Source organism: Folsomia candida, unplaced genomic scaffold, assembly GCF_002217175.1.
Source record: "Folsomia candida strain VU population unplaced genomic scaffold, ASM221717v1 Fcan01_Sc016, whole genome shotgun sequence".
Lineage (NCBI taxonomy): Eukaryota > Metazoa > Arthropoda > Collembola > Entomobryomorpha > Isotomidae > Folsomia > Folsomia candida.
Window position 1 is genome coordinate 57,189 of NW_019091208.1, and position 59,675 is coordinate 116,863.

At 38.0% G+C, this 59,675-nt stretch overlaps 4 protein-coding genes and 2 long non-coding RNA genes across 7 annotated transcripts; 5 read left to right on the top strand and 1 right to left on the bottom strand.

Moving 5' to 3' along the window:
- Window positions 1-15,182: 15,182 nt before the first annotated feature.
- Window positions 15,183-18,126, top strand: LOC110856432 (6-deoxyerythronolide-B synthase EryA1, modules 1 and 2). Its single transcript, XM_022104915.2, has 3 exons — window positions 15,183-16,246; window positions 16,322-16,854; window positions 16,928-18,126. Exons 1-3 carry the CDS (start codon window positions 15,208-15,210, stop codon window positions 17,591-17,593), a joined length of 2,238 nt encoding a protein of 745 aa, XP_021960607.2. The 5' UTR covers window positions 15,183-15,207; the 3' UTR covers window positions 17,594-18,126.
- A 526-nt stretch (window positions 18,127-18,652) lies between these two features.
- Window positions 18,653-21,560, top strand: LOC110856433 (mycolipanoate synthase). The gene is made up of 5 exons (XM_022104917.1): window positions 18,653-19,942; window positions 20,021-20,415; window positions 20,473-20,599; window positions 20,651-20,900; window positions 20,983-21,560. Exons 1-5 carry the CDS (start codon window positions 18,653-18,655, stop codon window positions 21,558-21,560), a joined length of 2,640 nt encoding a protein of 879 aa, XP_021960609.1.
- Window positions 21,561-24,873: 3,313 nt separating this feature from the next.
- Window positions 24,874-25,320, top strand: LOC118437826. Its single transcript, XR_004836396.1, has 3 exons — window positions 24,874-24,980; window positions 25,076-25,170; window positions 25,230-25,320. It is a non-coding gene; the product is annotated as an uncharacterized LOC118437826 (long non-coding RNA).
- Window positions 25,321-25,513: 193 nt separating this feature from the next.
- On the top strand, window positions 25,514-26,107 carry LOC110856501. 2 transcript variants are annotated; one of them, XR_002548575.2, is made up of 4 exons: window positions 25,514-25,651; window positions 25,710-25,792; window positions 25,870-26,001; window positions 26,072-26,107. It is a non-coding gene; the product is annotated as an uncharacterized LOC110856501 (long non-coding RNA). The 2 variants fall into 2 exon arrangements; XR_004836394.1 differs by having other exon boundaries at window positions 25,870-25,967; window positions 26,072-26,103.
- A 6,972-nt stretch (window positions 26,108-33,079) lies between these two features.
- Window positions 33,080-41,429, top strand: LOC110856434 (phenolphthiocerol synthesis polyketide synthase type I Pks15/1). Its single transcript, XM_035857056.1, has 13 exons — window positions 33,080-33,180; window positions 33,610-33,636; window positions 33,723-33,867; window positions 33,945-34,068; window positions 34,130-34,169; window positions 34,311-34,380; window positions 34,451-36,133; window positions 36,210-37,836; window positions 37,902-39,214; window positions 39,311-39,705; window positions 39,985-40,194; window positions 40,261-40,418; window positions 40,492-41,429. The coding sequence occupies exons 1-13, from the start codon at window positions 33,080-33,082 to the stop codon at window positions 41,427-41,429; spliced, it is 6,831 nt and encodes a 2,276-aa protein (XP_035712949.1).
- A 4,518-nt stretch (window positions 41,430-45,947) lies between these two features.
- LOC118437769 (zinc finger protein 574-like) lies at window positions 45,948-49,934 on the bottom strand. The gene is made up of 5 exons (XM_035857104.1): window positions 49,243-49,934; window positions 48,872-49,177; window positions 48,664-48,792; window positions 48,568-48,589; window positions 45,948-46,994 (listed from the first exon to the last, which is right to left on the bottom strand). Exons 2-5 carry the CDS (start codon window positions 48,879-48,881, stop codon window positions 46,511-46,513), a joined length of 645 nt encoding a protein of 214 aa, XP_035712997.1. The 5' UTR covers window positions 48,882-49,177; window positions 49,243-49,934; the 3' UTR covers window positions 45,948-46,510.
- Window positions 49,935-59,675: the final 9,741 nt, after the last annotated feature.

Below are 59,675 nucleotides of genomic sequence, written 5' to 3' on the forward strand. Positions count from 1 at the left end.
AATTCATGCACGGATGAGTATCCATGTAATTTGTTATCTTTATGAGATTTATTGCATGGACGTTACTCCTAAAATTAGACAAGGGCACGGCGGGACGGCTGGATTTATGGTGGTTCCGCATGGCAAACCTTAAGTATGCAGTGATTTTTATAAGCAGACGGCGGATATGTATTTATACATTTATACACACTTTTTCAATATTCTAAGTATACATATTTGTGCATATTTATATAATTCATGGCTTTCGTGCATATGTATCCATGCATATGATTAAGGACGTCCCGGGGAGGCGGAATATGTACCCGAAACTTCGGTGACTAATGGGAATTTTTGAATTTTCCCCGTTGAGAAATTTTCCATTGTAGCGTGACATTGTACAAATGTATGCAGATAAACCACCCTGTGGAGTGGATATACATATTCAGGAGTTTAAACAAATACATCTCCGACCTACATATATTCATCAGGTATGTACATCCTCCGGGTGGTAAGATGTTATCAATTACAATTTGTAGTCATATTAAACGTGCACAAATGTGAGAGTGTATACATACATATGTACGTACAAATTCATCAGACAATGATAAATACATACATACCCATTATATATACATAGGTACCCATTTTTAGTGCCGCAGATAGTTCGAAGGGTATGATTATTTTTCTGAAGAAATTTGAGGTGTCAAAAAAACTTAATACTTAATCAAAAATTGGCGACAATTACAATTCGTAGTCTAAATAGAGGAAAAGTCTGGTCGTGGAAAGGGAGCGTATGAACAGTTTAAATGTCTCCCTTCAGTGGTAAATTTTTCATTGGGAAAAGTTCCTAAATTTCATTCCTAACGGAAATTTTGTCTCTTAAATTCAGCATTTTACATACATAAGAACTTTGTCATCAGTTTTAAAAATAATTTATGAAAATTTAAATCCCAAATCCTGTACCTAATGGTAATTTATGGACTTGCAAAATTTTCCATTGTAGCGATACATTTAAGCCATCCTGTATCTATTTATCAATAATTAGGCAAAGATGGGCACCAGATTGGCCTAATTAAGCAACTCATATAATAGCCAGGGTATAACAAAGTCACGATAATTCTACGTGGTCCGAATTATTCAAAACATTAATCACATTAATTACAAAGATAATAATGTTTTAACTCAACCAGCACATATTTAGTCCGTTCTCTCCACGGACCATAACATTTCAAGACTTCCACCTCGGTTGGAAATTCGAATGACGACTACATAAATACATAAATACTTATCTAAATATGTATCATTTATAATCCGCAATGAGAGTCTTAGCAAAATATGAAGAAGCAACTGGAGATGTAATTAATGGGATCATGATTAGAAGTCAAAAAATTCACGGTGCGGTGGTCTGGCTTAAACATCAAACGTCCGGAAGCGAGTGCAGAATTCAAGGTAGTTTAATTACATAATAGATACAAGTTCATACATTTTACGTTACGTTATACGTTACGTTTTACGTTACATAGTTTCCGCTGGAGCAACCGAAGAAGAAGCATTGGAAAAATTACGATTAATTTTTGAACGAATTGCCGCCGAAGGGCTCACTCTTAAGCCATATAAATGTGACTTTCTCCAAGACGAAATAAATTTACTCGGTTTTTCTCTCTCCGCCATGGGGACAAAACCCGATGAGAAGAAATTACGTGGTGTGTCCCAGCTAAAACCCCCCAACACCGGACACAAAGTGAAGAAACTAGTAGCATTCTTCAGTTATTTTCGCAAATATATACCAATTTTTCCCGCATTGTCCACCCGTTACAATGTTTATCAACCATCCGAGGGAAAATTACCTGAACTGAAGAACACCAAGCTGCCTTCGACACGGTTATTGCACGACTGTTGTCACGACCAGTACTAAGATTATTTGACCCTGCCCTTCCTACCCTGTTAGAAACCGACGCCTCTTCTTATGGACTAGGAGCCGGACTTTTCCAATTCTATGAGGGCGAGAAACATCCGGTAGCATTTATCTCACGAACTCTTTCCGTGGCTGAGAAACGCTATCCCTCAGTCATGTTGGAACTCACAGCCATCTGTTGGGCCCTGAAACGCCTGCGACCCCTCATTTATGGTGTCCCCCTTTCCATCGCCACAGACTGCCACGGGATTTGCTGGCTTCTCCAAGGGTCGAAAAAGGAGCTCAACTCTCGACTGTCAAGTATGGTTGTTTGTCTAATGGATTATACAATAGTTGCAATTCGCCACGTGAGTGGCAAGAAACATGAATGTTCCGATTTCCTCAGTCGCTATCCGACTGAAGATTTTCAACCAAATCGTGATGAGCTTGATGACCTCCCTATTCTGACAATTGGCTCTCTTAATTTGATGTCCAGTCAAGGTGACGACCCTGAACTAGCCATAATTATCAACAAACTGAAATTAGGACAAGATACAAAAATCAATGAGCATTTCACACTAAAAGATGACGTACTATTTAAACGTGATAACCAATATAACCGTCTAACCCTGCTTATTCCGTCAAAACTCATTCCTTCCGTCCTAGATGAGTGTCACGACAGCCCATTTTCCGGACACATGGGATATTGGTTTCCTGGTATGCGTCGTCAAATAATGCGATATGTAGCCACCTGTTCCAAATGCCGGTTTCGGAAATCACCCAGATCTAAACCCAATGGACTTTTCCAATGCATAAAAGTGCCAAAAAATGCTTTTCAACGTGTTCAAATAGACGTGGCTGGCCCATTTCCTGCCAGTAAATCCAACAAAAAATACATCATTACCGCATCATGTTACCTGACCAAATGGCTCGAAACTGAAGCTGTCAAATCTGCCCAAACTGAGGACATTATCAACTTTTTGGTGAAACTAATATGGTGTGCCTGCTATCCTCCAATCTGATAAAGGTACAATTTTTACCTCTGATTTATTATCGCAACTTTCTTCCTCCTTGGGCATTAAGCACTTGCTCTCCACCGCCTACCATCCGCAAAGTCAAGGCCAAGTAGAACGAAGCCATGCAGTTCTAAATGACTGTATTCAAATTTATCTAACCGATTCTCTCAAATCACACTCTGATTGGGACACATGGCTGCCTCATATTACATTTGCCATTAATTCCTCCAAGCACACCACGACTGGTTTTAGCCCGTTCGAATTACTCTACTGCCCTGAGGTGGTCCTTCCCACGGAATCCGCATTTATTGCGGAGGAATACATTAGTTTGGAGAAATTCCTTTCTCACATAAGATCTGCTCGGACACTTGCGTGGGACCGAATCCAACACTCTCAAGAGGTTGCAAAATTTTATTATGACAAAAAACGCAAGCATATTGAATTTCCTATAGGCAGTCAAGTTCTCTGCCGTAAGTACATCCAAAAGAAGGGTCTCCCTGCTAAATTAATGCAATATTGGTTCGGCCCGTACATGATTAAGCGAAAACTTTCTGACGTCAATTACATAATTTCCGCTACGATGTCTAATGGTCGTGTTATCACGGAGACCGCCTATGTTGAAAAACTGAAATTCTACCACTCTAGGATGACAGATGAGCCCACCGTCAGCACCTTTTCCCCTTCTGCTCTGGACATTTCCCACGATGCAAGTACAGTAAAAGTCATTGTAGTCTGGAATCACAGTTTACGATTGTATGATCTTGAGCTTGAGTAAGAATATTTGTACGAGGACCGTACATAATTCTCATTAATTTCTGAAAATTAATTTCTCAAAAATGCAATCATGTATTCTTGCTAAACCTATCTATTAAGCATTTTTTAGGTATGTGTATATAAATATGTACAGGGTGGCATAGCTGTTCAAACCACAGTGTGGATCCACAAAGTGGACTGTGGTGTGGAAAGTGGACAAGATTTTTTTGTGGTTTGTGGAATTGTGGATTGTAGTTTGTGGAAAGGTTTGTGGAATTGTGGATTGTAGTTCGTGGAAAGGTTTGTGGTTTGTGGAATTGTGGATTGTAGTTGGTGGAAAGGTTTGTGGATTGTGGATTGTGGTGAGATGAAATGAACAGCTATGCAGGGTGGTTTAGTTGTCACGCTACAATTTAAATAGCTCAAAAAGACAAAGTAGATACCTAATTTTTCTAAAATTTGTACATCAAAAGTGCAGAATTAGCAGAGAAAACAAATAACATAATATTTAATTGTAAATATCTTCCATTTTAAAAACGAAATTCCAAAATTTTTAAAAACTTACAATTTCCAATTGAACATGACAAGAAAGGTATCCACTAGGAGGAATAGTTTCGCTTGGTTCCGGATAAGAAAATTATTTCTTGAAAATCCAACCGTTTTACGAAAAACTTTTTTATTGAACGCGATCAACGGCAGAGTTTCCAGGTAGACGTCATATTCGAGGCGTTGGGGCATGGCGTGATGTCGATTATGCTGACTGTTCCACCAGGCCGCACAGTGGTCTGGAATATTGAATTTCTTGGCCAAAACCCATTCTCACCAACTCGAAAACCAATTACCCTCTTCAGTACCTTTGACATAGACGTTCAATTGTGGAAAGTTTCATTGGAATTTACCGAGTGGTTATGGCGTGGTATATGCCTAAAGTTGGCTTATAACATTGGACTAAATGGGAAAAACTTCAAGTTGAAAATCTTGTCTAGTCCTGTGCAATTTCGAGAAACCGTAAATACATTATAAATCCCCTATATCGTCGTACTAATTCCGAAACCACATAAGTGCACTCAATGCTTAATTCCGAAATAATGTAAGTGCACTCGATGCTTAATTCCGAAATAACGTAAGTGCACCCGATGCTTAATTCCGAAATCACATAAGTGCACAGAAAAAACTATTGAAAAGACATAAGTGCAATTCCAAAAATGAATTTATTATTTCTCCAAGATCTTCATACAAACTGAACGCACATACATATGTACTGGTGACAATGAATCTTAGATCGACTTACTATCACGTTTATATGCTAATGTAAATTTCACGCGGTTGCTACGAATTAAATTAAGGAAGTTTTAACTTAATTTTTAACTTAATTTACACTCCAAATAAATATAAGTTCGTTATATTTACATTTATATATTCTCCGACATATGCACAGTTTGCAACTTATTTAATGATACGATCGCATTTTCTTTACATCGACATGACAAAAAAAAACGAATTTTGAAAAGTTTAATATTGCGCTGATGGGAGAATCTGAAAAAATCCGCAAGTTCAGGTTTATTTGATTTAATTAATTTGAGAGTCTTGTTTACCAAAATTTCAATCATGAAAATTTATCAGGATTAAACTAATCATAAGCCAGCAATACGCCCAAAAATGCAATTAAGATTTAATCGTATTTCCGCGCTACATTGTAATTCCTGATCTTAATTCGAGATGCCAATATATTAAAACTAGCCTATAAGCCCGTCTTAAAGACGGTCCACATCAAGTTTTAAATCAACACAACAAAATCATTCTATGAAAGCACCATCACTCCGGCGATGAACTAATTATAACCAAATTATAATTTGAGAGTAAAACAATATCTAAATATATTAAAACATCGAAAAGGCTGTTCCTTTAAACTTTCCAGTACATTCCTTCATTCAGATAGATTGCCAGCTCCCGTAGGACTTTTTTCGACTTTGCCAAGGAATTTTTTTAACGTTGCTTGGATTGTTGCGCTTGAGCTGGAATTGTTTAAATGTTTTTAAGGAATTTTGAACGTTGGTAAGGAATCTTTTTAACGTTTGTTTTTTTTGTTAACGTTGCTAAGGAAATTTTTTTATGTAGCTAAGGGATTTTTTAGAGGTTGCTGAGGATTTTTCTTTATGTTGTTAAAGTATTTTTTATGTTGATAGGCAATTTCTTTGACGTTGCTAAGGGAATTTTTGAACGTTGCTGAGGAAATTTTTTAAATTTGTTAAGAATTTTTTTTCGGGTTACCCATAACCGAAATCATAACCGAAATCATAACCGAAATCATAACCGAAATCATAACCGAAATCATAACCGTAATCATAACCGTAATCATAACCTAAATCATAACAGAAATCATAACCGAAGTCATAACCTAAATCATAACCGTAATCATAACCGTAATTATAACCCAAATCATAACCGAAATCATAACCGAAATCATATCCGTGCTGTGATTGGCGGATCCAGGAAGCCGGCAACAAATCAGAATGCAGGAATGTCACGGAAAATTTCACGGGACGGACTTTTCGAAATTATAGTATAGATGAGTCCTTAATTCCTTAGTTCAATTGAAAATTCTTAAAATTTCATCCTTGGTTTCAATGTTTAATCCAAATTTTTGAAAACCATTAATTTGCGAGAATAATTGCCCAGAAATGGTAGCCAAATTATGTGCACATTTTTTATAGCTTGATTTATTCAATACAATAAATTTTAACAAACATCTTATTTTCTCCAATTACACCCACGAACGGGGTGTGGTAGCGAGCTTAGTAATAATTATTTAGTTTAATTGCACCATACACCAATAAATTAAAAAAAAATTGTTATTGTTTTCGACAACCACGCCCTTTGAGGTCAGGCGACGTTTCAGGTAGTGCAATATTTTGTTGGTGCAGGTTAAAATGGCATGCAATATGTGAAAAGTAAATACATATTGGCTAAAACCAAAAATTTTACCACATCCAGTGCCGCTGAGGGTATGCCCGTGCGGATTGACCCCGTCATCAAATCCTTCGTGACTCAAAAACTTAGATGTCGAAGCCCGACAACAGATTTCAAAATTATTGTTGCGTTCAAGGACTCCTGGAGGATGATACACATACCGCAGGATATCTTGCGACCAGACAGACGGATGAGGTGTTAATTGATTTTTCCAATGATTTACATCGTCCTGAGCATATGCACCACGACGCTGGAACATTAATTTTACTATAGTTCATCTATAAATTACATATCAGTAAAAGTCTCATTTTGCCCCGACCACACCCCCTGCTGTTGAGGGGGTGTGGTCGTCAATATGTCTTTACTTATGCTACAATATGCTGAAAGCCGCATTTAAAAATATTGAACAGTTCAACAGTTGTCTTGATTTTAGTGGTTTCATGAAACCACACCCCCTGACTTGAAGGGGTGTGGTAGCTAGGTTAAATAAGTTTTTTATGATGTAGGGTGCCATGGGATACCATCCATGCGAAAAGAGAAAAAATAATTCCAAAAAAGGTGTTTGACCACACCCCCTGGCGCTAAGGGGGGTGGTCCGACTGACTCCATGACCGAACTTGTCAACCCCCGAAAATTAGAAATGGATTGCCAAAAACAGTTTTCCAAAATATTGATCAATTCTGGAGATATCTTGCGGACAGGTGCCCAGTAATCTAATACATTTCCCTACCCGAAAATTTGAAAATTTCGAAATTAATTTCTCAGCTCTTTATGGCCATGGCATCAAAAGCTTCAAGGGTTAAGGTTCACTCATCCCAAAGTATCATTGGTAAAAATTTCAAGCGGATCTGTTATTATCAACCTCGGAAGCTCCCCTCCTAAGAACTGAACCTTTTTCAAGCCACCCCAAGATTGCCCAGCGAGTATATCAAAATGTCAGGCCAAAAATTAGGAGTCGTCTGATACTTATCTTTCCGTTGAATGATCCCTTCAAAGAAAAATATGGCGGCAACGTTTAATTTTTAAGTAAATGTTCCGTATCTTTTCCTCGACTGGAAGGAAACCATGGTGGACTTTGAACTCTGTCCACCAATAGTTTCCTTTAAACGGGTCATTCCCCGTAGAAATTATGTAGTGTCGTATAACTCCTATTTTTTGGCTTAATTTTTTGATATACGTAAATCCGTATAGTCTGAAAAATGATCCAATGTAAGCCGGAAATTTTGGTTTCAAAAATAACGAGTGATATCTATGTACGGCCAAATTATGGCATGCGTTACTTGCATAGCATCATCGCATAGTAGATATCAACCCAAATGAACAAATAATTGATCAAATCAAATTTATTCTGAAGTTTGGTTAGTTTTTAACCTAGTTCTCGTTGCAAATGAACGGGTTAAATAAAACTACGTCCCAGGCACCTAAACTCGACCTTAGACGTATGTGTTTAAGATGTGAAGAGAAACACTGGCTAACTTCACGCCAAGTAAAAATAGAACCATCAAAAGCCGGGCACTGATCATGCGGTACGCGCTTGGAAACTGAAAATAAGTTTTTTTAAAAGATGAGCAAACTTTCACAATTGAGGCCATATAAAATAAGCAAAATGGCCGTGTGAACATCCCACCTGTCCGTACTATTCATAAAAATTTCAAAAATATTAATCGGACACACCAACCAGCTTCTATGATTTTTTTATTCGGTGTAAATTGGATTTGGTCAAAAAAGTGAATTTTCTTCCTCCGGAGGTGAAATTTGTTGTCAAAAAATATTTGTTGAAGTTATCGAGTGAGTGGGAGTACCCCTGGACCACACGCTATGAAAAAATAGCTACTAGATATTCGAGCAAGGCTAAAATCCTCAGAAGGCGAAAATACTAAAGACGGGGTAGAATTCCAAAATTTCCTACTCCATTTCGGTTCAAGAATAAAATTCACTGTCGCCGAACCTCGACCTTCTAGAATATGATATGTGGTCCAAGCTGAAGCTAGATACATATGCTAAGCTACATACAAGTTTGGAATCCAAGAAAAAATCTATCGCTTAGGAATTAGATTAATAATCCTTGGAACGAGTGCGTACCGCGAGAGACATGAGGATTCCTAAACTTTGGGCTAGTGTCGCTTCGAGGGGAGGAAATTTTAAAAACTGGTTGGTCTATTTTGAAGAGAATTTAGTGGGCTTTCTCGTGATATCGTTATTTTTTCAAAATTCAACAAACCTAGCCGGCTATATTCATTTATGTAGTCTACAAAACATATGGCACTACTGGGTACGGGTTTTTCCAGATCGTTATGGTTGGGTTGGGTTTCGTTATATTTGAATATTAATATGAAAATTCTATTTAAGGTTTTCCCAAATGAAACCAGAGTTCATTAAGGTAAAGGTTTTCCACTCGCGAAAACCTGCTTCACACCAACATCTTATTTTCCTTGGGTTTTAGCTGTGGGTGAAAATTTTGGAAAAAATGAAGCAAGAATACGTTACGTTTGCCGGGAATCTGGAAGAAGCCGAGGAAGCCTAACTTATCTTAAAAGCCATTAGAGAAATAGAGTCTTCTTGGCAATGTCTGGGTTTTCTTGACGCCGAAATGTGTGGAAATGAGTCTTGGTAATTTACTTATGTACATATTTCTAAACTCGAGTTTTTTCTGTGCTCGGCCGAGCTTTCTTACTTTTATTTAACCCCAAAGTAGACTAAGCGCCGTTTTGTTTTTTATATATATTTATATAATCTTGCCCTTTTCCGAATGTTTGAGCAAACATTCGGACTTGTTAATTAACACGTGTGACGATTAAAGGATTACAACCTGATCATTTCTCACGGTAGAAAAATATCAGCATTGTGTACACTCAGCTCATACAAATGTTCTATCAAATTTGCATAAACATAATTAGCATCATTAACGATGATTTCATCCAAGTTTTTATTTCCAGTAAATAAATATATAAATTTGTAAATGTTCCATCCGTAAAAGGATGTTGCGTAACACATTGTCAATAATTTCTACCCTCTGACGAAGGAGTGAATTGTGCCAAGTTTTTCTACATATACTTCTCAGCGAGTAAACCAACTGCAACTGCTGAGTTGTAGTTACAGTGATTTTTAGACTAAAAAGTATATTTGCGTACGAAGTATTTCTGTAGTTATTAAATATGTAGTTATGCATATGTACATATGTACCTATAGAATCCAATTGAGGCTAAGTAAGCAATGAAGTCAGATGACGTGAAGTGAAATGAGTTCGAAAGAAAATGACTGACTGGGAAAGAAAATCTTCAGTCAGAAATCGGGATGACTGAACTTTGAATGAAAAAAGGGTTTTTGAACACGTATTTTTTAAATTGCTTAGCATGCCTGGCCGCCAGTAACAGACTGGCTACACCAATTGGCACAATTACCATTTTTCAAATTATTTATGCGTATGTACATAGTCCTAAAATTCCTATGCAATTCTTTGCTAAATTTATTTTTCCTTAGTTTTATCAAACAATTAGCACATCATTTTTCTAAACCAGGCTCATTTCGCCTTCGTTTTTCATCAAATTAATCTCGCCAATTTCATTAATCTCACTTATCACATGATCAATTACTCTTTCCAATTCATCCGGTCCAGAGATTATGTTTTTATCAGCCGTTATTGCAACCCCCATTTTCCCATTGTAACTAACATTTATTATTCCAATGGAGCACGATCCCTGCAGCAACCCCGCAATTGGCATGATACGCTCGACCGGATTGCCGCATAATTCGTATCTGTTCTCCTTAAAAGTGGATAAGTTAGAGTGAAACAAGGTTCCATAGTTGCGAAGAAACAAATACTTCCGGAACGTCCCACTAATCAGGCATAGCGCTCTGTTAACTGCGACACCTCCGACGAGAAGGGGCGAGGTGAATATGTGACGAAATTCGGCGGTAATTTGGGCCAATCTTTGATCAATTTTTCCCTCCGAAATCGGCATTATCATTGGGACTACGATCCTACAAAGTGATAGAAAAAAATCGACCTGTTCACCTTCATTCATTTGCCTAAATATGATACTGAATGAGGGTGAATGAGAATGAAATTTCTCTCATTTGAATGAAAATGATTCAAGGATTCTGAATGACTGTGCATGAAAAGACTTTTTCGCCCCTTTCATTTTTCACCCTGTGCTTAACACGAGGGGCGCTGTAAGAAACTATTTTGTCATTAATCAACCCTCAAAAACCAAATGGTCACCCAGCTCTGGTAATGAAACAGATATTGTTACATGTGTACATATTATTCGTCAAGTTTCCCGGATGACTGAAAATACTGGGCAGAATATAAATTGATGTCGCGTCTCGACCTAGATTTTTTCCTCTTTCCTTCAAAATTTTCCTGACAGCGCCGGCCACTCCGGCGGACAGGAGGGACGTGATATTGGTCCTGGTACGGCGGGAAATCCGTTTGAGATCGGCCATTTCCATGGCGACGAGATTTTGACACCGGACCATTTCCCCACTCGGCTTGTCGACCCTGAGAGTACAATGGAAATGAATTTCCAATCATTCGATTTATGTCAAACGGATGAAGGATTCCGTCATTTCGGATGAATGACTGTGAATGAATGGATTTTTCACTCCTTTCATTTCTCACGACATGCTTAAACATGGGGTGAAGTGAGAAATGAAATTCGATGAAGCGAAATGTAATGAATGAGAAATAAAATAATTGAATGTGAATGAAGATCTTCATTCAGAAATCGAGATGACTGAACGGTAAATGAAAACTAAATTTTGGAACAGGTAAATATACATATGTCTTCAGTTCGCGCAATACCTGAGCGGATTGGACCCCATACTTTGCAATGCCCGGAATATAGTTTCGGTCGGAGTTACGAATATCAATTGCAAGCAGGTCCAAATGTTCCACGGAATTTTTGAAGGTTTCAAAAATTTCATCTCCTTTTCGGAACTGTTACCATCAAAAAAATCATTGTAGAACGAGAGACACGCCATACCGTCGGCCAACGAGTGATGAATTCTCCAAACCAGGACAGATTTTGTGCCATATTTGCTGTTGGAGTAGTTCGGCAAGGATATCATTTCCCATAGCGGGCGCCTTTTGTGAAGGGTTTTTCCGGGAGAGAATCCAAATATTTCTGGACTTTTTCCGGGTCGGATTCTTCATTTGTTGTGACATGTTCGGAAAGTTGGAAACTTTGGGATTTCTTCCAGAATGGGGTGGACATCCAAGAGTACAAGGTGCACGTTAGTTCTGGATGCTAAAAACCAGAACATTTTATTCGAACCGATTTACATAACTTTAAGACTATCAAAATCAGCACCTTTTTATAGAATCATTTCTCGGAAATTCCAGCCCTAGGAATTTTTGTAAAAATTCAGGACCACAAATTTGTAAAGGAAATATGTACATATGCACGCGCCCCAGATTTTATTCCATTTTGTGGAAGTGATCTCAAGTTTAAAAAGCGTTCAGAAACATTGGCACGAAGCCAAACTGAGTTAAAAAAAATTCACTCCGATTCTTCATATTTAGATCTGTCGTCCAAAATTATAAAATAAATCCCCAGAACTCAGAAATGATCTAAAATGTGCCACATAATTTTTGGTGATAAGTCATCAAATCCTACATTTATGTAACCGAATAATAAAATTACGTACAATTTTCAGAACACTTTCCATCCTTCGAATTACTTGACTCTGGTCGTGTCCTTCCTTCAAGTAGTGTACGATACTAAGGACACAAACAGGTTTTCTGTAAATATCGTCCCAACCAAACTGCAGAGGTTGAGGGGACGATAAATATCACTTCTAAACGAGCCCAGAAATATGATAAATTTCCGGTATAAAATTAGTGGAAATATTACAAGGAGCATAATCAGGGGAACGATGAAAATCAGGATGAAGATTGAGGAAAGAAATAAGAAAAAGTTTCTGAATTGTGGCATCATTTTATAAATATGAACGAGTTAATTAATTAAGTGAGTTGGATGCACAGGGATGAAAATTCAACTGGTGTGAGATACATAAATTTTGTGCTGGGAGGAAATCCATTCGGTTAAATTCTTAAACTTAACCTTAATTAAAATCATGCACCACTGAATTTCTTCAAATTCATGCACGTATTTGAGTTATCTTTACGGACAATGCCCTTTGATAAGATAAGATAAGGACATGGCTGGATGGCTGGATGCATATGTGTGTAATTACATATAAACAGGGTTCGGAAAACCCCAAGGTTTTTGGGATTTTTGGGGATTTTTGTAGATTTTGGGGCTGGTTGAACCAGAATTCCTAAAATTATGTATTAGACGAAAACTAGTTTAATGTACGAATTCAGAATGCAATTTTAAGCCTTATGATTGACTTGGACTTCAAAATCGAAAATTCATATTTAACATGTAAACCTGGAAATGCATACATACGTATGCAGTGCAACTTGAAAACTCAAGTCGCACAAGAAAATTCTTAAAATTTTAGGATGAATCAGAAAATTTAATTTTGGATTACGTATTTAACACTTAAAATGAAGGTCTTTCACAAGTGAATCGAAGATTTCCATAGGACCATTTTCATTTTATTGACTGATCTACCTAAACTTGTCTAAATTTCGAATTTTTGACCCTTCACCTACTACAATAAGCTCTTTATATTTATGTATTAATATCATATACCTACATGTAAATTAATTTAATAATAGGGTTAAAGACGGTGCAACATCACGAAACTACGTATAGCTTGAAAATTACACCCTTTTCCTAATAAAACTTACAAATTGGTCCAAGGAAAATACATATATAACGTATGTATGTACAGAGGAGGAAGTAAGTCATTAATTTTAAAGATATATATACAATTAGGCAAAGATGGACATTAGATTAGTCCAATTAAGCAAATAATTAAGCAACTCACATTTGCAGCGTGTAACAAATCACATCATCACCATGGACTAAGTATTTCGAGTCACACCACCAACTCAAAATTGTTGTCTGAGTTATCTAAACTTGGAGATATTAATCTATGCACAAACTAGGAAAATTAGTTAACCAGCTACTTAATGTTTTGTTAACTTAGACCTCATAATTTGAAGATTTCAGCCAAATTGGCGGATTGCACTTCACACCATCGCATTGTTACAAGAATACTACATTAACACTAAAAATGTGTTTTTACATAAGTAGAAACACGTTTTTCGCTAATTTTTTACCCTCTGTTCAAATTGGTCCTTTGTTTCAAATTTTGTAGCGTTTTCGATATTTTTGGACCCTGTTCAGCCCGAAAGTGTCCATACATACAAAATACCTTACCTAAGACCTCCAAAATTGCGTTCCAAAAAATCGTTCAATATGTATTGGAATTTTGGGCGAAATATTATAAGTTCTATAAGAAGTACTTTTTTGCAAATATATGCAGAGCTAAATATTTACATAATTTGTGTTTCTCAGACTTCAGGTGTATCTTCAAAAAAATCTTTTAAAATTTTGACAAACTTTTGTTAACTTGTGTTAGCAATGAAGAAATTTCTAAACCATTCCGTATTACACACCAGAACTCTCAAACCTAGTAACAGATTTTACAATTATATCCTTATTTTGGACATTCTTGACGATCTTAGATGTTCAAAATTCCAATTATTAATACCCCGTCTCCAGTACAGACAGGGCAAAAGTATATTAGCCAGTAAAATTATAATATAAATTCTTAGATTCTTATCAAACACTAAATTATAGCGTCGTTTTTCAACATATTTACTTAATTGTAGGATGACGTTGGCCAACCTGTTTGATGGTATGATTCAATTGACAAGTTTTGCGGAAATAAAAGTGGACTTCTGGACTCAACTTTTGCTCACTTGCTCAACGATTTTGGACTTTGACCGGATTTGTTTGATTGACCCTTCGTCATTGGTAATTTTGAAGAAATATATGCATTTTTTAAATCCAACTACATCAAAAATATTTATCTCTGAATTGCGCATGAATGTAGATATATTAGTATGTATGTAGTTTTCCTGTATGTATGAAATAAATATTCATATGCTTGCCTGTGTAGGTTTTAAAAAATTGCGATTCACTGTTTGAATGCGAACCTTCCAAAATTGTGTTTGGGAGTGGATTGTTTATTTTCCAACCTAGCATGGAGGCTACTGGATACCTGTTTGACCGTTTGACGAATGGTAATTTATATTTCTATTGTTGGCAACGACTTTACATTTGTAATGAAACACAAATATAATTGCAGAGTTTGAATCTGAACGCACATTTCATAAACAGAAAGATTTACTGGTCAACGAGGGCGGTATACATGAAGCAAAAATTTGTGGCTGACTTGACAACCGGAGACACGTGAGTATAATTTTTTATAGTTCATAATTTATGAAGGACGATTTACATAATTATCAATTTTAATTAAATGTATAACCACGAATTATTAATTAGTAAACTTGAACCATCAACAAAAATTGCGTTTCTCGGAGAATCCATCAACCCAACAACGGATAGAATGAAGGTAAAAAACTTTAAATACACGTCATAAATTTCTGGGATGTACATATAAACGTGTTCTAATAACTAGGACTTGTTTGATTTTCGAAACAAAATTAAACAAATGGCCTACGCCAAACCGCAATGTGAAACCGAGCCCATAACCGTGATTGGAATGTCATGCCGAATGCCAGATTCTTGCGGCGTGGACGAATACTGGAAGACATATTTGGACGGAAAAAGCGTCATTCGGCCACATCCTGATGGGCGTTGGACCACCGAGCAAATTGGCGCAATGGGAAACATTAGAATCGAGTGCGGCTTTGTACCTTGTTCCGTGGACGAATTTGACGGTGATTTTTTTGAAATGAGTCCAGTTGAGTGTAACTTCACTGATCCACAACAAAGATCATCAACCGAAGTTTCATGGGAAGCACTAGAGGATGCAGGAATTAACCCGCAATCTCTCGCTGGTAGCATGACCGCCATATATTCCGGATGTTGGACACAAGACTACAACGATTTAATACAAAAATTTGCACCTCCGTCTACCGGTGAGCTAAGATGGTATATGGGAAACAGCTACGCAGCAGGAGCAGCACGATTAGCACATATTTACAAGGTTAGAGGCCCTAACCTGGGAGTTGATGTTGCGTGCTCTTCTTCTTTTGTTGCGGTTGGCCAAGCAGTACATGATCTAAGACGTGGGGCTGCCAATCTTGCAATCGCGACTACGGCAAATCTCATAATCAAACCCACCTACCAGAATGACGTCGTCTTATCAAAGGACTCCAGGTGTAAAACATTTGATGCCTCTGCCAACGGATTTGCGAGATCGGAAGGTGTTGCTGCTCTTATTTTGAAGAGATTAAGTGACGCAGTGCGAGATGGGGACCGGATTCATTCAATTATTATGGGGTACGGTGCAACACAGGAGGGTGAAACCAAAAGCGTAGGAACACCAACGGTTGAAATGGAAGCTTTAGCAATGGAACTTTCATTGCGGGATGCAGGAATGAAACCCGAACAAATACAAGTTGTGGAGGCCCACGGGACGGGTACAGCTAAGGGAGACCCACTTGAAATTAAAGCAATATCAAAGGCATACTCCGCTTCGGGTAGAACTGATCCACTAATCATAACGGCCGGGAAAGCAAATATTGGCCACACATAAAGTGCTGGTGGCGTTGCGGGTTTAATAAAGATCACAATGGCCATTAAGCATGGCCTGATTCCAGTTCAAATTGGGATCCAGACCTTAAATCCAGAAATTGATTTGACGTCTATTCCGGCCATTATACCATTAGCTGGTAATATCCCTTGGGGCACTGCATTTGATCAACCGAAAGTTGCGGGAATAAATTCATTCGGCTTTAGTGGGACTAACACATATATTATTTTGCAAGAAGCTCCCAAGTCAATATATAGTACATTTGGTTCAGTCATGAAGAGCAATATTATAACACTTTCTGCGAAATCGGCCGAGGCTTTATCAGAACTTGTTGACAATTACAAGACCCATTTGGTGTACAACACAGACATGAGATTAGATGATATCGCCTACACAGCTAATGTTGGGCAAGCCAAATTTTCCAACAGAGTTGCAATAACTGCTAGAACCAATGAAGAATTGGTACACAAATTGGATGCGAAAAACTGGTCATCCGGAATTGCAAAGAAACAACCAAAAATCTGCTTCCTATTTCCAGGACAAGCAACCCAATATAAAAGAATGGGCAGCCAACTTTATGACACCTTTCCAGTTTTCAGAGTAAGTTCATTCTCCTTTGAGACTGGCAGTCATATTTCCATTAGCTCAAACAGTGTATCTTACTTATTTACAGGAATATTTTGATTTGTGTTTCCAAACAATTCTCAATATGTATGGACTTGACATCAAAAATGCACTTTATGGAGAAGAAGTAACACATGATAATCTCAAGCAAACAATGCACGCTCAGTGTTCTATTTTTTCAATTGAGTATTGCTTACAAAAATTATGGGCTTCACTTGGGGTGCATCCAACAATTGTTGTTGGTCATAGTTTGGGAGAGTTTGCTGCGGCCACTGCCGCTTCATTAATAACTTTTGAAGATGCACTAAAGATAGTGGGAGGGCAATACAAGCTAGTTGAGACCCTCTCGCGTGGAAAAATGTTAGCTGTTAGCGCTAACAGTGAAACATGTTTAGCGCTAGTTTCTGAGTTCTTGAAGGAGCGACCAAGTGAAAGTACAGATTGGATGGACATTGCTGCATACAACACTGACAGACAAACTACCTTATCCGGACCATTTCTTGTAATAGATGAATTCGCAATATTTTGTCAAAACAATGCAGTGAAAGCTACCATCTTAGATGCTTCCCACGCATTTCATTCGAGAGCTTTGGATCCCATGTTAAATAAACTTGAAGATATTCTAAAGACCATAAAACCAGAGGTGGAGAAACCCAATTGTAAATTCATTTCTTCGGTGGATGGTACCCTCAAGTCAGCTTTAACTCCAGAATAATGGATTTCTAATTCGAGAAACGCTGTCCAATTTATACAAGCCACGAACGCTATCGAAAAGCAAATCCTGGAGGATGATTCCGGTGGTCAATACATCTTCCTCGAAGTCGGTCCACATCCGGTCCTTTCAGGCTTGGTTCATTCAAATTTATCATTTGCTCCCCAATGCATCAAATCCATGAGGAGAGGTGGCAACGAGCTTCAAGTTTTCCTCGAGGCTGTTGGTGACTTATATGTTCAATAGGTTTCAGTCGACTTTGCAAATTTTCATCGGGTTCACCAGGCCAAGAAAGTTTCCCTTCCATTCTATCCCTTCCAGCGAAAGTCTTTCTGGTTCCCTTTCAAATCTCAAGCTGATTATTCCTCGTCTGCAATGAAGGGCATGTTGCATCTTCCTGTGGGTAGACTGTTAGCACAACCTAAGACTTCGGAAATGAATGTAAAGAGATACGAAAATATTATATCGGTTGAGTCCAACAAATGGATACGAGATCATCGTATCGGGCAGTTTACAATAATTCCAGCCGCAGGGTTTTTAGAGATGACTTTGGCTTCGCGTTACCTTTCACTAGACAGCAAAATTTTGACCATTTCACAATTGATAATTTTACTGTCCGAAACCCGGCCTTATTACGACAAAGGCAACAACGTATCACACCGTGTTGGAGGGCAAAATGGTCAAAATTTTCAGCCTTGTGGGTTACGATACATAGGTACAACATTCAGAAGGGACAATTACCGAATCTGGGTCACAGAATTTAAATAGTGCTAAGGATCTATTTCTACTAACTGAAAATAAGGACACACCGTCATCAATCTCAATGGAGGAAGAATACAAAAGCTCTGCCGTGGATGGATATAATTTTGGACCAGCATTTATAACCATTACGTCTCGATGGGTTGATGAGAAATTAAACGAGTATGCACAATGCAAGCTTGACCAAACTTACGTTGGTACTTCCAAACAAACAAACCTGTTTCTCTTGTTGATTCACTCACTAAGTAAATTTTTGATTTTTCAGATGGGAAATTTATAGTACATCCAATTGTGTTAGACAGTATGGTGCAGTTTGCTATCATGTCCGTGAGAAAAAAGTCATCCTTCGATGGTTTAATTTTGCATCCTGTCGCAATTCGACGTCTAACTGTTTACAACATGAATATCAACGAACAAACTGATTCGCCTTTACAATTCTACCTGAAAAAATTTCACGAAACTGAAGCAATACATTTATACCATTCTACGGGCAAGCCCTTAGCATCCTTGGAGGGAATTGACCTTCTTTCAACCACATTGTCCAATCTGGACGAAAAGCTGCACTCCAGCCTCAATCGGACTAAACGGTGCCCATTGTATGAGTTGGAGTGGCCCGAAGATTTAATTGCAGGACCAGTGTCTAAGGCAGTTTCGTCAGAAGGCGAGAAACGCAGAAATTGGCTGATATTTGGATTCCGTAACACCTTCACAAATGATTTAATCCGACAACTCCACACATCTGGTGATAGTGTTACATTAATTACAACAGGATCAGAGAAAAAAATGTCAAGCCATAATGTTGAAACCATTGGCGAAAGCAAGGAGGCATTCCTGAACATTCTGTCACAGTTTCCCGTTACCTACGGGATAATCTTTGCATGGGGATTGAAAGCTGTGGTGGAGAATTCCATAATTGATAAATGGTTTTATCTGCTTCAAGCAATCGCCTCAACACCAATCAATTTATCGCAGTTATTGCTTCTAACCAAAGGCACACAATGTGTCTCAATTAATGCGGAACAGTACGAGAAAAAACCAACGGGCGCTTTACTTGTAGGAATGCTACGTTCTTTTAAATCCGAAAATCCAGTGCCAATCTGCAAACCAATAGATTTGGATCCCAGAGAGGGCAAAGGCGTAGAAAATATTATAAACGAGATTGACGAATTCCCAGGTGCTGATAATGGCGCAAATTGCATTTGCTACGCGGAAGGAATTCGACTGACTCAAAAATTGGTGGAGCTTAAACCCTCAAATTTTCTTCAGTCACCATGGACTGACAGATTCCGTCTGCAACTTCCAACGTCAAATCAGGTGTCAGATCTAAAGTTCATAGATGTACCTCGAGTTGTTATTTTGGGGGACCACGAACTGGAAATCAAGGTGAATGCTTATTCACTAAACTTTAGGGACGTCTTCGCAGTGCTAAAACCATCAGAAGCCTTTGCCAAAGAAGATATTGGTGGATGCGATTTTTCAGGGGTTATTTGTCGAACTGGGAATTCCGTATATAAGTATCAAATTGGGGACAAGGTGTTTGGAGTCCATAAACAAAACGTGGCGCTATCGTCACATGTTATTACTACCGAAAATGTAAGCTGTCAACCTGGAAAAATTTGTTCCAAATTTTAATCCCTTCTTAATAACGGCTTGGTGTTTAAATTACTATAGATGGTATCTAAGTTACCAAGGTTATTAACCCATGAAGAAGCGTCGACCTTACCAACTGTTGGCTTGACCGCATATCTATGCCTGCACATTGTTGCAAAGATGAAGAAAGACGATACAATCCTAATCCATACGGCTTCAGGAGGTGATGGATTGGCCGCTGTGCAATTGGCAAATAGAGTTGGGGCAAATATCATAGCCACGGCGGGAAGTTCGAGGAAACGAGCGTACCTGAAGCACATCATTGGAATAAAGCATGTATTCAACTCGAGGAACTTGTCATTCGAATCTGATGTTAATTCTGCCACCGGTGGAGCTGGAGTTGACATCGTTTTTAACTCTTTAACAGGACCCGGATTTAAGGAAGCGTCTCTAAATTGTCTCCGGAACGGGGGCAGGTATGCGATCTCATAGCCATACATGTCTTGCTGTTCAGTTTTTAATTAATTTTTCAGATTCATCGAAATGAGTAAAATCAACGTTTGGACAGAAGAAGAGTGTCTCTTACTTCGGGCGGATGTCAAACATTCCATTGAAGATGTTTGGTGTTCGGCCGAGAATTCAGCCCTGAATCTAGAACATGTAGCAACAGAATTATTGCAGCCTTTACCATACATTTGTTTCAATTCCCAGCAAATTGTAGAAGCAATGCATTTCCTCGAAAAGGCTATGCATGTTGGGAAAGTAGTGGTTAGAATGCCTAACAAGGAAAATACGCTATTTAGCGACAAAAGTAGCTACCTCATAACAGGAGGTTTTGGCGGCATAGGATGGGAATTGATGAAATGGATGTTGTTAAATGGGGCAAATCAGATTGTGCTAATGAGTAGAAATATTCCAAGCTTGGAACGCCAGGACGAGATTAATGATCTTAAAAATCTGGGTAAGTTCATTTGGTATCGGAATGTGTTGAGTTATTTATTCTTTATACATTAAATGAGCACCGCGTTAATTTATTTGGTTAGGTTGCAATATAATTTGGAGATGCGGTGACGTAAGGAAGCTGTCTGACTGTGAATCCATATTTTGCTGGATAAAGGAGCAGTTTCCACAATCACCAGTTAGAGGGATATTTCATTGTGCTGGAGTTTTGTCGGATGCCGCATTCGTCAACCAGACAAAAGAGTCATTAGAAAAAGTTCTGGACCCAAAATTCCATGGAGGCTGGCATCTTCATGAACTTTCAATACATTTAAATCTCCAGCATTTTGTACTTTTCTCTTCGATTTCTTCACTAATTGGAACCCCCGGGCAGGGGAATTATGCAGCTGCTAATGCATTCTTAGATGCGCTCTCCCATTTCCGACACGCTCTAGGCCTTCCAGCTATTTCTTTGAACTTTGGTCATTGGGGAGAAGTTGGACTTGCTGCGGGACAACATATTTCCGGGCTTCACCCGATATCAACCAAACAGGCTCTAGATGCTTTAGGAGTTGCTCTTAAATCAAATTCTAATCAACTTTGCCCAGTTGCTATGAATGTTCCTAAATTGGTACAACGAATTCCTTGGATCGAAAACTTTTTAGGAAATATCCTGCAATAAGAGGGAAAAAATAGTCGAAAAACTGCTGGGTCAAAGAAAGTTGATCTAGTCACCTCTGAAATGTTTTGGGCTGAGATTGAAGACTGCAATGAAGAAATTGCTCATTTTTCCGTCGTTCGAAAACACATGGAAAAAATTGTATCTTCGGTTCTTCAACTGGATAAAAACCATGGGATCAATCGCAAATTTTCAGAGCTAGGATTGGATTCAATAATGATGATTGAGATCAAAAACCATACTTCCACCTTACTGGGTGAAAAAGTTCAGATAAAGATTAACGATTTTTCTGATAACGAGGACCTTGATAGTCTCGTCAAATACATCTTCATACTTATCAAACTTGAGTCCACCCCAAAAGAAGCTGACCAGAAAAAGGGAGTAAATAATCCGCTCGAATAAATTCTACGATTATGCTGTAAAAAATTTAATTATTTCTAGAGATAAATACGGTTGCAAAAATACTTTAGAATGACGTTATATTAGTTACAGCACACAATTATGTAATCAAGTTATAAGTAATTAATAAAAATCATTTTCCCATGAAATTAAATTATATTTCTTTTGTGAACACTTATTTGGTTCAGTAATTAAAATACCCCATCGGTGGTATTTAAAATTGAAAATATCTAAGATACAGTAGATAGTAAATTATGGGCGATTTTCAACCAACAACGGTCTATTGACTTGCAATTTGGAACATCAATGCTTCATATAAAAATACAGGTCGAGTTTGTCGATGTGCGTGTAATATCCACTCGGTCGGGAGAACATATAATTCTACCCAAATCTAGCACTTAATTTATGCACGGCCCACAACTTCTTTGTTCATGAAAAATGTGGAAGGTATAATAATTTATAATTGCTTTACAACATGCATACCTCGAGGTGGGTGTGGTTCAGTGTGAAGGTTCCCAAAAGGTAGGCTGAGTAGAGTAAGTCGACGATACAGAGATTTTCCGGACCCAGAAAGACGATCCAGATGAAATGGTGCAACAACATGAAGAACGCATCCGTCCAGGCATGTGACTAGAGAAGGTAGCGTGGGCAGAGGAAGCTAACAGTTAAATTGGACAAACATTTAAAATGCAGAAATAATTTGTTCAAAACGGTTTACGCTTTTACCCTAGAAAAAATCTGAGAACAAACTTAAAGCAAAAAATATATAAAATTGATTTTCTTGGTTATTTACGTAATACTGCATTTGGTACAATGACAAATACGTGCATATGGAAGTACTACCTTATCAGAGTGAATCCGATCTAAATAAAAAATGGGTTACCCGTATTTTATGCGAGATTATGTCTTACATATTAAATAATAATAATTTCTACATACTAGGTTACTAACAATGGAACGTTTTTCGCTGTTTGAGCAATTTTTTTCTTACTTTTTCCTCCATGGGGTGAAACCCAGGGAGGAATGCGAACTTTGACCCCAACTATTTTCCTTCAAAGGGGCCATTCAACAGAAAGATTAGTGTCATGTGAGTCCTAATTTTTGTCTTGATTTTTTGACATAAATCGCTAGTCGATCCCTGTGTAGCTTGAAAAAAAGTTCCATTGTAGGTCATGTAACGGATCAATCCGGAATTGAAAATCACAGGTATTAAACTAATACGTTCATATGTACATATGTATGTACATTTAAGTACGCACTTTATCACTTTATTACTTAACTAAACTATGTGTGTACACTTCGTGGTAGTCACCGCATTCGTTGTAGGTATTTGTATATTTTTAGCAATTGGCTAAAGTTTACATATTCAACACTAAAAGTCTGTATCGCCAAAAATGAGCATATGTAATGGGCATACATATGTAATAAGATTATGAACATTACAGAAAAACGACTACATAGCACACATCACACATTTTAATTTATGTATAAACTAGCCTATAAGCCCGTCCTGAGGACGGGCCCCACGAACTCTTTCAACGTCGCTATGGAATATTTTCGACTTTGCTAAAGAATTTTTCAATGTTAAGCACATTTTTTGGTGTTGCGAAGGAAATTTTGTACCTTGCTAAGGAATTTTTTATATGTGGCCAAAGAAGTTTGTTTATGTTGCTAAAGAAATTTTTTTTATGTTGGCAAGGACATTTTTTATCTTGATAAGGTAATTTTTTTATGTTGCTAAGGTAATTTTTTTATTTTGCTAAGGTAATTTTTTTTATGTTGCTAAGGAGTTTTTTTATGTTGCTAAGGAAATTTTATTATGTTGCTAAGGAAATTTTTTTATGTTGCTAAGGAAATTTGTTTACGTTACTAAGTATTTTTTTACGTTACTAAGGAATTTTTTTACGTTGCTCAGGAAATTTTTTTGTGTTGCTAAGGAAATTGTTTTACGTTGCATAATCATATCCATAATCATATTGATAATCATATTGATAATCATTCATATTCATAATCATATCCATAATCATATCCATAATCATATTCATAATCATAATCAGAAATTCAGATCCCTTCTCTGATTGGTGGACTCAGAAAGCCAGCAACCAATCAGAATGCAGGAATGTCACGGAAAATTTGACGGGACGGACTTTTCTAAATTATAATGTAGATAATAATTTATTCAATGAATAATTCTTAGAAGGCTCATGGCCCATAGAATTACAAGTTAATTCTCAGCATGATTCAGCAGTATAACTTAATAGGAAAATATATAAGGTTAACAGGCCGGTGACAGTGTTTACTTTACAATATTTTTAAACTCTATTTCTTGAGTAAATTGATAACTGTGAGGCTATCTACTTATTGTATACCGTAAATACTCTATTTATAGCCGGGGCTAAAATCCAAAACTGATGGTCACGGACCCGGCTAAAATTAGAGACCGGCTATAATTAGAGACCCGGCAAAATTTTGTTCCGCCCAAAACTTTAGATTTTACAAAATCCTGGTAAGTCAATTTGAGTTTTCTTATTTAACAGGATCTGCCATCCGTAACCCATTCATTTTAAATCTACATATTTAAAGGAGGTTTAGCAGTTGGTTTTAAATTTTCTGTCATGATTATATCTATTATTGACTTGAAATTAATGGGTACAAATTAGTAGGTCAACTTATTTGTTGATCAGCATCATGTGCAACATTTTTCTTGAATGGGCTATGAACGGGGACACAGCGGACAAGACAGGCCATAATTAGAGACCCGGCTAAAATTGGGGACCCGGCTAAAATTTTGAAATCTTGGTCTCTAGACTAGACCCGGCCTGTTTTGGGATACCCGGTACCCGGCCGGGTAAACTTTACTACCCGGTCTACCATGCCGGGTAATTTAAATGTTCAATTTTTTGCAAAACCTTACACTCTTAGCAACTTGGTAAAGAATTCCTAATAAGCGTCTTTACCGAGCTCTTGGTAATTACGCGTCCTACAAAAAGTATACGGGATTATTACCGTATCAATACCAAACGGGTAACTAGCCTTCCACCGCAATATTTTAAGCTATCTTTATAATTTTGGTAATAAATTTCTACCAGCTGGTAATAATGTCGTTCAAACTTATCTAGCACTCTTTACCATAATTTTAATCAAGTGCAGTACAAATTTTTTCCGTTGTGGTGCTGATGAGATCTACATTTTGGTGTAGTTTATTACCACAGAGGTAAGAATTTTAATACATTTTGTATGAATTGTGAGACATTGCAGCGGCGCTTTTTACAGTTTTAGTTTCCGCTCAGCTCAACTCAAGTCAACATGCCGAAATAATCCCCGTGTCCAATTCCAAATTCTGCATGTGGGAAAAACTGATAAAAACCTTTGGAAATTAAATAGGATTTTAGGAAACAGGTAAATATAAAATTATCATAGGTAGGTTCGTTATCAAGATGGTGATCGAGCACCATCTTAATAGGAACGAGTAAATAACAACCTTATGTTTATTTTTTCAGTGAAACGAAAATTTGAGTTGGAAATCGGAGCAGAGATTTTTCTGCAAGACGACCAATGGGGCGGAGATCGACGACGAAGTATTCCTATCCTTGCTGAAAACCTTATAACCCAAAACTTTGAATTCTTTGTCAAAGGCGAAATACAAACCGAAGTAAAATTGGATCCGGCCTGTCCAGTTTCATCAATAATTTACGGTCAGTAATTTATTAAGCTTAAATTATTTCTAGTCTGCAACATATTATATCTTTCTAGTTGCACGTCCTGATGAGACGTCGATATCCAGTAATGGTTTCCGAAAAACCCAAATTTCCAATGAGGTTGATATTTTCAGTCAGGTTACAATCATTTAATGATATTCTTAGATATCCGAAATCCGAAAATAATTATATAAAATTATTTTTAATTTTTGAAGATTGTAAACGCTGCAACGACTGAGAGCGCCGAAATTTCCGTTTAGTAGCAGAGTGCAATCAGAAAAACTGCTTCGATAAACCGTCGTCGACAACTTTAGTTAATGAATTGGTTGCGTAGTTATGTAATTGAGGTGAACGTTTGAGACGCTTAAGAATTCTTAATATTTAATAATATATTTAATTTGACCAATTAAATTTCAGACTTTCTCCTACAACCTCCGACCAGAAACACTAAACAGCTGTAATAATTAAGCTACTGCCTTCATTGAGATGTTGTAAGTCAGGGGACGGTCTGGTGAGTGAAAATTTCGTGAATTATTTAAATTTGCTCTTGTATTGAGAGTTTCTAAAAATTGTGAATTTTTAATCTGCAGGACATTTTATTTAATGACGTCAACCGATGTGGACTCATCCAAAATCGACGATTTATCAGAATTTGAAGGGGGAATAGAAGAATAAATATGTAAATATGTATATGTATGTATGTAACTCAATAGTTTGCATTATTCTTAAATTTTGTAATTATGTAAGTATGTTTTAAAATGATTTTACAACGAATATAATTGATTAAAAGATTATTGTAAAGAAAAGCAAAAAATCTATTCTTTTCGGTGGAAATCTGCACAACATTTGGTAATAATGGGGTATACGTAATGCAAAGCATTAATACCGGTATGAATAGCACACCGTATACAAAGTGGTACGGTTTATTACCTGGCGGTAGACATTTTACAACATATTGTAGTACATCTGTCATACATCATGGTGTTAATTTTATCCCGAAAAGTGTTCTTTATTACCACTTCGGGTTCAATCAATTTCTTTACCAGCCGGTGGTTATTATTACCGTTTCTGCAGAGTCATATACGTGTGCATTTTGGTAATGATTTGGTAATGATTTTATTTAGAGTGTACAAAAAAATTATAATCCGATGAATTTAATTTTTGTCCTTGGTGTAAAATAATATATTTTGAAAAATTGCGTACAAACTAGGTCAATTTTTAGGTGGAAATTATTATCCAGATATTAAAATTACCTTGGGCGCACTCACGTCAACCCTTGCATACATATCTCCCAGATTAAGCATGGCAACATAACTGGCGATATGTTACGAAATTTGAGACATTTCTCAAAGCTTTCGCTAGAAAACCATTGGTTTTGCAAATTTGTCCAGCAATTAAGCACATTATAATTTAGCAAACTCATCAGAGGTCGACGCCGCCGACCATACGCCGCCGACGCCGCCGACGCCGGTACTATTTTACGCGCCGCCGCCGCCGAAAAATTTGATTTCCTATACCTTCAACATTGCGACGCCGCGCCGCGCCGCCGACACCGCCGGAAAATCACCAAAACCTGGCGCCGCCGCCGCCGAAAATTTGTCGGCGTCGACCTCTGAAACGCATCCTCCCGATTATCAGCGAAAAATAGTTAAAAAATCCATGAAAATAAGATCAAAATAAGCGTCTTTAATAGATCTGTGAGACTTTCAAAGTGATATTTTGCGACTCCCCTCATGAAACAAATTTTTTAAGCTGCACAAGTTTGCTAACTGGGTGGCGATGATTAATAAGACATTGTCGTGAGTACGCTCAGTCTGTACTTTATATTTGTTTTTAACTTCCAACTTTTTAAAACTGGTAAAAGTGTTGCAAATTCTAGAGAAAAGTGGAATAACTCCCTTCATTTTTAATATATAAATATTACACGGCCGGGTAGCCGGGTACCCGGCGAACATTTTAGGCCCGGTACCGGGTAGTAGCACTACCCGGGGCAACCCTACTCTAGACCCGGCTATATTTGGAGACCGGCTATAATTAGAATAGGGCTATAAATAGAGGTTTTACGGTATTTGTGTTTTGCCACTATTCAGTTATGTACTTAATCTTGTTACCACTTGGGAGATTAATTATTTGCTATATTAATTAGTTATTTATTTATCAGCTGAGGGAGCTGAGAGTCGTAGCTGAGAGTGCATAATTCTGCGTGTGTGTGTACATAATCCTAATTTTCGAATTCAATTTTTTGGTAAACCAATTTTTCCTTAATTTTATTCAACAATTAGCACATCCTTTTCTAAACCAAGCTCATTTCGCCTTCGTTTTTCATCATATTAATCTCACCAATTTCATTAATCTCACTTATCACATGATCAATTACTCTTTCCAATTCATCCGGTCCAGAGAATATGGTTTTATCAGCCGTTATTGCAACCCCCATTTTCCCATTATAACTTATATTTATAATTCCAATGAAGCACGATCCCTGCAGCAACCCAGCAATTGGCACGACACGCTCGACCGGATTGCCGCATAATTCATATCGATTCTCCTTAAAAGTGGAAAAGTTGGAGTGAAACAAGGTTCCATAGTTGAGAAGGAAGAAATACTTCCGGAACGTTCCACTAATGAGGCCTAGCCCTCTGTTAAATGCGACACCTCCCACGAGAACGGGCGAGTTGAATAGGTGACGAAATTCGTCAGTAATTTGGGTCAATCTTTGATCAATCTTTCCCTCCGAAAGCGGCATTCTCATTGGGACTGCGATCCTAAAAAGCAATAATAATAAGAATTGGCCTTTTCACCTTCATTCATTTGACTGAATATGATGAATGACTGTGAATGAAAGGATTTTTCAGCCCGTTCATTCTTGACCCTGTGCTAAACGCAAGGGACGAAGTAAAAAACTACACTGCCAATATTTTGTGGATGTTATTGTTAGCAGCGGATGTATGTACTACCGCTCGGGTAATAGTTGACCACCGAAGGGTAGCAAATAAATATACAGAGGCTAAATCCTGCTCAACCTCCAGTGTCAACGCTCACCTCCACCGGTAACACTTATGTCAAAAGATTATTGAGAGTGTAAATATATTTTGTCATTAACCTCTTAACGACGAAGTACACAAATTTGTGTAATATTTTATTTTCCGTTGACGACGGAATACACAAATGTGTGAACTGCATAAATTAACCTGACACCGAAATTTCCCCAAAATTAGAGTATTTCGCAGATATCTTGTGGAAAACTCGATGGTAAAACTGGATTTGTTTGATATTTTTCTTCACAAATTTTAAAATTTTCCTATTAAAAATTGGAATTTTCGTGTTTTTCGTCAAAGAAAAAACAAAAATTTGAAACCGGCTAAAAATTTTAATTGGTTGCTATCAGGTGCAATTATGAAATAAACAACGTACCGAACATGGCAAGGAAAACCCCGGGGTTTTGCTTTTGAAAACCCATACAGCGTGGTTTTACCAGGGTTTTGCGGGTAGTCGGGGTCGTCGGGGTTTTGGGGGCAAACTGAGTCAGTGTCTCATGTATTAAGTTCAGAAATTAATGAAAAAAATCAGTTTTTCAGTAATGTCGCAACAAAACTGCTTATTAATTATATGTTAATAAGTAATTAATTTGTAGAATTGCTAGTAATGCAATGCCCTGTTATCATATTTTGTAAAATTTGAAAACCCCGACTACCCGTGGGTATTGCTCAAATTTGCTACCCCGAAACCCACCAAAACCCGCAATACCCCAATACCCCCAAAACCTGGGGTAGCACAGGCCCGTAGCGACGGTGGAGAAACGTGGAGAGAAACTCTCCAGGCCGTACGCCCCGAGGGGCCGTACCGCCGGGTTCCACAATAGAATGTACAGGATAAAATCAGGGTTTCAAAGTTTTTCGGGGGAAAATTAGGCCGTACCACGGCCAAACTCTCCAGGCCGGACGAAACGTCGCTACGGGCCTGGGGTAGCATACCCTGGTACCGAATACCACCCTCAAACACAAATAGTCACCCAACTCTGATATTGAAATACATAGATATTTCTACGTACATATTATTCGTCAAGTTTCCAGGATGACCGAAAATACTTGGCAGAACATAAATGGCTGTCGCATCTCGACCTAAATTTGCTCCTCTTTCCTTCAAAATTTTCCTGACCGCGCCGGCCACCCCGGCGGACAGGAGGGACGTGATATTGGTCCTGGTACGGCGGGAAATCCCTTTAAGTTTGGCCATATCCATGGCGACGAGATTTTGACACCGGACCATTTCCCGACTCGGCTTGTCGATTCCTTCATTGTCGAAGGATTCCTTCATTTCGGATGAATGACTGTGAATGAAAGGATTTTTCACTCGTTTCAGTTCTCCCCTTAGGTTGAAACATGGGGCGAAGTGAGGCATGAAATCCAATGAAGTGAAATAAAATGAATTTGAATGAAAACTATTTAATGGGAATGAAAATCTCCAATCAGAAATCGGGCTGACTGAACTTAGATTTTGAATGAAAACTAGGTTTATGAACAGGTACATACACATGCCTTCATTTCGAACAATACCTGAGCAGATTCGAGCCCATGCTTTGCAACGCGCGGAATATGGTTTCCGTCGGAGTTACGAATATCAATTGCAAGCAGGTCCAAATGTTCCACGTAATTTTTGAAGGTTTCAAAAACTTCATCTCCTTTTCGGAACTGTTACCGTCAAAAAATTCATTGTACAGCGAGAGACACGCCAAACCGTCGGCCAACGAGTGATGAATTCTCCAAACCAGGACAGATTTTGTGCCATATTTGCTGTTGGAGTAGTTCGGCAAGGATATCATTTCCCATAGCGGGCCGCCTTTTTTGAACGGTTTATCCGGGAGAGAATCCAAATAAAGCTGGACTTTTTCTGGGTCGGATTCTTCATTCGTTGTGACATGTTCGGAAAGTTGGAAACTTTGGGATTTCTTCCAAAATAAGATGGACATCCAGGAATGCAGGCTGCACGTCAGTTCCGGATACTAAGTAAAATGGAGAACGTGATTTAAATCGATCTGAGGAAGTATGAACGAAGAAAATGAAGTATTTATGAATATTTTGAACATCTCTGATTTCAGCAGTGCATTAGTTATGCGCCCCAGATTTTGACCGTTTTTAAGGAGAAAGTCTAACAGACGTTCAGAAACATTGGCACTTAGCCAAATTATGTTATAAAAATCACTTCGATTCTTCTCAAATCTGCGGTCTGGAATTCTCAAATAAATTCCCAAAGTTGAGAAATTATTAGAAGTATGTCAATTGTTCGTGATGAGTTCATCAAGTTCTACTCGATTTATCAGTTTTTAATCGAATAATAAAATTACGTACAATTTTCACAACACTTTCCATCCTGCGAATTACTTGACTAGCTTCGTGTCCTTCCTTCAAATAGTGTACGATACTGAGGGTACAAACAGGTTTTCCGTAAACATCGTCCCAACCAAACGCACCACTACAGATGTTGAGGGGACGATAAATATCGCTTTTAAACGAGGCCAGAAATATGATAAGTTTCCGGTATAAAATTAATGGAAATATTACAAGTAACAAAATAAATGGAACGATCAAAATCAGAATAAATATTGAGGTGAGAAATAACCAAAAGTTTCTGAATTTTGAACTCATTATGGAAGATTTTAGTTCATAAGGTGGCGATGAAATCTGAATTAGGTGTGCTGTGAGGCATCGACTAAATTTTGAGTCTTAGGGAAATACATGCAGTTTCACACCTGCTTTAATTTAAATTTAGTTAAATTCATGCACCCACGAATATCTTTTATTGTCAAGATTAGATTGTTTTCACGGATATACATATGTACACAACTCTTAGACGAGGACATGTCTGCATTTAATGTTATGCATGACGAGTTTTGACACTTATAAATACTTATCTGACACTTCCTTCGGGTACGTCGTAAAATTACCTGAGGTGTTTGCTTTTGTTATCACATACTGAGGTACACAGGTTTTCACACAAAACTCAGATGTGACTGTGTGTGGACGAGGTTAAACGTCATAAGGTGCACATACCTTTTACTTGGCGGCATTTTACATTATACTATCCACAGTTGAAAAATTTAAGGGATTTTATGCAGAGAACTGGCTGGATTTCATGCAGAAAATGTATGCCGAAACAATTTGTGCACAAATCATCCAGAATTATGCAAATTGTGCTAAAACTTTTTGCAAAATATACCTATCAGAAGTTTTATGCAGAGTGGTTCATACTTTTTCTACACAAACCTTTGTTCCGAGCTCTTGTGCAGAATTATGTCAAATTCGGCACATGATTTTCACCCGGGTGAGACGCTACTTTATCTAGAATATGTGCTAAAGTGTGGTTGCACAAGGCTTTGTTTGTGGAGCCGAGCTGGTAAAAAAAAATCTGGGTTTAAGATGGTTTGCGCCCACACAGCAGGAAAATTATTTTTAACCCAACCGTTACACAGGTCGTATTTTGGATATGACGCAATATTTTAGGATTTCCAGCAGGTAGGAAATTCCATAAACTTGAATCATGAGACCACCACATATGTAAATATGTATGGCACAGAATCTGTAATGAGTAAGTAACGAGACAGTGATTAGATATCAAAAATTTCACTGTTACGTAGTCCACAGTGTTCCACGTGCATGCATGAAATTGGGGAACATGCATTTTAAACTGAAAGTAAAACTTAAATATGCATGAAATCACCCACCTTTCCTCATATCTGTTGAAGAATTTAATTTCCATTCAAAACTCAGTCGATTTCTGACCAAAGACTTATGGTCCGCTGTTTTAACCCATTTCATTTCACTTCATTTCTTACTTCGCCCTTCGTACTTCAACAGGATGAAAAGTGAGAGGAGTGAAAATTCCTTTAATTTGCAGGTTCGTTCATTAATTTGAAATGACGGAATCATATTCCAGTCTTTCATACGAATGACTGGAAATTCATTTTGATTCATAATCAGTTAAATGAATGAAAGTTAACAGGTACTGTTTTTTCTGTGATTGGAAATAAGTTTGCCCGTGAATGTCGTGCATTATTCTGTGGAGTGGGTAAAAATGCAAAATATCAAACGTCCAGAACCCGATACGCATATGGATGATAGAAGTCACCTTAATTAAGATAGTACCTTAAGTCATAGGTGCATTCAAAGATAACAATATCAGCGTTTCCGCTCGGCTTCAGGTACATAAATTATGATAAGTTTTCATGTAATTACTTCCAAAATAAAATTCCCAAGTTTTCCGGGAGTCAGTATCTCAACCTTGGGAATCTCAATAAAAGGTGGGAATCTCACTTCACCGTCGCATTCTTGCATTTGCATATTTCATTTACCTCAAACTTTAAAACCTTCATACCAATTTCGTTTCTCTTTTCGACAGAAATATAAGAAACTAAAATTTCTTATAAAAATGGGGAAAGAAGCGTACGCAACATTTCCACGCAACGCGGACGAGGTGGAAGACGCCTTAATCTTGCTGAAATCCATCAAGGAACAAAAACCTTTAAAAAGGTTTTGGTTCTTTACGATTCCAAGATTGAGATGAGCTCCTGGTAAGTGTTGCATTCATATTCAGGGTAGGGAAAATCCCACGGTCTTGCTATTGAAAACCAATACCCAGGGGTTTTACACGTAGGCGGGGTTTGAGGGTAAACTGGGTCCGACTAACATATTCATTTGAAATCATTTGTGCAAACAAATTGTTTTTTAGTAATTTTGCAACAAAGCTCCTAATTAATTAAATTTTACTAACTAATTAATTTGTAGAATTCTTGCCCTGTTACCCTAGTTTATTAAATTTGAAAACCCCGATTACACCGACTACAAGTGGGTGTTGCTCAAATTTTCCATCCTAAAATGCACCAAAACCACAATACCCCAAAAACCTGGGGTACCATTCCCTGTTCATATTCATCTTATTTACTTTTAACCTGTCTCCAGCGGGGATATGACTAATGTTAACGGCAAGTACAGAGAAGTCGAGTGCTACAAAAGTTTTATGAAGCACTGATATTATGGCATCGATTTTTACCATTTCTTTAACCTACTTGTAGGACAAAGTTGGCCAACCAGTTTGATGATATGATACATCTGATAAGCTTTGCCGACCTAGAACTGGATTTTTGGAGCCAACTCCTGCTCACTTGCTCGTCGCTTTCGGACTTTGACCAGATTTGTTTGATTGACCCTTCGGCCTTGGTAGTTATGAGTGTTTTTTTACTTCAACAATTCCAAACATACGTTTCAACTGAATAAATTTGCACCTGTTTACGTAGGTTGTGAAAAATTGTGATTCACTATTTTCCTACGATCCTGCTAACATTGTTTTTGGGAATAGAGTGTTAATTTTGAAACCCGGCACGGTCGAAACTGAGTACCTGCTTGATTGTCTGAAGAATGGTAATGTATATTTCTATGGTTTGAAACAAATTCATATCCCAAAATACAAATGTAATTGTAGAGCTGGTGTCTGAGCGCACATTTCATAAACTGACAGATGTGTTAGTTAATGAGAAATGCGGTATACTTGAAGAAAAAATTTGTGGCTGACTTGAAAAACCGAGAATTGTGATTTTTGTCAAATATATTTTGAAATTTACGAATGACAATTTATTCTAAATTATAATTACATATTTAATTAGTGAACTTGAACCATTGACAACGATTGTGTTTCTTGGAGACTCTATGACCCCATCCATGGATAAAGTGAAGGTGAAAGGTTAAACTTATGTACATACAATGTGATAATTGCAGTGGTATGTAAACGTGTTTCGTTACCTAGGATTTGTTTGATTTTCGCAATAAAATTAAACAAATGCCCTACTCTAAATCGGAAAGTGGTGCAGAGCCCATCGCTATTATTGGAATGTCGTGTCGAATGCCTGATTCGAACAACGTGGAGGAATACTGGAAAACGTATTTGGACGGAAAATGTGTCATTCGGCCCCATCCTGATGGACGTTGGACTACCGAGCAAGTTGGTAATGTGGGAAAGAGTCAAATGGAATGCGGCTTTGTACCGTGCCCAGTGGAGGAATTTGACGGCGATTTTTTTGAAATGAGTCGAGCCGAGTGTAACTTCACCGATCCACAACAACGATTTCTACTTGAAGTTTCATGGGAAGCACTGGAAGATGCAGGAATAAACCCGCAGTCTCTCGCTGGTAGTATGACCGGGATTTATTCCGGATGTTGGACGCAAGACTATAATGAACTTATACAAAAATTTGCACCTATATCTACCGGCGAACTGAGATGGTACATGGGAAACAGCTTTGCATCAGGATCCGCACGATTGGCACACATTTATAAAGTACGAGGCCCAAGCCTTACAACTGAGGTTGCCTGTTCTTCTTCATTTGTTGCAGTAGGTCAAGCGATACAAGATCTAAGACGTGGGGCGTCCGATCTTGCAATCGCCACTACTGTAAACCTTATTATCAAGCCTACCTTCCAGAATGACGTCATCCTATCAAAGGACTACAGGTGCAAAACATTTGATTCTTCTGCTAACGGATTCGCGAGAGCCGAGGGCATTGCTGCACTTATTTTGAAGAGACTGAGTGACGCAGTAAGAGATGGAGACCGGATTCATTCAGTCATAGTGGGGTACGGTGCAACACAAGAGGGCGAAACCAAAAGCGTCGGAACGCCAACGGTTGAAATGGAAGCATTAGCAATGGAACTTGCTTTACGTGATGCAGCAATGAGGCCCGAACAAATCCAAGTTGTTGAGGCACACGGAACTGGAACGGCTAAGGGAGATCCGCTTGAAATCAAGGCAATATCGAAATCATACTCCACCTCGGATAGGGCAGATCCCCTTATCATAACGGCTGGGAAGGCAAATATCGGCCACAGTGAAAGCGCAAGCGGCATTGCCGGGCTAATAAAGATTACAATGGCCATGAAACATGGCCTTATTCCAGTACAAATTGGGATTCAAACCTTAAATCCAGAAATTGATTTGACAACTATTCCTGCCATTATAGCTTTAGCTGGTCGTGTGCCTTGGTGTCCTGGATCTGATAAGCCAAAAGTTGCTGGAATAAATTCATTCGGGTTTACAGGGACTAACACACATATTATTTTACAAGAAGCTCCCAAGTCAATATATGATAATACATTTGGTTCAGTCATGAAGAGCAATATTTTAACACTTTCGGCCAAGTCGGAAGAGGCTTTGACAGAACTTGTCGAAAATTACAAGACCCATTTGTCATTCAACTCGAACGTGAGATTAGAGGACATCGCCTACACGGCTAATGTGGGACGAGCTAAATTTTCGAACAGAATTGCAATCACAGCCTGCAACACCGAAGAATTGAGTAAAAAACTCGATGAAAAAAATTGGTCGTCTGGAGTTGTACAGAAGGAACCGAAGATCTGCTTTCTATTTCCAGGACAAGGGAGCCAATATAAAGGAATGGGTAGTCAGCTTTACGACACCTTCCCAATTTTTAGGGTAATTCCATCTTCTTGATAAACATCGTCATGCTAACTACAACTTAACCTACTATGCTTTACTTATGTATTTCTAGGTACATTTTGATTTGTGTTGGCAACTAATATCCGAAATGCATGGACTTGACATCAAAGATGCTCTTTTTGGGGACGGGATAACAAAGGGTCACCTAAATCAAACACTTTACTCTCAGAGTTGTATTTTTGTAATTGAGTACTGCCTGCTCAAATTATGGGCGTCACTTGGGGTGCACCCAACTATTGTGGTTGGTCATAGCCTTGGAGAGTTTGCTGCAGCCACTGCTGCCTCATTAATAACACTTGAGGACGCGCTAAGAATCGTTGGAGCACGTTGCAAGCTAGTCGACACACTCCCAATTGGAAAAATGTTGGCTACTGGCGCTGACGGCGACACATGTCTAGGACTAATTTCAGAATTTTTGAAGATACGACCTACTGCCAGCACAGATTGGTTGGATATTGCGGCATACAACTCCAAACACCAAACCACTATATCCGGACCACCTTCTGCTATCGACGAATTTGCACAATTTTGTCGGAACAATGGAGTGAGAGCTACCATCTTAGATGCCTCCCACCCATTTCACTCGAGAGGTATGGATCCTGTTTTAAATGAAGTTAAAGAAATTTTAAGGACCCTGAGATACCAAGTTGCGTTAGAACATTGCAAATTCCTTTCTTGTGTGGATGGTACTCACAAATCAATTTTGAGTCCAGAATATTGGATTTCCAATTCGAGAAACCCTGTGCGATTTATCGAAACCTCGAAAGCTATCGAAAATGTCATAATGAAAGATGATTCTGTTGGACAGTACATCTTCCTCGAAGTCGGTCCACATCCAGTCCTTTCTGGCATAGTCCATTCAAACTTATCGTTTACTCCCCAATGCATCAAATCCATGAGGAGAGGTGGCAACGAGCTTCAAGTGTTTCTCGAGGCTCTTGGTGACTTATATGTTAACGGCGTTTCAGTCGACTTTGCAAATTTTCATCAAGTACATCACACAAAGAAAGTTGCCCTGCCATTCTATCCATTCCAGAGAAAATCATTTTGGTTTCCTTTTAAGTCCGAAACTGATTATTCCCCGTCCTCAATGGAGGACATGATGCATCCTTTATTAGGGAGACAGATAGAACAACCTCAAACCTCGGAAATGAGTATGAAGAGATTTGAAAATAAAATATCAGCTGATTCAAACGGATGGGTAGGAGATCATCTCATCGGACCGGGTATTATAATGCCAGCCGCAGTGTTCCTAGAGATGACTTTGGCGTCACGTTACCTGACACTAGATGTTGACAGTAGAAAATATGATCACTTAAAAATTAACAATTTTAGCGTTCAAAACCCCGGCTTTCTTACAACAAAGGGAGTTAATTATCATACGGTATTGGAGGCCAACCTGGTTAAAATTTACAGCCTGGTTGATAAGGATAATTGGATACTACATTCACAAGGAACAATTGACGAGTCCTGGTCGCAGGATTTGAATAGGGTAAAAGATCTCATCCCACTATTTGAAGACAAAGATACACCGTCATCAATATCAATGGAAGCAGTCTATGAAAAATTAGATGTCGACGGATATCATTTTGGACCATCCTTTCTAAGCATAACTTCTCGATGGGTGGATCAAGAATTAAACCAATACGCAAAGGTCAAACTTGACCAGACCGACTTTGGTAAATCAGTACTTAACAAATTTGCTTGTGGGCTGATCACTGTTTACAATTTACTAATTTTACAGATGGGAGATTCATATTGCATCCCGTTGTATTAGACAGTGTGCTGCAGTTTTTCAGGATGACTATGAACAATGTACCCGAGGGAGCCATCCTGCTTCCTGTTGGAGTTCAGCGTCTCACTGTTTACAATATGAAACAAGATGACTCGCCTTTACAATTTTATCTGAAAAAATGTCATGGGTCAGAAGCAATACATTTATACAATTCGACAGGCAAATTATTGGCATCAATGAATGGTATCGACATCCTTCGTACTACTTTCGCCAGTTTGGAGGAAAAGCTGCATTCTGGTTTCAATCAGATTAGGCGGTGCCCACTATATGAATTGCAGTGGTGTGAGGATTCAATTGTAGGACCAGTATCAATGCCAATTTCGACAGAAGGGGGAAAACAAAGGAGGTGGCTAATTTTTGGATTGCATGACACTTTTACCAAAGATTTAATTCGAACACTTAGCCTGTCGGGAGAAACTGTTGCATTAATTACAATGGGACTAGACCAAATAATTTCAACCCAACATGTTGAAACGATGGGAGACGGTATGGAGACATTCCTAAACATTTTATCCCACTTTCCCGCAGCCGACGGAATAATCTTCGCGTGGGGATTGAAGTCCGTGTTAGATTTGTCAGTAATTGAAAAGTGGTTTTACCTCCTCCAAGCAATCGTCAAATCTGCGCTAAATTTATCAAAATTAGTTCTTCTAACGAATGAAGTAAAATGCGTTCCGATTAATGCTGAACAGTCAGAGAAACGACCAATCGCCGCTGTACTTCTAGGAATGTTTCGTTCATTTAAATCCGAAAATCCTATTCTGACTTGTAAATCAATTGACCTGGATTCGCAAAATCAAAAGAACATTGAAAATATTATTCACGAAATTTATGAAGATCGAAGTGCTGAAAAGGGTAGTAATAGTATTTGCTACCGGGATGGGGTTCGCCTTACTCAGAAATTGATGAGGCAAAAACTTCCCATTTGCCTCGATTTGCCAAAAACGGTCAGATTTCGCCTACAGCTTCCAACATCACATCTGATTTCAGATCTTAAATTTATTGGCATGCCACATCTTGCTGATCTGGCGGAGAACGAACTGGAAATCAAAGTGTATGCATATTCTCTAAACTTTCGCGATATTTTCGCAGTTCTAAAACCTTCAAAATGCTTTGACAAAATTGATGTTATTGGAAGCGATTTCTCTGGAGTGATTAGCGGAACAGGAAATGCGATACATAAATATCAAGTTGGGGACATGGTGTTTGGGTATCACAGCCAAAACGTGGCACTGTCTTCTCATATAATCACCACTGAAAATGTAAGCATGTTTAATAATATCACGCAAATTGTATCCCCTGCTAAAAATTACTTCGAAAAAAAATTAAAAACATTACTGTAATTTAAATTACAACAGATGGTTTCTAAGTTACCAAAGTCCTTAACCCACGAAGAAGCGTCGACATTTCCAACTGTTGGCTTGACCGTATATCTATGCCTGCACATTGTTGCTAAGATGAAGAAAGGCGATGCAATCCTAATCCATGCAGCTTCAGGAGGGGTTGGATTAGCCGCTGTGCAATTCGCAAATATAGTTGGAGCAAATGTCATAGCCACGGCTGGAAGTGCGAGAAAACGAGCGTACCTGAAGCACATCATTGGAATAAAGCATGTATTCAACTCGAGGAACTTGTCATTCGAATCTGACGTAAAAGCTGCAACCAGTGGAGCAGGGGTCGATATTGTTCTTAACTCTTTAACAGGACCAGGGTTTAAGGAAGCTTCCCTAAACTGTCTTACGAAGGGGGGAAGGTAAATTCTTGTAAACAATGAGGGTATTCATTATTTCTTCGTATCCGTAGTATCGTAAAATAGTTTACGAAGATAAAACAAGGGGTCAGCTTTCGTAAAAATCGTAAGCATAGTAACGCGATTTTCGATGACAAAATCTTACGACGCTTACAAAATCTCGTAAGCGTCGTAAGTTATTTTACGATACGAAGAATACTAAGGATACGAAGAAATAATGAATACCCTCAATAAATTTTTAAAGTTTATTTACAGTTTTTTAGATTTTAACTTATTTTTTAGATTCATCGAAATGAGTAAAATTAACGTGTGGACAGAAGAAGACTGCCTTTCACTTCGACCGGATGTCAAATATTCCATTGAGGATTTTACTTGGTCAGCCGAAAATACAACACTAATGTCTCACCTAGAAACCATAGCAACGGAATTATTGCAGCCTTTACCTTACACTCCCTTTGATTCCAAGGAAATAGTGGATGCAATGCACTTCTTGTAAAAAGGTAAACATATTGGCAAAGTAGTTGTTAGTATGCCTGACAAAGGGAATACACTATTTAGTGACCAACGAAGTTATCTCATAACTGGAGGATGTGGCGGAATAGGGTGGGAATTAATGAAATGGATGTTGTTGAATGGGGCAAATCGAATTGTCCTGATGAGTAGAAATATTCCACCGTTGAAACGCCAGGGCGAGATTAATGAGCTGAAAAATCGTGGTGAGTTTCGTAAAATAAAGGAATACAAAAAATAAATTTATTATATTACAAAATTGTTAAATGATTTATTTAGGCTACAATATCGTTTGGAGATGTGGCGACGTAAGTAAGCTGCCTGACTGTGAATCTGTATTTTCCTGGATAAAGGAACAATTTCCTCAAGCACCACTTAGAGGGATATTTCATTGTGCTGGAGTTCTGTCCGATGCCACATTCCTCAACCAGACCAAGGAAACTTTGGAGAAAGTTCTAAACCCAAAATTCCATGGTGGTTGGAATCTTCACAAACTTTCTAAACATTTAAATCTCCAGTATTTTGTACTCTTTTCGTCGATTACTTCATTAATTGGAACCCCTGGGCAGGGGAATTATGCAGCCGCTAATGCACTCTTAGATGAACTCTCCCACTACCGACACGCCCAAGGTCTTCCAGCTATTTCTTTGAACTTTGGACACTGGGGGGAGGTTGGGCTAGCTGCGGGACAACATATTTCCGGCCTTCACCCGATGTCCACGAAACAAGCTCTGGATGCCTTAGAAATTGCTTTAAAATCAAAGTCCACTCAACTTTGCCCAGTTGCGATGAATGTTCCCAAATTGGTACAACGAATTCCCTGGATTGAAAACTTTTTAGCAAATATACTGAAATCTGAGGGTAGCCAAAGCGGTAAGACTGCATTGGCAAAGAAAGTTGACTTCGTCACCTCAGAAATGTTCTGGATTGAACTTCATGCTTGCAAAGACGAACTTGGTCGTATTTCCATCATTCGAAACCATATCGAAAGAATTGTGTCATCAGTTCTTCAATTGGAGCAAAATAGTGGGATCAATCGTAGATTTTCTGAGCTAGGATTAGATTCATTAATGATGATTGAGATTAAGAACCAAACATCAACTTTACTTGGGGGAGTCGTTCAGATGAGTATTAACGAATTTGCTGATAGCGAGGACCTTGAGAGTTTGGTTAAGTATATATTCAAACTGATCAAACCCAAATTTTTGCCAGATTAAGGTGACCGTGAAAAAGAGAGTGAGTAATCCAGTGGCGTACATTTGGAAATAATTTAGCTATGCTTAAAAAATGTAGCATTATTTCCAAAATAAACAAATATCCGTTAAAAAATTTTTCCAATTACTTAGGTAATTGGACACCTAAGATAATCTACAGCACCAAATTGTGCGAAAAACATTAATGTTTTAAAAACGGTTTACTCTCGTACTCTCGTAGATGAAATCTGAGAACAAACTTAAAGCAAAAAATAACAAGATCGATTTTTTTGGTTATTTACTTAAATAGTTTTAACAAAATTGGGCCTCGCCATGTCTCGGTTTTCTGCATATCGCAATATCCCAGCTTCTGTTATACTCCTAACGCCTTTAGCAACCCGAGATCTCCACGGGAATTTAAATATCCAACCGCTCGGACTACCTAGCACCCCTTTAGAACTAATGAAAAAATACGTGTATATTAAAGTACTACCTTATTGAAAATCAGTCGGAACATACTATAAATTAGTAGTGAGTTTGGTAAATCTTACTTTAGTATATCTTATTTCCAGAGATCCGTGATTAATTAATCGTGATTAACGGATTAAGGATTGGGATTAAGGATTAATAATCCTTAATGCTTAATCCCAACAAAAAAATGTGTGAAATCAATCCTTAATCCTTAATCCCGACGAAATATTTTTGCTCCATTAATCCTTAATGCTTAATCCCGACGAAGCATGCCCAAATTATTAATCCTTAATCGTGATTAGGATTAATTCTCACGAGAGATTAATACTGCGAATGAGCAAGGTAACAGTTATTCTCAACCATGTGATATTTTTCCATTCTTTCTACTTTCCTCTCCTGAAATTATCTAGCATGCATTATATTTTTTAGCTTTATATTGTTGCTTCCATAAAAGTACTGATTCAATCGTTAATCATGGCGAACAGGAATCTAACTGAACTGAAAGGTTTGCCATTCGTTTTGACCGGCACATTTTTTGATGTCGAAGAACTTGACAAGTCTTGTGGCTCTGTAAAGGCCAGGGGCATAGCTTGTGCACCAAAACTTGCCGTAATTGGCGGGGATATTATTCCAACATTGATTTTTATTACGTACTTAACGCAACACTACTATATATTGCACGTTTTGTAAGTATTTGAGATTTGACACATTAATATCGCTGTGTCGATAATTCTGTGCAGGAAAATAAAAATTATATTAATCCTTAATCATGAATTAATCAGGATTAATTAATCCTTAATCCTTAATCCCGAATTCAAAAGCATTGTGAATTAATCCTTAATCCTTAATCCCAGCAAATTGAATTATTTAATTAATCCTGGACTAATCTAATCCCGGAATAACATTAATCCTTAATCCTTAATCCCACAAAAAAATTCATTAATCACGGATCTCTGCTTATTTCATTATTGTACCAGAGATTGTGTTGTACCACTATACTTATACATATACGGATATTTAAAAAAATAAATAGAAATTCAGACTTAAATAAAAATTTACATGTATTCTGGAGTATTTTGTGCGAAATGATGTCTTATTTAATAATAATAATTTTCACATAATAGGTAACGAACTAGGAATACGATTTAGGTGAGTATCCCACTATATGCAAATATTGCACACTATATCGGTTTGAAACAATATGCAAAAATTTCCGTGTTAAAATCGCTTTTGAAAAAGTAATGACGATTTTAGTGACGCAAATTTAAGAATTTTCTCAATGCTTTAACGAGGGTGAAATTTTTGCTTTTGACCTGTACGCATTACACTCTCTCTCTCCATCTCTGGCGGAGACATTGTTTCGCTACTGTTCTAATCATTGTCCAAAACAGCCGTCCAAAATGCCTCAAAATGAACAAAAAGTGTCCAAAATAGAAAATAAGCTAAAACGTTGAAATTTCGTGATGTATCACCATTTTTTCTAAATATTTGCCAAGATATGCAATCTCCCATTAATCATCAGAATTTTGAATTATAATATAACTATTTGGAAAATTTCGTAGCTTCAAGAAAACATAGTTAAGCAAAAAATTCCATATAATGCTCAAAACTACTTAATAAATAGAATAAAATATATGTGCCTAGATTTGCATGGAAATGTAACAAAGAAATTGCAACATTTTGACCCATTTTCTATATTCGATAATTTTTTTGCATTTTGGACATTTTGGACGGTTGTCATGGCGGAACCATGGCGAACCATGGCGAAACTGGTCTCCACCAGAGCTCTGCGCAGACGTGAGGACAGAGTGGAATCTGGACACAAGCTCAAAAGCAAAAAAAATCCCCGCTTGCTAAAGCATTCAGAAAACTCCTAAAGTCGTCATTACTTTTTCAAAAGTGATTTTAACACAGAAATTTGTGCATATTGCTTCAAACCGATACAGTGCAAAATGTGCATATAGTGAGATATCTGAACTGTTCACCTACCTATGTAAATAGTATACCTAGTACATAAGTAATGTACTAGGTACACATCATGTAACTGAACAATCCGGAGTTGAAAATCATACTTATTAAACTAATACGCATATGTTCATACATATGTACATTTAGGTTCGGACGCGCCTTTCGGACCTAAAAATTCGGACTAGTGCTTTACACACGAGTCTTCCTTTTCAGTCAGGAAAACTAGAATTTTTCCTATTTACACCTGTGCTCATGGAAAATATTTAGGTGGGAAAATCTTCTCCCACAAGCAGAACAAGAGCAGCACCTCTCCGGATGTTCGCGCAGGCTGTGTTCTATCTTCAGAAGGATGTTGCGCGAGACGGCGGGGCAGTATTCGCAAAAACGATGTGACTCTGCTTTCTATTAAAAAATTTGACAAATATGAAACCAAATACCACACCTCGTTTAAGAGTGCATATACGTTGAAAAAGTCTCATAACTAAAAGACAGAGACGACGGTTGCGTCTCCTTGTGTGCTGAGAGACTTTTTTTTAATGAGGGGGGCGGGGCGAAGAGAGCAGCTGATTTTCATGTAAACAATGCAGGCAGTTGCATGTAAAAAGTTGCTTTGGGTTTTGAGAGTGACCGTTCCCACACTGAAAACGGGGCATCGCGAACCAGAAAAGGAAAAAAATTTCGACTAAAACTCCTAATTTGCAGCTAATACAAAATGGATTGATTTCGTTTTGGTGGCAATAAATTCCCAAGTTTGTGATTTACAATTGCTATGTTGCATAAATTCCATAATAAATCTCAGAGAAAAGTATTGAACTGAAACATGGACTCATATCATGTTTCAGTCCAATACTTTTCACCGAGATTTATTATGGAATTTATGCAACATATTTATAATTTATGCCACCAAAACGAAATCAATCCATTTTGTATTAGCTGCAAATTAGAAGTTTTAGTGACAAAAATCATTTACATTACTGGTAAGTGGCGAGGAGAAAAAGTCAACTCGCTCACTAGGATGCACAGAGTGTACCCGAACTTAAACTTTAAACAATGAACGTAGGACTCCATGACTTATCACCAAAATTGGCACATTTCTCGTCTCTGGGACAGTTGGATGCTTGAAGTCCCCACGGTTGTTCATCGTTATATGTGCATGTCATGTACATAAACCCCTCACTATTCCATCCCACAATGTTAAGGTCCCCATAATTCGCGCGGCCACTGTCTGGAAATTTATGTCCAAATTTGGGACGACAAATTTAACCATAGCACAGGTCGTTGTTAAAGTTTTAAAAATACGCATTCCAAATTTTCAGTTTTTAAAAGAGGAGATCGCAACTTTTAGAAGGCATCAAATAAGTTGGAACTCATCGAAGAAATTAAACTGAATTAAAAAACTCATCCCAATTCTGTTAATCAACTCATTCCGGGCACAAATTTATCGTCCATTTTTTTTAAAGTTCAGTCGTTTTTAAAATTAATTCCCAGAGCGTAAAAATAAAATGATTATAAAATTTATAATCAACCATTTCATGGTTGACTTTTACCACCTTGGTGATAAAAGAACCTTCATAAGGAACAAGGCCCCAAAAAATGGGAAATCTTAGTGAGTCAGCGCAATCACAGTTATAAATAAATTTAGATTGAATAACTTTTGCATCACCGCTCTCGGTATCATTTTTCCTGGAAGCATTAATTAATCATTAAGAATAATTGCCCCCCCCCCCTCAAAGGTTCTGGAGCAAGATTATTTGACTTTATCAATCTATAAAAGACGTAGATACTTAATGTCAAGCAATCGTGGGTCTGGAGATTTCATCAGAATAGGGATTAATAGGATATTGAAATTTATATATCGAAATTGTAGACTTTCAACTCTTTCTAAATTTAAAATTCGCAGTTCACAATATCATATTATATCAATTTAGCCAACATCTCGTTCAATAGTAAAAACGTCATCTTGTAATCTCAATTAATTTAATGAATGCAAGAGTTCATGCGTATGCAAAACTAAATTTACAGTGGACCCAGTAAAAATTATCCCGAGCGGTGATGCAAAAGTTATTCAATCTAATTTTATTTATTAACTGTGATTGCGCTGACTCACTAAGATTTCCTTTTTTGGGGGGCCTTGTTTATTTAAAACTTGTAATTGGTTGTCAAAGACATTATTTTTACTGCACAACCGCCGTTATTATCGGCACCCTGAATATTTTTATTAAATTTTTGATTTTCAAACTTGAATAACGCCGTTATTTCTCAACCGATTTAGGTCATTTTGCGCTTAAAATATCCGGAATGACTTTGACTAAAATATTTTCAATAAGCGAGCATGCTGAGATACACCACTTATGAATCATAAAAATAAATATGTTTTCAGGGGAAAATTTTTGCACATTTTGGCACATAACTTGGGTAAAAATCAAAAATTCGCCAAGTCGACTAGCACATCTTTTCTAAATTGTCTAACAATGATCTGTGCAAAATTTCATCAAAATCGGTTGAGAAATGACCGAGAAATCGACTTATGTCACTTTTTTTGGGTGGGGTAAATGCATACTTAGCAAATTTTTTTCGTTGCCAGGTATTTGCCTCACTAAGAAAAAATGGCGATTTTCAGATCTCCTCCTATCGTTTTAACATATGGCGTCAATTGGGCTATCATGCTAAATCTTTATCCTCCGACAAAGGTCACATAATTTACGAACATTCTCTAAGTCATGGAGTCCTACATTACATAGGTTAATTAAAATTTTTGATTTTTTTATCATTTTTGGGGAATCACATCTCTCCAAATGCGACACCCAGTCAGCCTCCGAGTCAATCTTGACGTCACATCCGTACGGACAGGACGTCTTGTCCAGGAAATGGAACAGTTCCACGTGACGCCTCTGGTTTGCCTGGCTGGCAAAGATTTTTGCACATATAGCACAGGAACTCAGGTCTTCTTTAGTTGGAACGGGAACATCGTGACATTGTGCCATGTGCTTTTGCATTACGTTCAAACTCGGGCACAGTTGGGGGCCGTTGGGGCACTTCCGCTGAAAAGGAACCAAGATTTCATGCACGGATCGCATATGTCGGCGTAAGTTCCAGAGCAACGTAAAACTCTGGTCACATTGTGGACATGGAAATTGTGGAGGGACGAGTCTGTAAAAAATGGTAAATAAGGGAGCATTCATAAACAGACGTCGGATATGAATGACCGATAAAACCTCAAAATATGAATGAAAAATGACCGTAAAAATCCCGAAAATATGACCATAAAAATGGCTTTATTTTTTAAATTTTTGGCTTAACGTAGACTTAGGTGACTCATCGCCTGTGACGCCACAGGCCTAAAACTTCGCACATTTTTAATCATTTCTCGGCTCTGATATTTCATTCAAACGTATAAAGCGACACTTTTGTAGAGCAAGTCGTTACTAATTTATTAAAAATATACACTCCAGACTTTGCCACTTTTTGAAGGAGTGTTTGCGGTTTTTGTAAAAAAAGTGAAGACACATAATACCTCCTGTTAAAGAGGATTCCATTTAAAAAAACTGGCTTATCGTAATTAACAAAACTCAACGCCATCCTATTTATCAACTTACTTGCTACAGTTGTGTCGCTTTGATTGTCTATACTCGACTTAATTGCCCCAGAAAACAAATTTGAAATTAGAGTAACTATAACGTGGATAGGTATACGCGTATGTAGGTAATGTAAATCTAACACTAATGGACCATCCACCTACTGCGTATTATATTAGACTTTTATGAATTGAATAAAAACATAATAAAAATGATCTTAGAAGATTTAGATATACAATACATAGTGAATGGACGCCCCTTCCAAAACAAAACAAAACACAAAACATATGTTCTGGTGAACAAGAAATACCAGATAAAATGCTTTCGCGCTGTGTTTTTTGCCGTGAGATTTTTTGAGACGATGAGTCACCTAAGTCTACGTTAATTTTTTGATATATTTTATTGTAATGCTCATTCTTTATCAAATACATAAACAAGTTCTGGGGTTCTGGGGTTAATGCATTCCCAATGAATTAAATCACCTGAGGCGAAAGTGAACGTAAATTTCTGAAAGTTTCTCACAATGAGAAAACTGAATTTTTTGTCATTTTCTGTCGATTTGGTTGCCAAATCTTAGAATTTGGACAAAAATGATAAAATGAATGAAAAAACCTCGAAATATGATCGGGAATATGAATATGTCCCAAAACCCGAAAATATGACAAATATGAGAAAATATGCCTTGACCTACGTGACCTACTAGTGACCATAAACATTCTCAGAAAGTTTGGCGACTGTAGGTCAATAAATGGAAAAAGTCATTTTTCATTCATATCCGACGTATGTTCATAAATAATGTCACGCAAACATCGCGAATTTCTAACCTCGCTTTAACACGTGTCACAAAGACACGTTATAATTGAGGCGTTACTACCAAATCAGATTTAAATGTACTTACTCTCAATTCGCACGTAGTTGAACTTTGCCAGAAATTGAGAATTCTACGAAACTACTACAGTGTCAGTCTCAAAGTCCCCCGTCACGATAATGTGAGGTAAATTGAGACTGACAGTGCCATAGTTTCTGCCAAGAATTCTCAATTTGTGTAAAAGTTCAACTGCGTGCGAATGGAGAGTATGTACAGAATTTCTAGAAGATACTATACATACATACACAAAAAAATAGGATTCTAGGAAATTTATACTCACCGATCTGTTCCCTTTGATGCCGCTATGGAAATGAGTAAATTAAGGAGAATGTATATATTTTAGAATGTTTTTCCTGTACAAATTGTGCAATCTTACCTGCAATATCCCCGGGGGAAATGTCTCGATGTATCGTTCGCATGTGCCGATGAAAAATGTCTTTACGGGACAACTTTATCCCACATATTTTGCAAGGAATTTTCTCTCTTGGTAAGGGAGCTTCAACGTCTAAATAAATACAATCCAAGAATTTAGAGGGCTGATTTGTGTTTACAAATTTGCAAAAAAAAATCTCTATAAAACTCACCGTAATTCATACAAGGATGAATTTTCTAATTCCTCATGTGGCGCCGTTGATCAAAATGTGTGCGCGATGTGACATTAGGTTGGCATATTTTGCACACAAATCTTCGTTCCGCAGGGACATCGGAATTTGCAAGGTTCGAGTCAATTTTAGGAGCTGTTGCGATTTCGTGACCGTCGTCGTATTCGACTTTTACAGAGAATTCTTCCTCCGTAATGAACCCAGTTAAGGGTTGGTTATCGTCATCGTGAGAAATCTTATCGGCAGCAGGATGATAACCGCTGGAAGCAGCTATTTCGCAAGATGATTCTGCATTTATGTATAAAGACTTAATTTAGCCTTCGATTAATCAAGCATGATCATTACTTATTTACCAGAAACTTTTGCAGATTCGTTTCGCAGTATATTGACGAGTCCGTTCCTGCTGGAAATGACGGCACGAAGAGAAATAGTAATATTTTCGATCTGCGTGGTCAACTTGGCCAACGAGAGGATCGCGGAGGAACAAGTTTTACAACAAAATATTGGCGGATGATTTTCGGTTTGCCAAATGAGAGAAATTTGCTCCTGATTTAGGACGAATTTGGCGAGAATTTCCATTTCTAGGACGGCGAAAGGGCGCAGATTTGTCGATTCGGAACAGATCGAACAGGACGACGTTAATAATTCTGGGGTTGAATTGTCCCCCTCAATTTTCAGGGGGAAGTAGTGATGTGGTGGGGGGACAACATTTGACCTGTTGAGTAGGACCGTGGAGGAAAGTAAATCTTGTAAAATGTGTCCAGCCCCATTTTTCGTAAAAGTAGAAATATCGTCGTCTTTCGTCATTTTTATATGTAAAAATAACGATCCTGCAACAATTATGTTTCCTTTTATGTGAAATGAAAATTCACCTTTAAATGTATGTATTCTACGGTTAATTTAGGCACACATCGTGTTCAGTTTGTTAAAATTAGCTATTTTAATTAAAAATTTGATTTGATGGAAGCAAATTGCAAATTGGCTTAGTTGAAAAACCGGTTTTGAAATTGATTTGTTTTGCTTTTGTCAGCTGCTGCTGATTCAGATTTGCTCGTGTTTTAAGTCTGCATGATAACGGTGAATCTGACAAAGGCGTGAATCGTGTCTAGTTTTTCTGCTTTGTCTCTCTCATCTTTTTCATACATGAGTTGCATCATGCATGCGTCTAAATCATGCAACTCTTCTCCATTTTTTTATTAAGTATATTTGCATCTCAAGTATTTTGGTATTTGTATGTATTAAAGAAGCCAAAATTTACCAAATAGTTACGCATTTTGTTCAGGAGATGCAAGGTGCAACTTATTAGCTCACCCTGCGTAGCATGAGAGCTATTGAATTCCTCATGTCCGTCCGTCTGTCTGTTGACGAGTTTTTTGCAGCAATTGATGCTAATTAATAACTCTCTGCCCCATTAGGCTCAGGAGTATCACTGGTATCAAACTATCGTTAACGCAGAATGGTTCGAAATATTTGGGGGAATCGATGCATTCTAGTTCAGATTTACCGAAAGTTGTATTAACCCTTTCTGGGCTTCACGTAATCTCGGAATCGTGTCAAAACTACAGTGTGTCCACTTAAAAACGAGTCCACTATTGGGGGGGGGTAATAAAAGTGATTTTATTTGTACTAAAATTTTTTTTTAACATAAATCCTTTTGGTATACAATACCTTAGTATTTAGTGATGCCTCCACACGCAATTTGCATATCTCTAATTCGTTTAGGGAAACTCTGCGTCAGATTTTCCAAAACGGTAACCGAAATTTCCTTCCATTTTTTTTGGAAGCGTCGAATTAAAGAAGAACGGGTTCGTGGAATTGGCTGCTCATACGCGCTATTCTTGAGATAGGGCCACAGATTCTCGATTGGGTTCAAGTCCGGGCTATTTCCTGGCCAAGTCCCCTTCCCCCAGACTGTTGAAATGTGCTCCCCTAGGAGGCGCATGCTCTCTTTTGCAGTGTGAGCTGGTGCCCCATCCTGCATGAAAGTTATTTTTTTCTTACTTGGAAAAAGTAGCTTATTGTCCATGGCTTCGAAGTAAGTAGGAAGAATTTTGTCACGGTAATAGGCTCCGTTTACATTTTGACCACTCGGAATGATGTGCAAACGAGAGACGCCCCTCGAACAGTACCCAGCAGCAACCATAATCTGAAGACTTTTTTTCGGTGTAGATGTTGCTGGAACCTCCGTTCTTTTTTCTGTCCTGTACCTTGTGTTCTGAGGATTCCCCCGAGGGTGAAGATAAATCCAAGTTTCATCGGTAAATAGTATATGTCGACGTTTTTCTTCACCCCTTTCACCCTCTGTCAAATAGCCGTTTTCGTCCAAAAAGTTACCAAACTTTAACCTATCTTCAATATTTTTGGCAGACAAAAGTGGTTTTTTAGATCTCTTGAAAGCTTTATTTCCCCATGTGGTGGTTTTTAGATGATTTTGAATGGTAGATTTGCTAATCTTTTTATCCATCCGTTTGAATCGATTTGTGAGATTGATGGCGGCCGCACATTTTCGAGTGGAACTGCCAGTTTTTCGGTATATTCTAGTTTTAATCATATTTTTAGTGGTAGGTGACAGTATGGTGGGTTGTCCAGGCCTTTTTTTGTCAGCTGTTGACTCTCGGTTTTTCCAACGCTGGACAGTACTTCTTGCAACTTTGATTTTTTCGGAAATTTCTCTCTCGGAGTATCCCTCCTCCAATAGTGTTTGAATTTCTATTCTTTTCCGTATTCTGTTATATAAATACTTGGTATACATTTTGTAAAAAAATCACCTGTGTAAATAAACAAAGAAAAAAGTTATGCCAATTTGTATTACCTAGTGCTCATGGTAGTTTGGTGGACTCGTTTTTAAGTGGACACACTGTATGTCCCATTTTTTGCCATTTCGGCTGCATAATTGGTGCAAAATTATATCGAGCTTCTGTGTCTTTCAATTTATTGTGTACCATTGGTGCAAAAATTATATAAAAATTATGTCTATTTTCTCGGCTTATTTTGCGCCATTACTGCAAAATTATACGAAAATTCTGTGTCTACACTCCACGACAAAAGGTTAAAGGCACCCTGCGTCATGATCATATCTCTTGACCCCATGAACTACGGTCAACGAATTGTATTTTATTTAGTAGCTAACTAATGTAAACAATTAAATAATACTTAAAATCTACCAATTTAATTCGTACAAGGGGAAAATGAGACAAATTTCAAAAATCGAAAAATTCATGCGCGTCAAAAGGTTAAAGGCACTTCGTAAAAAGTACACAAATCACTTTTTAAAAAATAATTTAGTAATGCTACATTCCACCATGATTCAAGATGACTCCAAGCGTCTATTTGGAAAAGATTTAAACCGCTCAGTTATCCCAGATTGAGCTATTTTTCGCCATACCTTGACCCTGGCTATCTTTAGGTCATTTACGGTCTTAAACTGCTTACCAATTCTATGCTAATGTTCTCCGGAGATTCTCTAGGATGCATTGGTCAGGTGACTTTACAGGGTAATCCAAAATCCTTATCTTTGTCGCATAAAACAAATCATTCATTGGCTTCGATGTGCCGATGTGCCGTTTAGTAAACCACGCCCCCTGTGGGTGTGGCCGTCGCTATCCAGTGAATCACTTAAACCTGGTCATGTGACATATCAATTTTCTCAGCTCGCCGGGTGGAATATCACTGACGTAGTGAAAATTTAGTAAACCACACCCCCTGGGGGTGTGGCCGTTGGTATGCAGTGAATCAACTTAAACCTGGTCTTGCAACATATCAATCTTCTTAGGACGTCAAGTAGATTTCATTGACGTAGTTTAAGTTTAAAAAGACACGCCCCCTGTGGGTGTGGTTATAAGTATTCGGTGAATCTACCTAAACCTGCTCATGGCTGTTGTCTCAGCTCGCCAAGGCGACCACGACGGAAGGCTTAATAAATGCTAAACCACGCCCCCTGTGGGTGTGGTTGTTGGCTTCCGGTGGATTTTGCGAAACAATGTCATGTGATCTGCAAATTTTCCCACCACCTCAGGTCGATCAAAGTTACGTAATTCAAACTTAAAATACCACGCCCAAAATGGGTGTGGTTTAAACATATGTGCAAATCTTGGAAACCAGATAATGCGAATTGCGAAATAATCAGTAGCATGGAATTCATCGCTAAGGTAACCACCCAAGTACGACGACCACAACCCCTGGTGGTGTGGTTTCCATTTTAAGTTTTCTTGAAAGTGATGACCATGGATGTATAAAAATGACGCTTTATTATGAGTCATCTGAAATGGCTTCGACAATCTCGAAAAGTCGTTGCCGTCAACACACCGGGACGCAGTTCGCGAATTTTAATTATTCTGCAAAATGATGGAGATGCTGCATTAAATATTTAAAAAATGGCCTTTCACATCGGTTGGTTTTGTAGAAGTTGAGCAGTCCAGCCCAATTGGAGGCGTGACTTTGATTGAATTACATAACTTTGATCGCCGTAACGAGCTTGGAAAATTTACACGCGGCGTGATGACTTGTTTCGCCAACCTTGGCAAGCTGACAAACCTGATATGCCGCATGGCCCACTTGAAGTAGATTCCCTGGATACGGATAGCCACACCGGCAGGGGGTGTGGCTTTTTACATTTTAACTATACCACTGAAATCTACTTAACGTCCTAAGAAGTTTGATATGTTGCAAGACCAGGTTTAAGTTGATTCACTGCATACCAACGGCCACGCCCCCAGGGGGTGTGGTTTACTAAATTTTAACTACGTCACTGAAACATACGAACGTCGGGCGTCGGGCGAAACGTCCCCTTGGCGAGCTGAGAAAATTGATATGTCACACGACCAGGTTTAAATTTATCCATTGGATACCAATAGCCACACCCACAGGGGGTGTGGCATATTAAAATTTGAAACACGTCACTGAAATCTCCTTACCCGCCTGAGAAAAATGATATGTCGCATGGCGTGCATTGGTAAGGTATTGGCAGAAGCGCCGATAACCACACCCCCTGTCGCCATGGGGTCTACGACAATAGAATGTCGTTCACATAGGGGGCCTTGGTAAGATTACGTGTATTGGCGACGTTGAATTTCGGAAACTACGGTGGGGGGGAAATTTTTTTACTAAATTAAGTGTGTTGATTTGACATCTGACCACCCCCACAATGACTCCAAAGCAGAGGGTGCGGCCTACTAGTCGCTGAATATCTGACCTAACTATTTCCGCCAAGAATTTATCCCCAGCTCCGTCGAATCCAGTCGTAAAATTTAAAAATCCGATAAAGAAGTGTTACTTGTTTTTTGGGCCTTGTGACCTGGATTTCGAGGGGGTGGGGCCGAATTTGAAAAATCTGAAAATATATATTTCTCCCCAAGGTCCAAGGTATCCAAAACGGGCGCCATTGTGAAAATCCATCAGGAAATGACCGTGCAATTAATTTCGAAACTTTACATGTTATAGCTTATGGAAAGGTCGGCCATTTAGCCTTTTGGATTTATTAACATTGGCCGATGCTCAATACTTTTAAGATACACCATAATAAAACGCCCTCATTCTGTAAACCAGTAATGAATGTGAAAGATGAAATTATTGCCACCAACATTACAGAAAACAATGTTAAAATACCGAGATATAAGAATGGAAAAGATTATCAGAGTCAAAGGTTAATCTCATTTGCCCCGGAGAAAGAAAATATGTTTTGGCTGAATGAATTGCATACGAGTCATCGAGCTTTGAAATATGCAATAAACACTGATATTCTGCACAGACCTCATCGTACGAAAAGTACTGAGGAAGCCCCACCTGAACAAACAGTTAAACCTGTCACACGACGAGATGATATTAAAAAATCAAATCACAGAAACCCAGGAAAAAATAAGAAAAAGAAGACGAGTGCACGTGTTTTAATTCCAAAGAATTATTACAAGTTTAATGCACCATGGTCAGAAGAATTTGAGAAGTTGAAGTTGTTTTGCAGCATAAGAATTCTAACCCTGATCACATTTCATGGAAGGGAAGTCATTTTTCGAAGAGAAAAAAGGACACACTTCCGTCAGTCCAACTATGTGCTGAAAAAGCATAACATAAGCGAGTATCAACCTCGGCTCATTTTAATGCAGACCTGTATGCAGTTTAAAGGGAGCGAGCGTGCTACTTATGAGTTTGCACTCATTGTTTTACTTCTGTGCATGCATTCGAATGCATCAGAAGGAATTTCCCAATATTTAAAAAGGAGAAAATCTGTGAGCATTATTTATGGGATTGGCCTATTCAAACTGATAAAACTGAAAAGTTTTGTTCAGAAATGTGAAGTAAAAAGGGAAAACCTTTTGTGGAGCTTTATTATTTTGGTGCTCGTTCTCAGCAGCAATGAATATGTGGAGGAGCAGCAGCAGTTCAAGGAGCAGCCTACCCTACTATGGAGCTTGGTGATGGAACGACCCGGAGAATAATATTTAATTAGATCATATATGTTTAAAGGGAGTGTTAAAAATAACCATGATATGATCTGCCAATGATGTATGTCAATTATGTGCATAGCATCAAATATTAGACCACCTACTATTATGGGTGGATTTGCATCAGTTTATTAACCTGCTAGGTTATGCATGCATTATGAATGCATTAATTGTACTTGCTTAAATACGACATGACTTGATCTTAAATAAAGTAGTCGCTAAATGTACTCGTTGAGCAGATGAGCTAAACCCTTATTTTGAACAGGAAGTTGATCCTTTCAGTTTGCTGGGAGAAAACGGTGTAATAAAAAATCTTCCACGCCCGACGTCCTCTTTCAGCTACAAACTCGGCACACTTGCTTCAATTGTGGTACAAGGTTTCAAAAAATTGTCCACAGGTTGTCCCCTCGTGCTGTTGATCGTGATTTTCTCAATTTTAGTATTAGCGAATTGGTATTTGGCTAATAGACAAATACCCCATCGAAGCGTATGTAGCTAACTAGAGTTCACATTACTTACAAAATTCTGAGTTAATAAAAACTTATCCAACCAATTCAGTTCAATGAAAAAAAATTCTGAAACTCAATTTCACATCGTCGTATTCGTTCAAATAGATATTGTCATAAAATATAATTTTTATAGCTAGAGATTACCCCACGGGTCTGCAATTGCTATAGGCCAGGCCGTAGCAAAATATTCCAAAATAATTAGGAAATTATTTCAAGAGTGATAGTAGAGCGTAATTCTGACGAATGTCACGATAACCGCACAAAAATCGTTGTTTTACGACGTGTCGATTACCAAATACGCAACAAATCTCTAAGCCGCACTAAACACACTTATTTATGTTGAACTAACCAATTAATTTTTATAACCACAACTTTTTTGGGCAATTTGGGAAGTTTTGGGCAAAACAAGTTTTATTAATTTGATCGCTGTATGCCCATGTCGAAATTTCGACACGTTGACGCCATCCATCAACGACATGGGCAAATTTATCTTGCAACGTTTTATATTGACGTTCGCAACGCTCGCTTTTGGCTTAGCAGAAGCTAGATATCAATTTTTACTACTCTGCGACATGATTTGTTAGTTTTGGACAATTTCGCCATGATTGTTCTCAATGTTCCCTTGGTGATATCTTGGAAAGGGGCGGATGCGATCGCTCCGAATAAATTGGAGTTGATAGCCATTGATGGTCTCAACAGCTGGACATATTTTCGAATTTCTTCATTTGCCCCATTCGGAGAACCACACCCCCAAAGTATTGGATTTTTGCCTTTCGCTGAGGTTTCGGAGCTAATATCTCGAGACCCTGTGGACGGATTTCGATGAAAATTTTACTGTAGGTATAGAATCGCATGGGCAACCGTTTCCGGTATGGCATTTGGCCTTATATGCAATATGAAAAAGCCACACCCAAAGTGGGTGTGGCTCCTCAATTTTTTTATTATCGTGTTCTGAGGCCATGTGAGCTCGGGATATGCAAAAATATCATTAAAGAAACCCTTAAGGACTTTTGGCCAAAACCTATCAGTACATTTCGCTTAGTGAAGTCGTTCGATTATTCATGAAGGTTGCACAATTCGGTCCCTGGTGGATTTCGCTTTTTGCAAAAATATGGAAACACCATTTTTATCTCATTTTTGCCCAGATTAACTCAAGAGTTAAGTACACAGGTACATAATTAAAATAATCTCACAACTTGTGTAAATTAAAAGATTTTTTCAGCATTGTGAATATTGGAATGGTTTTATTTACAAAAAATCTGGGGAACAGTTTGATTTTTTCCAATTCTTGATATGTTGCACATCTTCAGTCTTTTTGAAGCACAATTTCCATTAAAGCTGAATGGTTTGAGGATCGTGTAGCGGAGTTGAACGCACGTTTTCTGCCCGCCAAACCTCAAGTATATGTACAAGTAAAGGAGTTTTAAACGCAAGCATTTTCGAGATTTGCTTATCAAGGGGTGAAAACCCCTTTATGGAAATGTCTTGTCCGTCCATCCGCCTGTATCCACGATAACTTTAGAACGGTTTCGTATTTCGGCATGCGGTTTTAGCCAACGTGTTACTAATTTTTGAAGTATGGATGAGTTCGAAGATGGGTGTTGTAGGACTTTAGATCACGGCGCCACGGTGATGACGCCAACGGTCAAACGTGTCGAATTTTTTTTCACCGTTTTAGACGTATTTTTGGATGTGGATTTCAGAAATCGCCATCATTTCGACGTGCGATGACGTGTGACCGTGTAGACGACGCCAAAGTCGAAAATTGTCGACTTTTTTGTTGCCACCGTTTTAGACGTAGTTTTTGGCGGGGATTTCATAAATCGCCATCATTTCGACGTGCGACGACTCCATGACCGTGTGGGAGGTGTCGAATGTCGAAAAAATGACTTTTGTCATTTTGTCATTCAATCGTCAAGGGGTGTCTATTGAAAGGTATTGTCGTGTACGTTTGAAGTACGTGGGTGGGGGTGTCAAAACGTGGCAAAATGAGACGTGGGGCAATGTGAGACAATGACGTGATAGTGCAGAAAGACGTTGTGGCTTTGCCACAAAGACAATTCCCTGTGTTTTCATCCCTTTGCTACATTTCGTCTGCAACGGTTTACTATCTTTGGTTTCGGGAAATGTGTGGACCGCATTGTTGTCTGTGTTTGTCAGCAACGTTGCTAAAGTAATTTCACGCTTAGTACTACACACTTGGAAAATTGGTGTTGAATTGGTTTTTATTATTACCATTATTATCATAATTTGTTGTCCACAAATGGTTTTTTTGCAAAACAGGTCTGTCAACTTCATATTTCTTCGCTCTAGTTTTCGCTCGAACGCACACATGACATGTTTCCGTGTAATATTGCTCCATAATGTTCAGAAATATATCAGTACTGCACAGTTATGTGTATATTTATTTAACTGCGGAATTATTGACAATCTTATTAAGTAGCGTCAGCTACTTATTGTAATCGTTTTGTCCGTCCGTCTGTCCGTAAGCAGGATATCTCCAGAACGAGTCAACATAATCAAACCCCGTTTTCGTCATTGTGCTCCTAATTTTTAGTTCTGGGTCGAATTCGTAAATTGGGTTAATCGGACCACACCTAACGGCGCCAGGGAGTGTGGTCCAAATTAAATCTAACTTTAATTCTCATATGGGGTGTCATTTTAAAAGAAATTTCACCACGAATTCAATGGCGTCAAAATTTTTGTCCTTTTGACCGTGGCGACGAGATCACAGGTCAAACTATACATAATTGTCATATGGTGTGTCACTTTAAAGGAAATTTGACAACGAATCTGATGACGTTAATATTTTTACCTCATGACCTTGAGGACAAGGGTCACAAATAAATATTTGTCGGATACGGTGACACTTCAAAGGAAATTTCGATCGTTTTGATGCTACTTTTTTATATTCGTTTGCAAGGGTTTATTTATTTTCAAAGTTACATTTTAGATTTTCCTTTAGATTGAGTATATTGTATTGTAAGAATTTGTGCATTAGATCATAGATAGATCAAGATAAATCATGAATGGAGAGTGTATACATACGTGTTTTCAAAAATTTAACACAATTTTTAAGAGTGTATTGCGAAATTTATCCCTGGCTGGAATTCAGGCAGCATTTTTCGGGGCAGATCCTAGGCTTTTCCAGAATTATAAAGTTTCAAATTTTTGCGTGATTAATCTATTTCTAGATTATGTATGTATGCTAAGTAGATTTATGTACATAAGGACATTTAGGACATTTGGTTAAATAACCAAAATTTCTCAATGAAAGGTTAATTTTCAGATGTATCCGTTTTTCTCATTCACAATTTCACTAAAAGCAGAGAAGCAGCCGTACCAGCGTCCTCGTGCAGAAACATGTCATTACTAGAGGCGTCAAAATATCGACATAGTTGCTCCCGAACTTTTCATTGGACGGCAAGCGGTTATCATTCGCCTCATGTATCTCGTATCTTCCCCACTTTGCTCGGCAACATCGTGCATACTCACCCTCAGCTTAGTTATGATCTCTATCGAAGTTTTGTTGATGAAGCCCGCCGTCGTACCTAGACCCATTATGACAAAAAACGTTTCCAAGGTGAGCAATGGAAGCAGCAAATTTCCAACGTTTGCAAACAATTCTCCATTTAAAGTTAGGGTCACATAGGCACCAAGGATGTTGACGCAAATGGTGTACATTAGAATTGCTGGAAGTACGATCTGACGGAAGCAAACGTTGATCTGGCCAATGAGAACGCAAAGTTGGCTGAATAGATTTACCGATGTGGTCAAATTATCCGTGTATTTGAATTGTTGCAAAATCTTGGACCTAACAATATAACATAAATAATAAAC

What these genes read in the sequence shown, in the direction of transcription:
- LOC110856434 (XM_035857056.1), top strand. Translation starts at nt 33,080, where the DNA reads ATGGGGAAAGAAGCGTACGCAACATTTCCACGCAACGCGGACGAGGTG. An exon ending in TGATTGACCCTTCGGCCTTG is followed by an intron (nt 33,868 to 33,944) that starts GTAGTTATGAGT and finishes CTGTTTACGTAG; the next exon opens with GTTGTGAAAAATTGTGATTC. An exon ending in TGTCTTACGAAGGGGGGAAG is followed by an intron (nt 39,706 to 39,984) that starts GTAAATTCTTGT and finishes CTTATTTTTTAG; the next exon opens with ATTCATCGAAATGAGTAAAA.
- LOC110856433 (XM_022104917.1), top strand. Translation starts at nt 18,653, where the DNA reads ATGGTGCAGTTTGCTATCATGTCCGTGAGAAAAAAGTCATCCTTCGAT. An exon ending in CAGCCCTGAATCTAGAACAT is followed by an intron (nt 20,600 to 20,650) that starts GTAGCAACAGAA and finishes TTCAATTCCCAG; the next exon opens with CAAATTGTAGAAGCAATGCA. An exon ending in TAATGATCTTAAAAATCTGG is followed by an intron (nt 20,901 to 20,982) that starts GTAAGTTCATTT and finishes TTATTTGGTTAG; the next exon opens with GTTGCAATATAATTTGGAGA.
- LOC118437769 (XM_035857104.1), bottom strand. An exon ending in TTCCCCCGGGGATATTGCAG is followed by an intron (nt 48,590 to 48,663) that starts GTAAGATTGCAC and finishes TCATTTCCATAG; the next exon opens with CGGCATCAAAGGGAACAGAT. An exon ending in GCATCAAAGGGAACAGATCG is followed by an intron (nt 46,995 to 48,567) that starts GTGAGTATAAAT and finishes CATTTTTTACAG; the next exon opens with ACTCGTCCCTCCACAATTTC.
- LOC110856432 (XM_022104915.2), top strand. Translation starts at nt 15,208, where the DNA reads ATGGCCTACGCCAAACCGCAATGTGAAACCGAGCCCATAACCGTGATT. An exon ending in GGCCGGGAAAGCAAATATTG is followed by an intron (nt 16,247 to 16,321) that starts GCCACACATAAA and finishes GCCTGATTCCAG; the next exon opens with TTCAAATTGGGATCCAGACC. An exon ending in ACACCTTTCCAGTTTTCAGA is followed by an intron (nt 16,855 to 16,927) that starts GTAAGTTCATTC and finishes ACTTATTTACAG; the next exon opens with GAATATTTTGATTTGTGTTT.